The following is a 72089-nucleotide window of genomic DNA, read 5'->3' as shown; positions in this document are numbered from 1 at the left end:
GAAAGGCACATTTCTAGCAGCTGAGAACTTTTCCTCTCTGGGGTGTTGTTTCTATACAACAACAACAACAACAGAAAGAATATTATGATTCATTACCCAATATGTAAAGGAACTTAGAATCAATCTATGTTGGAAGTATATAGCCTCAAAGTTTGACGTTTTCAATGCGTAGTCATTAAAAAAAAGCTTCTTTTGGTTTTGCTTCCCCTTTATTTAAGGAAAAAATAATTTCCTTTTTGACCCATATATGTATTTTTATTCTCAGAAATGTGCTTTATGGTATGGTGGAAAGTATATTCCCTATCTAACATCTATTAGTAATAAATAAAAGAATGTCGTAGTATCTAGCAATAGGAAGAGAATTCTAGCTTTTGTTCTTCTCTTGCAAGGAAATACTGAATAGAAGGAAAGTATGAATTACCTCTCCAGAACTGTAATGGAAGACTCAATAAGAAATGCATTAAAATGCATTATGAGAGGCAAAAAGCCTGACCCAAAATTCTTCTCATAAGATATTAATGAATGGTGCTATTTTCTAGGTACTGAGAGAATATTTAAATAATCACTCTGGTCATGCATGTGGTGCTGCCAGCAAAAGCCTGCACTGGCTGATGGCAATATTCATTTTCTGAAAGTCATAAAAGCCTAAAAATGTCTGAAGAAATATCAGAAACTTAAGCTTGTGGGAAGACAGTGTAACAGGGTATAAGATACATCCAGTAAGGGCAATGCTGATCTGAAAAATATTGTCAGTATACCGATGAGAAACAGCGAACTTGGAGAGACAGTCAGAATAGGCCACTGCCGGAAAAGACATGGGCATCTTCTTCTGGTGGGTTTATTTTTCAGTGTAATTCCAGAGATTTCAGTGAAGTCCTACCTGACTTACATCCTATGAGAAAATCCAGGCCCAAAAAATGCTGAGAAAATGCAGAGATATTTTTACTGATCCCGTGAAAGACATGCATTTAGCTGTTCTTTTGTTAACAAAGGGAAATGTAACTTGCTGAGGCTTTGGGGAATCGCTTTTGGTGCATGTTTGCTGGCTTTTCCCACTCACTTTTCTGATCTCCTCTTTGCAGCGCCAGTCCCCAGCAGCGCCGCGCCCGGGGCTCTGCCTCCACCTCTGCCAGTGCAGGGAAGGAAAGGAAAACTATCTCCACAATATCCAGTCATTTACCATGGCAACAGGTACACAATGTCATGTCAGCGTAGCTGTGTGGAGTAATAATACTGATATATTTGTATATCGGTGTGGGATATATGTATGTGTGTATGTGTATAGATGCATAATATTTTAAAATTATTTGCAAGTTAGTTTTTTAAGGGAACCAGCAAAGCAAAATAAAATGCACGGAGACTTAGACTGTCTTATTAGTTTGAACTACGCAAATGTTTGTTTTCTCTCGTGGACATAATATCCAGTGCTACTAATTATTCTAATATGTTGAATGTCTCTGTGCTGCCGTTTAGTTTGGGGTTAGTTCGTTAGTTATCCGTGGTCAGAGTATCCACACCAGGATCATCTACCTCTTCACTGGTACTTTCTTCGACCTCAAAGAAGAAAGAGCCGTACGTGGTGCTCTGTGGCCGCCTCCTGGTGCACGTCATGGCCGGGGACGCGCTGGTCCCTCCAGCTCCCGTGGGCACCTGCCCGATGCCTCTGCAGTAAGCGACCCTCGGCGCAGGCGGGTCCGTCCCCCTCCACGTACCAGACGGGCTGTTGGTACCAGCCCACAGCCCTGCCAGCACATGGTTGCGATGTAAAGATACAGGAGATCCCCCTTATCAACATGCTCGTCCTGTCCTGTTCCTGGGGCATGCACGTAGGTGGGTGAAAAAGCATTAAATAGCCTATTTTTCATCTTAGAGAATAAAGAGAAAAATCTGAGGTAGTCTTCAAGCTCCCTGTTGTAAAACAATATACAGGGGCTCACAGCCTGGTTCACCTTAGCACGTAAATTTTGTTTAAAATGAGCCTGGCTAAATCATGTTCACAAGCGTATCTGCAGGTGTCAAAATCACTGGGTCGGGTAAAATATTTTAACTATGGATATTTTTATAACTGCAAATCAACATTCCTCACACTCTCATGCACTTTTTACAGCCTTCAGTTGTATAGGCAGGTTTTTCTGACTGAAACATCACCCGGCACTACCATACTTGAGCAATGTTAGTGTACTTGATTCATATTTAAAGCACACTATAAAATATTGCCTGAGCACAGAGGTGTTGCCCCAGTGAACTAAGGCCCGTGAACTAGCAGTCTCTTGAGTTTTTGATGCACGATAGAACCAGCATAAAGATGCTCAAAAACAGGATTTAACTGAACTTTGCAGTCCCAGACTCTCCTGAGTCTCGCCTCACTTACCCTCTCAGCAGTATTATTTATCTTGTATTTTTAGTTTCAATAAGATGATCCTTCTTTATGATCATCTTGGTAATGTCCTTCAGTTTCAGAAATAATTTAATTCCAGATTATTTTATTAAAATCATTTCTTTCTTGCTTTATTCGCTAGGTGCTGCCATGCAGAACGTGTTGAGATGAAAAGAGCCTGCAAGAAGCTGAGCACCCTCAGGAACCCTGGCAGTGAGGAACCAGCACAGCTTTCCTTGATGGCAAATAACCTCAACCTAACGCCGGCTTTCTCACCATCATTCATTAATGTTATGGTTTCCTTGTGAACTTGCCACTCAATAGAGGGAAAATTAGGTTAACCTGTGGAGAAATAGTTCTCAAAATGAACCAAACTGTTGGGTTCTTTCAGCAGCAGAAGTTTTTCTCCGTGTTCCTATTTCAAAGTTTGGAAACTTTGAAGTAAGCCTCTGTGTGTTAATGCTGCATTAAGGAAGAAATGCACAGGGAATAAATTGTCCTTGGGAGCGTTTCGTAGGCTGACAGGCATTCACGTAAGTGGAGGAAAAGGGAGATACGGACAGAGAGAATGGTGGTATCTCCAGCTATATTCAGTGTATGTTTTGAAATTAAATATGTAGCCTTGCCTGTAATAAACTCAGTGTCAAAATACGCCGTGAACTCAGACTCTAGTCAGTAGTTTCATGTGATGTCATGTCATCCTTCCAGGGGTGAAATGGAAGGATGAAATGACATAAATTCCTTCCTTCCGGGGATCTTGCCTTTTTGTGCAACTCTACTCTCTGACTTTCTGATAGACCACTCCCAATGTGGAAGGATTCATGGGTAATTTTATAATCAACTTTTTATTGATTTCTATATGCACACTAGGTAAGAAAATATTTACTCTTCATTTGGGATATGATAGTGAAAGAAGTGGGATGGGATGTGTGATGAAAAAGGATATTTCAAAAGAAAAAGAAAAAAAAAACCACCTTTGTATGTGCACCAAGTCTGCAAGTGCCATATGAATTATAAATCACTTCGATCTGTATACTTTGAAACTATTTGGGGAAAAAGGGATTGATAACTGTTTACTAGTCCATCCATTATAAATACAGAAATTCAATTCTCTGTTCTGAATCAATTTGGAGACATGTATTAATGAGGAAGATAGTTACCTGTGTCTATCCTGAAGCAAGAAATCATTTAATGCAAGCACTTAAAACAAGGTAATTAATAGTTTAGAACATTCAAAGTCATGCACTGCCGATACGAAAAAAAATTCAGACCATGCCACAGTTTTTAACATGTTAATTTTTGATTTATGTTAATTTTAAAAAATTATTATTATTTGTGTAACCACATGTTCTTTTCAGTGACATTATTAACTTGGGAGGATTCGGTGATATATTTGCAAGTATATATATTCTGAAATGGAATATTTAAAATTTGTTAACTCAAGCTCTCTATAAGTGCTGGACACAGGTAGCTCAGGGTTGGTACCTGCATCAAAAGCTAGGTGACTAAGTGACAAAACGAGTTGCCTGTTGCCTTACGCCGGCAGTTCTGTTTGAGCAATTTAAGAGCTGTTTTTCCACCCAGGCCCTCTCTGCAACAGCAGTCATCCAGTCAGCTGTGTAGGAGAAGCTTGCTTCAGCTTTGTACATAAAGGCTGCTGCAACCCAAAACAACCCGCTTGTCACCGCTTTCCCTCCTGCACCACCAGAAATCATTTGCATGATCAGAGGGAGGCGGAAAAGAGAGACATAAGCAGGTGTAATTCTGAAAAAAGTGCCAATCAAATTAAACAGTCTGTCATCGTTTTCTTTTTAGTCGTTATTGCCGATTTATTTTATCTTGAGGTTTCTGAATCCTAGCAGGAAAGTGGAGCATCCTTAAGGGCGTCTGTCACCTGGAGGGAGTAACCCACAAGCGCAGGCAGTCGCGGGACGCTGGCTCCCTCTGCTCTCCCTGGAGAGAGCGATCCCTCTTGCCCCCCGCCCAGCCTCCTGCCCGAGTGGGTTGACGTTCCAGCTGTGGTCGATCTCCAAGGGTGATGGGGGAGTGGAGGAGGGAGGTGAATCCAGTAAGTGCCCATGGAGTAGGCTGGGCAAAGTCCATCATAGACAAGTTGACTTTTCAGACGTAACCTGGAATATCAATATTAGATTCAGGGTTTATACATTTTTTTTGCAGTACTGACTTTAATTTAGATCTGTACAAACATCCTACAGAATTATATCCCAGATCTCTATAGTGGTTATATTCAAAAAGGACCTGTAGTGGTTATAAATCCAAAAAGACAAACAAAGTGACTGAAACCATCCCTGTGGGGGAAAAAAAAAAAAGTTATTTCACCAAAGAGAATTCTATTTTGATTCATAGGGTGCAGTTACGCAAGAGTTACGGGAGAAATGGGACAAGGATAACAAGAAGGGGGTAGTTATCCAAGAGTTCAAAGGTAGGTAGCTGATCGAAGGTTAAATACAAGGAAAGGAATTAATCTATTCAAGTTAAAGATAGGACATTGTAACCTAAATAGATGTGTAGCTTCAATTAAAACTCTTGGAAAAGGCTTTTGTGCTGTGGGTAAGTTCTCAGTCAGGCAAACTTTTTTTATTGCTTGAAACGTTATATGGGAAGAGAGTGAGAGATTAGGCTATCACTGAAGGACAGGATATCTCAATTTTCATTTGAAAATGTTTCTAGTTATAAAAAGTAGAGGGCAGAACCGATTAGATCCATTTAAAATTGCAGTGTGTAGAGGTGGCATGAAAATATTTCGTTTCCTAAAGTTAGAGATGGAATAGGTAGAACACGTAAAAGCATTTTCTCAAGCCTGATAGCAGCCCAGAGTGCTGAACAGAAGGCAAAGGCTGGCAGTGAAAATGAGAAAAGGAGGAACTGAGAGACAGATTAGCTCAATTGTGAGAGGTATTTCATTAAAGGAATCAGATGGAAACTTGTAGAGGAAGCAAGAGCTGCCTGGTATGAAAAATAACAAAACATGCTTCCCGAGCGTCACTGCCTGCTGCAACGGAAAATGAATCCGGGAATACGGGATAGCAACAAATTAATCTGAGAGGTTGTATATGCAGTGCAGGAAATTCTATTTTCTTTTCATTCATTATTTAATACAAGGGAAATATATGATATTGAAACATCAGAAAAACCTTTGACTGACACCTTGCTGTAAGAAAGCATTTAGCTGTGGTTTAGCCTTTGGACGTCAGTCCTTCTGCCAGCCCAAGGACGGGGCTGACCAGTTGTCATGGTTTAAACCCAGCTGACAGCTCAGCCCCCCTCAGCCGCTCGCTCGCTCCCCCCCCGGGTGGGATGGGGAGAGAATCGGCAGAGTAAAAGTGAGAAAACTCGGGGGCTGAGATAAAGACAGTTTAATAGGGAAAGCAAAAGCCGCGCACACAAGCAAAGCAAAAGAAGGAATTCATGCACCCCTTCCCATGGGCAGGCAGGAGTTCAGCCATCTCCAGGAAAGCAGGGCTCCGTCACGCATAATGGTGACTTGGGAAGACAAACGCCGTCACTCCCAACGTCCCCCCTTCCTTCTTCTTCCCCAGCTTTCTGTGCTGAGCATGACGGCGTATGGTGTGGAATGTCCCTTTGGGCAGTTGGGGTCAGCTGTCCCGGCTGTGCCCCCTCCCAGCTTCTTGTGCCCCTGGCAGAGCATGGGGAGCTGAAAAGTTCTTGATTTAGTATAAGCACTGCTCAGCAACAACTGAAACCTCCCTGTGTTATCAACACTGTTCTCAGCACAAATCCAAAACACAGCCCCATACTAGCTACTAGGGAGAAAATTAACTCTATCCCAGCCAAAACCAGCACACAGGTGTATCCAAACACGAGGCATCTGTTGAACCAGTGTTTTGCTTTCTTGGTTGTTGCAGAGGTGGGGGGAGCCAGGGGACGACGCAGCACTGGGGGCAAGGGGTGGGGAACGGGGCTGCGAGGGGCCACCGGGAATTGGAAAGAGGAGTTATTGGGGTGAAGCTGAGATGGCACAGGAGGAGGAGAGGGGAGAGGTCTCCCAGTGCTTGCCAGCAAAGAGTCTCTGGTTAGAGTGGCCCATGGTTTGCTTTCCTTTTTTAAAAGAATGAATCGTCAGTAGGCAACAGAGAAAACATCCAACTCTGCAGCCCTAAGTTGTGGCTTTGAGAAATTCAGTCTGCTGCCATCCAAAGCCAACAACCAGAAACTGTCTTAAGCCAAGAGGCAGGAAAAAAAAAATAGGAGTGCCGCAGGCGTGCACCCTTTCCTATGTCACAGGGATAAGGCACAAGAAATGGCAAAAAAAGTGCAGCTCAAAAGCAGTTTCTGAATTCACTGTGAGTTGCTAAGAATCATTTTAATGAGGGTTACTATTTCTCCTAGGATTTGCAAACATTGTTATAATGTTATTACCCAAGGAGATATTATTTAGTGGTATTAATACCGGAGGAAAACCTTTCCCTTTACCTGGCTCTGATTAACTAGCTTTACCCTCCGGTAATGCCTGGGTCAGCTAATGCTGGCCAAGTCCCTGGCCCACATCGCTCATCCCCAGCAAAGGGCAACGGGGAGGGAGCGGAGTGCGTTAATCCCAGCGCAGTGCGTAACGGTGTCACGATTAAACAGCAAACCCAACCGTGTTTCCTAACAGGACAGATCTTCCTGGAGCTGTTTTTTCTGTCTGTTCTAATCCAAACGTCCCAGCACAAATGATAAGATATAGGTGTCGGGATGTTGTGAGGAATGGTGTAGATCAAATAGGAGATAACAGAAAGGAGAAATGAGATGTTGCAGCTGTTATTTTAAATGAATGCACTGGGTTTGCAGTCTTTTCAGAGGAGGCGGAACGTGTCATTACAGATAACATATTAAATATGTATCTGACAGTGTAAATGTTGTTGAGAAATGCTATTTATTTTCACAAGAATCCGTTAAAAATAATAACTACTAGAATTAAATTTATTAGTGAAAGCAATAACAAAATGAGCGAAGCAAAATGGTTGGGCTTGAGAAAGAGCCTGACTCTCTCAAATTTCCATTTGCTGGCTTCATGTCAGACATTACAACGGCAAGTCACAGTGTGTTACTCTCCGTTACATTCATATTCATGAGAAAACAACACAAGCCATCAAATTTCTGTAATTTTTAGGCAGCAGCTCTTCTGGATTCAAAACATCAGATTGTACTCCTCAGTCCTAGACTTTTATCCAACTATCAAAACCAGATACAAGCTTATTTTTTTAACTGGCTGTTTCAAAGGGAATTTAACTGTCCTCACGGCACCTTGTACAGGAACAATCCCCAAATTCAGGGAACTGGATGGCTGTTGCATCAACTCCTGTACACATCTGATTTAATTCCAGCTCCCATGGGTTGAGAGCCCCTGACGAGCCCTAGGTTTGGATATTCAGATCTACATAGAAGTTGAACATTTGCTGTGTTACGCAGCAGATCCTCCAGCCCAGCTCTTCCCATGCCAGCAAAGAAAGCCACGGACCTGGAGGGACTCATCTAGACCACATTCTTTGCTCTCCTCCATCCCCATGGTATTTTTAAGTGGCAATTTATGGCAAATAATGTTTTTAACAAATACTTTTTGGCCACCCTGCATGAATGTCACTTTTATTTGCCTTTCCTGCACCAAGTGCTCAATGCAAATTGCTTCAATTTTTAAAAAGAGCTGGAATGCATTAGTATCAGCTGCTTTATGGCCTGACCTGGAATATAGGGTTTATATCAGTGGGAGTAAATGGTGCACTATATCCGCCTGAAAGGTCTCATGAGATTATTAAAAGGGAACCACTGGTCAGAGAGCATTTCTAAATTGCTTATTACATAATTATTATAATGTGCATAATGCCTCATATGCATTAAAAATTCAACTGAAATGACTCTGAATTTGAGAATAACCATGTAATAAGTTAAGCCCCCCTTATTTTACATAATAGAATTTAAAATATTAATAATTTAAATAATATCTATGTAGTGTGTGTGTGTAAGTGTATACACTTATACATGCACTTACTAATTATATATGCATAGCATATACCAAATGTGTATTTAAACACTTAACCTTTCCACATAGGATAATTTGAAGTGTTATGTCCTATTGGAGTAATTTTTGAAGTTTCAATTCCTCATCATTCAAAACTTCAAAAATTCAAAATTTGTAATTCATCTTGCAATATAGCAGTGAAAACACCATCAAGCTTGACTTAATCCTCGGAACAATGCAAGATTAGTATTTTCAGCAAATATAAAGAGGAATGTACAAGCTCTTCTTTACTGGTGTAGCTTCTTACCAAAATTTCCTGGTTTAGCTAAAGAAATCCCAAAAAGTTCATCAACTGATAGTACAAAAAGAACTTGCATTTTTATAAAATAGAATGAAAATGTTTCTCTTGGTGCCTATCACTGGAGTTGGGAGAAGCTTTAAAACATATGACCGTGCTAGTTTGCTCGCTACCTCGAGATAAATAAAATGGAAGGAAGGAAGGAAGAACTCCTCATCCCAAAGGGGAGGCAGAGGTGAGCTCCTTGTGTCGGAGCAGTGAAGACATTTGAAAACTTCCCCCCCTCCCCGTGCTATCCAGAGTGGTGAAATGCCGCTCACTTTTCACAAGCCAGACCATGCTCCTGCCGTGTTGCCAGATGTTGCCATCCAGCTGCTACTTCCAGGCTCCAAGGAAAAATCCAATTAACTGCGCGCGTGTGGCAGCTTCATTAGAACAAACACAGCCAAGTGTGACATGGTTTTGTCTTTTACATTAGTGGAATAGTAATTTCAGGGCCATCAATGTCTCTTTAGCACAACGATATCTGCTCCTGTTCAACAGAGCTACTCCACCCCCAGACGGCCCATCCACTCACTCGTACGCGTTGTACCCAAGAGAAGTCCTTCAGAGTAAGTGCGTGCATCATTTGGAAACCCTTTGGAGTCACACTGAAGGCAAATGTGAGCTGATTCTTTATAATTTCTTTCCCACACCAATTACTGGCGGTTTTCCTCTAAGTTGGCATAAGTGGGCACTTCTTTTTAGCAGTAAAAGAACTCCTTTCAAAATGCAGTTATTTCATGGAGGAAGATGTAAGCTAAGGGAGGAGCTCTTGTATTGAACAGCTCGCTGCTAATATCCTTCAGCCGCAACATGAGACGGGAGGAAAGACAATCACATGGCAGCATCTTCCAAAAGGCAAAAAATGCATCCTGACTACATGTTAGTCCCTGAGAACAAGAAATATTTATAAACCCCACTATTTATATAGCATATGCTATAACAAAGCTATCGCTGAAATCTGTAGCTTCTGTCATCTTCCCAGATAGCAGCAATATCAGGTGTGATACTGCAGGAATTAACCCTGCACCGCGGAGATCTGGCTTCTGACCCAAAAGCATTCTAGAAACACCAGTATTTCGTTATTGTTTCCATAGGTTTTTGAGTCAGAATCTGTTTAAGGTAAGTCACCCTCTGGTTACTACAAGGCAGTCCTCTGAAAATGTCCTCCAGCTACTCATCTGGCAAGGATGCAATTTCCAGCGCTGTCACCTCGATAGGGCCCGTCACGTTATGGTTGCTAGAAAGAAAGCTCCCAGCTATTTCCAGGCTTGTTCTTCATGTGTTGTATTATTGAAGAATTCTTGGATTCTTCCACTTTCCAAGCATGAGAAAGGTAATTAGATCTGAATACTACACATTGCTAAAGCCACGTAACCGTATTTAAAATACAAAGATAAACTACTAAATGGTGCAGGAGACTGCAGAGAGGTCTGCTATACTTGCTATTTGAGAAATAGGAAGGAAAAGGAATGACATGAAAAGCCAATTTTGCAGTTTCTCTGCTTTTTCTGTCTTTAAGACCAAAAGCAGAGCTTTCTGAGCAAGGGACACAGAGGCCAGGTGGGAATCCACCCAAAAAAACCACCTTGGCCTTTGCAACCCAAACATGCCACATTTCGTCAAAGCACATTCTCCTTGGGGTCGGCTGCGTGGGCTCAGTGCACAAGGGCAAACACAGTGGTTGCCTGGCCGGCTGATGAATTAGTAATAATTGGATATAAAATGCTTCTGTACTGCGAGGTATTGCAGGTCATGCTACCTGTCATTGGAAATGTAATTTCCTCTTGATTTGTGGTGGAGTTATGGACCTGGCCTCCATCAGTCCCATCGCTGGCTGCCTGGTGGCCTTGCACTCAGGCTAATTTGGGGAGCTGGAGCACAGCTCAGACTTGTACAGCACCTTCACTGGTGCAGCGGTAAACCATTGGTGCAAGATTAACCATTCGTTATGCGGATAAAGCAATATTTGATTTTCTTTAAAACAGTCAGGATTATCCGCTAGTACCTGAGAAACTGTCATCTGGAGGGGTATTCACTGGGCATTTTCTCAGTATTCGCTGCTCTCTTGCAGCGGTAACAGTCACGTTTGTTCATCTTGCAGACGCATGTTAGACAAAGCTGGAGGGATCTGCACAACCACCTTTAGCTTTTACGTGCAGTTGCTGTACGTTGCGAAGTTTCCCAAGTCCTTTGGGTGCCGAGGTTAGAGCAACTGGAATGCCAAAGTTTTCATTTGATCGCAGCTCCTAATTACATAGCTAGGAGAGACAGTTTCATAAAGTTCATTAACCTGTTACTTGACCTTGATTTAATCTCCAAGCTGTGGCCTTGGTCTGCAACTACGGATTCAAAGGCCATTTTTGCTCTGGTAAATGAAGCTGGACCCATGCTGGGACCCGTGCCAGGAGCAGGAGAAACAAGTTTTAAAAACCAGACCTAATCTTTCAGGAGTCGATTCAAAGCCCACAGAAAGAAGCTCACTGATTCCCATGAGTTTGGATCAGCTCTGGGATGAGCCACTTAAACCTTGAACGTTGTCTCAAGACAAAAAAAGTACACCCCTAAGGTCCTGTTTGCATCTGGCTGTTCTCTGGTGTAGCTCCCCTGAAACCTGACCGTTATTAAAATTTAAAAAAGGTCTCAGTAAAGAGGAACCCCACTTATTAATGATGAAATAAAACACGTGTATGTGCATATGCATATATATGCACATATATATGTGTGTGTGTATGCATATATTATGTTTATGTATGTGTATATCATGGATAAATAGAGGTGTATATACATATTTCTGCATACATATGTGTACGCATATATATAATGATGTGTATATATGTATGTAAAATGCTCATATATATACATACCTATGTATAAGTATCCACTCTCTCTCTCTCCCAGGCAGATTTCGGCTGTACATATGACATGAAGAACCCTGCTGAAAACGGTCGAGGTTAAACTTCCAGTCTGTTAAGGAATTAAAAATGCAAGACGTCTCATTAGGAACTGAGCTTTCCTTTTGTTCAGGCATCCAAAGCATGATGCAGGTGCAAAATGGACACTGGCTCAGTGCAAGAAGCTTCATCACCCACTATCCTGCCTCTGGCCACGCTCGGTACCAGTTTCAGACGGGGACGCATGCGGGGCGGTGTTTTGAAGGCACCCTCCTCGTTTCCAGCAGTCTGTTGGGTCTTTGACACTATGTAGCTGCCTACCAGAGCTAACTCACAACAATATGCTATTCATAATGTAACCCTGGTATTCTAATACTAGGAAAAAGTTAGCCAAAAATTTTAATATACCAAACAAATGTATGACTTTTCGCAAGAGCTTTTTTCTTTGGATTTATTTTTTATGAATGCCCAGGGCAGCAGCCAATAAAGTGCAGAAAAAGGATATTGAAAGCAGAACTTTATGGCTTTCAGAGAAGGTATTGTGCCTTCAGTGAGAATTTTCTGGTGCAATGGGCAGCAGGATTGTGTCAAACCTCTAGGTGTTGGTACGCTATTTTATGAGTAATTTTTTTTAAGTGCTAGAAAGTTCAAACTACGGAGAGAGCGATAGTCGAAAAATCCTATCCTCAACACAAGTAGTATGGTTGTTGTTGCTCACTTAATTCTGTTGAAAACTGCCCCACTACTCAGCATGGCTCACGGACTTTAATGGGACTTCCTGCAGCAGGAGATGTTTCACAACACGTGTACGTATCTGACCCGAAGAGAAGCATTGCATGAAGAGCTGCTATCGACCTGAAAAAAATGCCACCCGGTTCAGCATACAGCTTCTTTGGTCTCCAGCTAAGGACCGTGATGCTGCACAGGCATTTCAGAAGTGAGCTGTGGGCCAGGCGCTGCTGGGCTGCATGTGCTGGTACAAACTGCCCGAGGGGATGCTCAGATCCCAGGCCCTTTGGAAGAGACACAGCAGGGAGCACCTCCCGAAGGTGGCCGACTCGTGTTTGAAGCTGTGATTTCTCAGTCTGTATGAGTTCCTCATGAATTATTATCTTGGGGACTCAGTAAAAGCCTTCCCCTGTGGCTGAAACGCAGGTAGTTCAGCTGACGTGCTGAGCCTCTCAAAGGCTGAGCCTTTCAAGAGAAAATAGAACAATGAGGTTCCTCAAATACAACTAATAATGAAAAAAAATGATGAAAATAAGCTCTTGGAAGCCTTTGGCTGTACCTAGTGTTTCACACGTCAGTTGGGTGGGCGCAAAGTGGTAGGACATAACGTGACAGGGAATGGGTCGAACGCTCGGTAACCTGCACCTCCCTTCTGCAGCGATGGGACGTGTCCTTGCATCTGCTTACTTACGCAGCTGGTCATCGCTAGCTCTGGGGAAACAGTGTAGCCTGTTCCTTCGGACAAAAATATTTGTCAAAATGGTAACTTTACTCCTAAATGATCATTTTCTCCGGATTGCCGGTTTCATTATTACTTTACAGGAAAGTTTCAATAAATTCAGCCCTATAATTACACTGCCCCACCTATGAGATGTTGGCTACTTAGCTGTTTTACCACAAAATTTTAAAGCAGAGAGGAATCCTTTAAATGAATCTTAAGCACAGTCACTAGAGATTACTACTACCTCGACAGCAGCTTATTCCCATCAAATTTAATTGTAAACATGCTTTACCAATCTGTGTAGATCATATGCTGCACTCCTGGGACACAAAGAGTCTTTAACATGAATTACTATTATAGTAAACATACAACAACATTTCCTTCAGTGAAATAAACACTCAGAGACCAACATTCATTAGTTAACCTATAAACTTCAGGTTTCATTTTACAACTTCAGATCAAAACACTGGCGAACACAAATGTCTGGCTAAAGTAATAAAAAAAAAAACCAACGACTTCAAATGACTTTTGCAAGTACCTTAGTATTTTATAAATCAACAACTTGAAACATCATTTCATGCTAAATCAGTAATCTGAAAACATTTACTTTTACTTTGTCTGGCCTTAAATACTTCTCCATAGTAGTGACTTACATAGGCATAATTAAAATTAAGATTAAAGTTAAATATAGGCAGAATTATGGCCCCGAATCCATGTAGGTAACACCAGCTGTATCTTCTTTACAAAGTTTGGCATGCGTGAAGTCAGCCAGAAATTCTACTCTGAGAAAACAAGGACTTTTACATTCAGTTCTCAGTTTTGAAATACAAAGTTACACTGAAGTGCCATACTGCTTAACGAACAGATTTTGCATCACATGGAGACCTTGTAACCTTCAACAATACTGAAACGTGACCGCTTTATACATGTGATACCTTAATATGAACCAACTGTACCACTATGGTTTTATAGTAAAATGAATTCTAAGATAACAAAGAGGCACTTTGAAAATTGAAAGATAGTTTTAAAACAATGAGAAAATTCAGCAGTATGGCTGATGTTATTTTGCAGGCATTTTAGCTCCATTGCACAGTGTAGTCTTTGCCTAATTCAAGTTGAAGCTTGGTAATTGTCAGGAGCTGTGAAAAAAACAGACAAAACGAACAATGAGTAACTCTGCCCTAAGATCCACTGCTCTTTCTGTCTTCAATGAGATAGTGGCTTCTCATTTTAGGTTACAATAATTTATTCCTCTTCCTTTGCTTTTGTGTTTGTATCACTATAAACATAGTTTAACCAGCATAGATTTGGGATATCTGATCATGAGGCTCTGATCCTTTCCCTTCATTCAGGGACCTTTTTAGAGCTGAGGTTCCTTTTATTTAAAAAAGAAAGAAAGGAAATTTTAAAAGGCAGCAAAATTTGGAACACATTTTAGTTCAACTGTGCATATGAATTTCCTTTTTTCCCATCCAAAAGTCAACAGCAGAATGAAATACTTCCATTCTCTTTCACATTTTTAACTCATCTTTTTGGTTACGTACAAAACTTACACAGTCCTGGCTTTCCATGAGAGAGAGGAAGAACTAAGACTTAACAGAATACTGAGTTTCAAAGGAAGGGTAGTAAGAGCCCAGTAACAGAAGAGGTTAGGCAGTCTCCCTCTACCAGAAAACTGGCAAGACTGAATGCCTCAGCAGTTCTGTTCATATTTGAAAGATGCTCCATAGGAGTGTCATCTTGAACGGCAATACAATTATACACATTTATTTCAGCTGCCTTTAGGAGGGCTTGATTTGATTGTCTGGGGAGGCGGGAGGGGGGAAATGCCCTGGACAGGCATGGTCTGTGCAGATGGAAGCCCCGGTGCTCCGAAGTTGGTGGAAGGTATGCCAATAACTTTAGAAGAAGTGGGATTTGACCTGTACATGTAGGAACCCTGTGCTGCAATGCCTACAGCCGAATATGACATGGCAGAATAAGAAATGGTGGTAGGCAAACAGGGCTGGGAAATGAAAGTGTTGTCAGACAAGACTGACAACAACAGGGTCGTGTAGAGACTATGAAAATACTCGTAGTTGCTTTTCCTTCCTTCAATTCTCACAGGTTGCAAGTAAGCTATTAAGAAGAGTAGAAACCAACCACAAAACAAAATCCACCACTTTTCCACTGTCAGAAGCATTTTGGGTTCCTCAACAGTAATTTCTATGCTTAAAAGCTCTACCACACTTGCTGCACAATACTTACTATACATTAAACAGTATATTATATAATCATTACCGGATGGTAGCTTACATATCTTGCTGAAATATATTTTAAATATCGTATTGCAGCTGAGAGCTGAATCTCCAAAGGTTTAAGAGCACGTATTCAGTTGTGAAGGTGGCATTTCCCTGCAAATGGCATCTCACCTTCTTGGCGTCATCGTAGTCCACGGTGTGAGACGATGTGATTGTCCTGCCATTCTGCGATACAGTCACCTGCTTAACAGTGGTGGGCACCCCCAGGACTTTAATTTCAGTAAACATTAAGTTGTTTGGATCAGTGTAACCGTGATGCAAAACCGTGATATCTAAAACATTCTGAAAGAAAAAGGAAAAAAAAATAATCGAAGATTGTCATTGGACTGGTAAAAGTCCACCTGAGATTTTCACTCGCTTTCCTCTCCTTCTATTTTTTTAATTTATTTTTTTTTAAATACCTGTATGTTGTTATTTATTTTCCAAATGTTGAAGGCTTCGGCTTTGTTCACATTGTTAACCTGGCTAGAACCTGGGCCCTGCTGTGTCTTTAATTGCCACTCGGCTGATAGATGCGAGGAGCAAAGCAACCAGATGCTCTTAACCTCTGACATGGGCAGCAAGCGCTGTATGGATAAACCCCTCCTCCACTGTCACAGGGACAGCAATTACGCCTCATCTCCTGGCTTCTCTGAGGCCTCATCCAGGCTCTGCTTTCCTGGCTTTATGCTCTCCCAGAACAGCTCCTCCACTCCTGTCATCTCCCTTAGCACTCACAGGTCCCCTCTCATTTCCAGTTTCTGTGATTTTAAGTAGACTATGGGCACATGGTTTCTTTAGAGCCCACCCAGGTCCAGTAGGTCTCCAGAGAGCAAATGCCATCTTAAGCAGCCCAGAGATGGTGCCTGCTGGTCCACAGCCCAAGTGTGATCCCATACAAATGTGCTATGATATAATTCTGCATATGTAATGCTTAGAGGGTATTACTTTTACTTGTAAAGCATTTTTCATTGTTGTTTGATTCAAGACCTCTTTAATTAGGCTTTTCCTTACCAACTTTTTGTAAGAGCAGGAAAAGGTGCATTTATTTTATAATCTCCTTGCAACTGAAAATACTAAATATTAGCAAAACCAACTTATCTTCCTTAGCAATTAACATTCAATTCTTTGACAAAGACAGAATGAAATGAGAAGAAAGAACAGTGTGGATAAAATTAGAAGACATTCTGGCACCCTGGAAAACTAATGAAATAACAAAGTGTATTTTCTATTATAATAGACAAAGCATTTCTTTTAAACCAAAAGTCCATATAATTACAGGCTAATTTAATTCCAGATATTCAACTTGTTATGATTAAAATTGAAACCCGACATCCTAGAAATGCCAGTACTTAAAATAAACACTCCTGTTCAATTGACTTCGTTACCCAGGGATGCATGCCAGATTTTCTGTGTTGAAGAATAAAGAGAAAAAGCAATCCCGAACTGAGGCAGTGACTCCACACCAGCCGCTGTGCAAAGCTGTGGCTGGGACTAAGCTGCTTTCTCTGCTCTCCCATCAGGCTGCTTCTCACAGGCTTTGCAAAGCGGCATGGCCACGGCGGCAAAACCCACCATCTCCTATGGGATGCTGAGATGTTTCTATAAAATAAGTTGACTGGGGTCAATGCACACATCCTAAGACTGGGACTCAAGTTTATGACTCATAACCACAAATACATCTCTGGTTTGTCATCGATGGGAGGGCATGAGTAGGACTCATGAATGGGGCAGGCCCTGTTCCCCCTCTTTGTCGTTTTAGAAAGTGATTTCTTCTGTGGTTGCCAATGACTGTGTATCCAGCTGCTTCCTCCCAGAACTAAGATTGCAATAAATACATTCTACAGTGAATATGGGCAAATGCACTGCTAACACAGATGCCTTCCTTCTGGCCCTGTGAACTTTTCTTTCTTTTTTCTTGAAGCAGCGACATAGCTTGAACAACAAGGTAGAGAACAGCAAGAAGGACCCTGAACTTGCAAAATGGATTAGGAACAATTTTAGGTGCCCATCCTTGCAAAGAAACCCAAATACTTTGTTGGGCAGAGGTATTTCTTTGTAGCTGTAAGCCAGGGTCAAAGCCTTTAGTCCTTAAAGCTTCCTGTGTGCAACCTCTAGCTTCCTTCTCACCAGCAAGGGCTGGTTTTCCCGGCACAGCTGTTCTGACCATCTACATGCTCCAGATGTTCTGCATTGATACATGCTTTCACTTTATAGAAATCATTTATGAAATAAACTTGTACTTTCAGAATTATATCAGAAATTACAATGCCATAAATGTACACCTTATTTAACAGTAAACTGAAATTGGTAACTTCACAATCATTCTTAAATTTGTTCTTAACACAGTTTAATCCCATTACATGCAGTCTATTCAATCATGAACACAAATTAATGTTAGGGTGAGATACCTAGACATTATGAAGTCCCAAATTAAAATACCTATAGTTAAAAATATAATAATAATCACCGAAAGTGATTATTCAGAAACTGTGAGATAACAATTACATACCTGATTAGCAGTAAATGAGGTTAGCAGATACACACCGTCTTCATATGCATCTGTTAAAAAGAAAGAATAAAATAAAATGTATTTACTATTCACCTTAGTTAACACTTATCAAAATCTCAGTTCAAGAATTGTGTCCATTTACTATACACAAATATATGGTATGTCTATCTATTCCTAAATAAAGTTCTGTATTTCCAGAAGGCATATGCTTTTAGACATAAAATACTTTCTCATAGGACTGCATGCTATTTAAATGAGGCCAAAATCAGAACATTTTAGAGGTAAGATACAAAAGAAGGCAAACAAACAGCATGAGGAAGATCAAGGTGCTAAGATCAGAAAGAGAAAAATGTTTCTCCCTTGAAGAAGGCATGGGAGTCGTTTCCCACACGCACCTCTGTTCACTGTCCAATTACACGTGACCATGATAGATGTTGATGCCTCTTTGAAATTGCTGTTGCGTATTTCATCAATCCTATTATTCAATAGGATCACTAAATGCACTCGAAGCAGTGCTGATAATCATGGGCATTGTAGGTTCTTGCCTTCCTGCACTACCAAAACCAGATCACCGGCATCCTGGTGAGCTGCACCTTGTAATCTATCCTAATTTCCTTTATCATCAGACTTCCATAAACATGGCCATCACTTCTGAATTCCAGTTCCATTCTGAACAGGCAGTGGTGTATATGAAGCATCTCAAAATACACTAACAGCATCCTGCAAACTTCCCTACACATCACTATGCAAAATAACACCATTTTCTGCATTACTTGCAGTAATCTCGGGTGATAGCTTTTTGTTATTACACTCTGGATGGAAAGGATAAATGACATTTAAGTTTCTCGTATCTGAAGATGGTTTAAATGTATTAATGTTGAAGACATTAGTTCAAGCTTCCCACATAATCTATGGTTATGGTTCCCATAGGTTTGAGAACAAATCTTTGTTATCTTTGCTGCCTTAGGTCCAGGCACAATTTCATTTATACAACATATTAATTCTATAAATCATAGCATTATGCAGTTTAAATCAGGAAAACCCATTTTTCTGTAATGCTAATCTGAAGGTTTAGTTTCAGTTTTGTCTCTGAGGCGTGTTCAGATATGTCCTCCAGAAATGTGATTGCTTTGGCCAGAGTCCATCATTTCCATCTGCTCCTATTGCTCCTCCTCAAACACCCCACGCTACACCGAGGACTTCTAAGGCAGAAGCAACCACCAGCACTTCTTTTCCAAAGCCATGCAGGTTCTTACAGCTTGGAGTCCAAGAGTGGAGGCTCCACAGCCTCTCTGGGCAACCTGTTGCCGTGTTTGACCATCCTCGCAGCAAAAAAGGATTTTATGTGGGCAAGAAGCATCATACATACCAATGCGAACCCCATCATCCCAATAAAGCTGTCCTTCTGCAAACAGAGTGTCATTCAAAGCCACAGTGAGTCCCATCGGGTTTTTTCGGCTATGGAAAACAGAATAATGTTTCTTCAATTTCCTCAGCTGATCACATTTCATATTTATCAAACACTAGAATTTTTTAAGAAATATTGTGTGCCACTCAATTGCTCTCCCATAGTCATCTTCCTAAGCCCATACCATTAAATTAAAGGAGGCCATGAGGAGGAAACCAAAAAGAAAAAACAGCCATAAAGCTCCAGTGCTATCATACATGTAGCTTCTCTGAGGACTGACAGTATCTATATGTAATTGTGCAAAACTAAATTTTAAATTTTCAGTTAATCTTACCTGTAAAAGGTTGTATTAGCAGGTCTTTGCCAAGCAAGAATGTATCCGCCTCGGATATGCAGGTTGATATGTTCCAAAGGAGCTGGTAAAAGTTTGAATTGTCCCCTAAAGCCAATATCTTCATCCTATTTATGAAAAAATAAAAAAGTCTTCTACCGAATTACCCTCCCTTTACAGGTATTTTTTGGAATGAAATTACCATGTTTTGCTAGACAGATTAATTAGGAGTTGTTACTGCAGGAGTAACTACATAAGGCTTTTAAGAGAAACTCTGAAATTCTGTATCTATAAAAGACTGGCGTGATCGTAGGTGACAGCAGCCAAACCAAAGGGACCAGTCAGGTGAAATACGAACTTGTGATTAATGAAGTGATTTTTGATGCCTGCTCTTCCTGTTACCAAAACTTTTCTTTTTTTTCTGTGAAAGATGATGCGGCTAAACCTGTTTTGTCTTTCTCCATTCCAGAATTCCTTACAAAGACATTATGTATATCATTGGAGGGTTAAAAAAAAGTCAGTAAAAGGACTTGAAATGAAAGGTATTATTTCAACTTTTAATTTACCCTAAATGTGGTCATGTTATTATATCTTATTACACAGGAATCAAGGATTCTTTTAATCAGCTAAGTAGATGTTATATTGCTAAGAACTGGTACTGAAAGCACATCTGTAAAAGGGAGAGAGAGGGTTCACACCTCACCACTACTCCCAGCACACCCTGTCTGAACAGCACTGTGAAGAAGACATATAAAATATAACTTTTAAAAGGACTTACTGTGTAGTAATCATACCAGCGGGCATTGGGTAAGTAAGCATTCACTGTTACAGCATTCTGGAATTAAACATACATGTTTTAGGTACCTTAAATCAAAAAGTGAACTTTAGCTAAAGTGACTTTAATATTTTTATAAGTGCTTAAAAACGTACCTGTTGCATCACAGGGCTGATGAGCAGTGCAGGTCCCCAGAGGAACTGCTCATATATTTCCCAGGTTGTTCTGTCTTCCACAAACCTGCAAGTTAACAGAATAATGATTATACATTGGGTGCTGAACTTTTCCAAAGTGTTCCTTCTTTAAGACATTTTGTCAGTAATCGAATCTACTATTCCTAGTATCTACTATTTCCTCATCTTTATTCTGGTATTAATAATTCATAGATCAATTAGTGCTTGCCAAGAATGCATAAAGATCCTAATGTGAAACTCATTAGAGAAATGCAAGCTATTACTTAGCTTTCTTTTTTTGTCATTTCTTTGCATTTGCTTTTCAGTATATTTAAATCAGAAAACTCTGAAGATCTGTTGTGCTTGGCCGGCATTAGCAATAATAGGATTAGGTAGTGGACAGACTGGGAACCACTTTCGAATTTGCACCACTTTTTTCTTAAGACAGTTGCTATGAAAAAGGCAAGTCAATACATGCAAACAACTCGATGTTCCTCAGCCAAGACATGCACGTAGATACTGGACCACATCTAACTCCACAATAGAAGGAGTTAAAGAAGGCTTTGTATGTCTAACAACATCTTGTAAAAAAATCTGCTATATCAGCTTGGACACAAACACAAAAAAAGCAATTTTTCCCTGCAAAACTCCCATGATTTCTGCCAGAACTCCCTCTTTTTTGCTTAAAGTTTTTCTTCAGCTCTTTTTGCAACATTTGTTTTTTTGATTCTACATATGACCAGCATTTTGTTGCTGCCCCTAAAGAGGTTAAAGGTAAGATTTAAAATTTAAATATTACTCCTAGAGAAGCAAATGTTTGATTTTGCATAGTGAAAAATAGAGAACTAGTACTGTTCAAGTGCGACTTGGTATTGAAAGCTCATTTCTCAATCTCGTGCTTTTCTGTTGAAAGGAAAATTGCTGTAACTAAGAGAAAACTTTATTGTCAGGAGGGTCGTAACTACAGAAGTTTTAGTGGAAATTCCTGATAAGGAGAGCAAAGGAGTTGCACTTACTCATGGAATATGGGGCGGATCACAGTGCTGCCACAGGCATGGGCATCATACATTAGTGTGTAGAGATAGGGTAACAGGGTGTATCTTATATTCAGCACGTTCCTGGAAATCTCCTCAAACGTTGAGTTCCAGGAAACAGGATCTTGCCTCTGAAAGAGAAGTGACCGTTGTTATTCAAGCTGGATTGTTTCATTCAGAAAACCTGAAAAAAACAAAAATCAACGTAGCAAGACAAAGCTGAGGAAGTTTCTCCTGTGAACTAGAGCACTTTCATTTATTTATACTTCAATTAAGGAGTAAGTGACACAAAAAACAGTAGGCATCACTGTCAGCCCTAAGAGGGCAACTAGAAAGAGGGAAGGTGAGAAAAACCTGGGGGGAGTACTGTGAAAAATGTTTAATGCAAAATGCCCGAAGGCGTGGCACATCCCCGTGTACATAATTTATTATCCCTCTTTTCTGCAGGGCAGCACTCAGGACTTGCAAGAAGAGACCGAAGCACTAATGACTGATGTCAGGGAGCACTTCCAATCTTTATTAAATGTATTGAACAATACCTTGGCAAATTGGGTAAGACTGGAAGCAACATGATAACCCTGAATCTGCATTTTTAAAGGCTTTAAAAGTCCTACCAGAAGGTGTGCCGCTGCAAGATAAAGCACACAGTTTTTGAAAAGGAGGCTTTAATCCATTAGATATATGCCGTATAAATAGCTCTACTCTGCTAGACCTGAAGCTTTAACCAGAGTAGAAGTGCTGTTTCCATTTTTTTTTATTTTTCCAGTTATCTTGTTTTACAGCCTTCTACAATATAGTCCTTAGCCAGCACAGGCCTACATTTAGCAATTATTTTCCTTTGCTCTTAAAAGAAATACAATATCTGATGGTGGCAAATGTGCAAAGCATAGAAATTGCCAAGTCTTACGCCAGAATCTTATTACGCTGTTCCATTTCCCATTTGCTGTATAATTATGGATAATTAGGGCTGAGAGCACCAAGGTCAGTTTTGCTCCTTTAAGTGCATTTGCCATAAAAGCACTCTATTTTAGTCTTGCCAGTGTAGTGCATTTAAATAAAAATGGCATACAGGGAAAAACATGCAGGAGTTTGATTCAGTCAAAGCAAACTTAGAATATGCTTCCTTCAAGTGGTCCAAATCCCACAGCAGCCCCTCTGTGGGCATAAAACCTCCCAGATGATGGGGAGGCTTATAGCAGAGCTAGCATATAAATAAAAACAATTATTTATTTGATGAAGAGCCAAACGTGTTCTTTTCCTGTCCGTTTTTCTTGGAATGTACTTTTTTTTGCGGCAGGCCAGCTTGTGCAATGTTCTGGCTGGTCTTTACACGTGCGTTGCAAAGACCCAGCCGTTAAGTACCGTTAAAAAATTGTGACTCACCCTTGTTCCTTTCTCATTGTGATTTCTCGAGTATGGGTAAAATGCGCCCAGCTGCATCCAGCGAAGACACAGCTCATACTCTGAGTCTTTGAAGAAGCCACAGATATCAGCTCCTGTCTGAAAGTTTAAAAATAATCCGATTTGAATACTATAAAGTCATGGACAGCGTCAAGATAATGAAATGTAAGGTAATAACTCATTAGCTTACGTAAGATATTCCAAAGAGACTGAACTCCATCATACCTGAAAGGAAAAATAATTCAACATTACTAGCTGTTTGTTTGGTTGGTTTTTTTCCCCTCTTTTGTACTCTATTTGTTACACAGAGAATACATACTGTAACGCTGAATGAGAAGAAAAAAAAACCAAAACACAAACCCCACGATTTCTCCAACGTCTCATGTTTTTCTGCTACAGAAAGAGATGGGAGCTGGTTGGTCAGGAGCAAACGAGGAAAGGAGCGGTAGGACACAGGGCAGGAAGGTGGATGGTCCCAAGGGAATAAAAAGCTCCTAGCACCCAGTGTAGAAGCAAAGAAGAAGTAAAAAAGGAACTGACCATGACTTCTGGTTACTGAACTAAAGGGCTTGTTTCAGCCAAAACCGCATGAATACTAAAAGCAAGCAGATGAAGGAAAATAAATAACTGCACAGAGTAAATTGAATACAGATCCTTTTCCTTCTACATACCAATAACAGATTTAGCCAGCTGATCCCAAGCTGCAGAGTTATCACCGAGCCTGTGTCCTGCCCATCTTCCACTACTGGGATAGGTGGAACGGGTGATAACTATCCCACGCTCCTTGGTGGCATTCTGCAAACCACTGACATTGAAAATGGACAAAAAAACAAATTACATGAGAAATATTATATGAGAGTTTATTACATAAGATCCTCTTTGAAAATAAACATAAGGGCTTATATTTTCATAGCGAAAGGCGGCATTGTTGTATGCATGAATATGCATGCATCCAATCCACATGTGCTTTTTACGGCAATTCGCTATGATTCACACATACACAGAAACTCAGCAGTGTCAGCCAACCTGTAGCAGGAAAGAGAACTGGCAAAACAAGGAGGTGCTAAAATACAGATTTCCAGCTCAGGCTAATTACTGTGTGGGAAAATATGAATGTAGCCCGACTTGCACATTTTGTAAGGGCTCCACGATGTGTTCCAGGGCACATCATTCCTTTCTTAAAGTACCTGAAAACTTGCAGCAACCATTGAAAATAATTTAACAAAACTCATACCAAAAAGATCATAAGGGGGAAAATAGAGGTGCCAGGAATATTGGACCTGTCAGTATAACTCTAGTTGCCAAAAAAGTATGGGAACAAAAGAATAAGTCATGGATCTGTAGCCACTTCAGAAACACCAAGATGACATGATATCAATATGAAATGATCAACAGGGATTTGTCTAGAAGCAAACATATTAAACCAGCTGTTTTCTGCTCAGAGCAGGTAACAGGCCTTACAACTAAAGCTAAGGAGTGACTACCAATGTCTGTGACTACCTTGGCATTAGCTGACCTCTTCATATGATCACATTTGGCTTCCTCATAAGCAGAACAGACTTCAGCCAGAGGTTAGTAACCTTTTGAGGATGGTAGGACTTACTTATCTTTCCCAAATTAGAGGCAAAAACTTACAGGGCGGGAAACAGGGCTCTTGGGTTTGGGGGACAGAAGGAAACAGCTAGCACCAGGCAAGGGCTGTCATGGACTTTTCAAGATGTTCTGGCACTAAAACCCTATGGCCTTGCTCAGGATCATTGCTACTGGGAGGGGAGACTGTGGCTTGCTGATGACTCAGCAGAAGAGCTCCTGAGGCCCTGGAGGCGTGGGTGTGAATGAGCTGGATGGAGAATTGATTGACCAATTAACCACATTACCTCAAATAAATAAATAAATAAATAAATAATAATTTTCTGAAATAAAGCCTTGGCCATTGCCACAAAGTACCTGCAAAGGTAACCAAGTAAGCTTTAGGAAAAAAAAATTAAAAAATTAGCTGAGTTGAGGGGGATTTATGCTTTCTAGGTGCTCCGCCAAGGATACGAGCACCTTTCTCTGCAGCATATGCTGTTGGGCTATGCCATGCGACTGGCATGGATGCATTACTGCTCCGCTTTCTTAGAACAATTCCTTTGCAGCCGTGCACACGTACTGTGAATCCTTACAGCAAAATACTAAAAACTACTACCAGTCAGACAGCTACACTGATTAAATCGCACTGCTCTCCAATGCTAGCTCCACAATAATTGCCTAAACAGCTGCTTCAATAAGGCACTATTTATTTATTTTTCTACAGGAATTGCAGCTTTCGTGACACTATAATTACAGCAAAAATACACAAGTCACTTAAATTACCGTAGTAATTAAACTAGACTCATGTGCTGTAATTATTTCTTCCAAGACAAACAGTAAGTTTTCTAGTATCTTTTATTTCTTTGTAATATACTATCAAACATTTTCAGCCTCTGCTTGGTTTACCCTACTTCAACAATGCTTTGGAAATTGCTGCTAAATTTTCAAATGTAAAGGAAGGGTATGTTGCGTGTAGAACTGCTCAAGGATGAGCACAGCCCGAGTGTTTTCCTGACTCGAGGTGCCAGCTCTTTGCTCCAGGACTGGGTCAAAGCTGTAGCCATGAAAAGAATTACTCATGTCACAAAGCCTGATTTACCTCCAAATGGTTACTGTATTCACTAGTAAGGGTTCTAGATATACTAGTAAGTATATATATATATACTTTTTTTCTTTTAAACTCATGTTTTTCTGTAAATTTCAAGTGCTAGAATATCTGTATAAGCTGTTTAATTTATCATTGTCATTTCTGTTGCGGTACCTCTGAAAACAGAAAAAAATATTTCACTACATTTCAGTTCATACTTAATACACAGAAAAGACAGTAATATTCCTCTTAGTCTTAAATTATTGTCTACTTACAATGCCCAAATCGCATGTGATTTGGCTGACAGCAGAGGTATCAGACATTCTTTCCTGTCCTGTCAGCAATTTCACTCCTGCCTTGACTGGCAGCTCTGCAATGGGCTTTAAGGTCATTAAGACCTATAAAGAAACGCTGCTTCCTTGCTTACTCGTTGAATTGGAAATGAAACAGCACTGATATATTATCATTAGATCAGACGTTATCTAAAGCAGGCTGGGTTACTATTCAGTAAGGAGCAGATAACGACGTTTGCCTTGGAACTGAGAAAATAAATTCTTAAAAGTAAAGTCTTACGCACACAGCTTGCATTTTAAAAGTCACTGTTTCCCCTTTTCATTACTACTAACTTTGTTTTAAATAGAGGATATAATCGAGCCCTTCTTAAATTAACATTGTTAAAAAACTATATTCATTTTCCCTCACTAGATGTATGGCGTAAGGAGAAAGCAGTATCAACGTTAGGAGTAAACCAGGCTATCCCAGCAAAACCTAGAAACAAAAGGTATTTTATATTTTAATTACAGTAATTATTGAGACTATAATTGAGTAATTACTGTTCCCAACAGCTGATCAAAGCGTTCAGACCTGTTCTCCATTCTGCCTTGTGCATGAATACCCGAGCGGTGTCTTTTGACTGACTGCTCTCGTTTACAATGCAGAGCATCGCCCCGGGACGGCCTTGGTGGCTGTCTCATAATAGAAATCTCTGCTGAAAAGGCAACATGTAGTGTTTGAATGCATTTGGACAAGGAAATGCTTGATGGTGAGTAATTACATCCAAATTAAACTATATGAGAAATAGCACCATGGCCATCTTATTCCATAATGCAGGTAGCATTTAAGCTTGCACAACATACATAACATTTATATGGATGAAGTCCTCAGAACTGGCATACCAAGAATTGCTTCCCAGCTAGGTGAGCAATAAGTTTATTTAGTATCAGACTGGGGTAAACTGTCTTTAAAACGTACCTTGAAAATTGTGTCTGCTCTGGGTCAGTGATTTTAAAGCTGCTAAACTCAAAATAAAGACTTTGCCTGCTTGTCCTGAGACAGTCAGTGATGCAGCTGCAGGTGTAGACATGCTTGAGCTGTTTTGGGGTTTTTGTTGGTTTTTTTTTCTTCTAGCTAGCTGCAGTTGCAGAAAGTATTTATTGCAGTGAAACCATAGAAGCACAGCTTCAGCTCAGACCTCCGCAGACCCACCTCACCTTCTCCTTGCACATCCTTTCCAGCAGCTCAGGTTCATACCACCCTGCTTGCACCACAGGTGAGATCACTGCGCTGAGCAGAGGCATGAATGAATTAATACCAGCTGCAAGAGCTATAGCACTGCTGCTCAAACTTCTGAACACCAAACTCCACTTCTAGCTGAATTGAAGAATTGACGGTATCAGGATGAAAAGAAAGATATCTCAGGAATGTTAAATAAACTGATGAAAGTTTTGGCCATAAGAATATAGACACAGAATATTCATTTGTAACATATTTTGCAGACAACAAGAAAATATGCAGACTTCACTTACTCTAGGGTAGGTTTTGTTTGTGACCATCCATAGAGACTGTGGACATCATAGTGTCTAACAGGGGTACCGTCTGGAAGATATTGCTGAGCTTCCATGCATGGAGTTTTGACAGTTAATCCATCTGACTGGTATCCCAAATCTAATGGAAAGGGAAGAAAAATATTTATTTTTTAATAATGAACATTCAGTAATGATGAGTTACTTTTTCTTGATTTTCATAATCTCTTTGGCCTTCAGCCTCTTTTAGGCATGTATACTGTCATTTATTTATTTATAATTATAAAAATAGCATTTCCACTTTTCTGAAATGGAATATTTCTAATACTCCTCTGTAGGCATCTGGGTCTGTAAGTGTTTTAATAGCTCAGTTACAGATGCTCTTACTGAAGAGGCTCAAAGAGTGAACAGAGTATACCCAAATTCAGAAGATATTGCAACTCTTTGTAAACACTGTCACATCATCCATATAAACAGAAAAATAGTGGGGCAGGGGGTATGGTCTATGTCTGAATATTAGCTTCCTGACAACTCCTGAGACACTATTCATAATAACTGAAGACAACTATAAGCAACAGGAGTATGCTAATAAACCATTAATAAATGCTGACTAATTAGTACTACTTTACATCAGTACTTAAGTAAAGCCAAGCTAAGAAAGCTAAGTATTTCAAGTATTTGACTGTACAGATAAATGGTAATGAGAGGAGACACAAGGATATTTTCTAAATTTTTAATTAATTGCATTATTCGACTGAGAAAACTGCAAAACAGAGAACTACATTCTCTACCATGCCTAAAGCACCTAGATATAAAATAGGTATCAAAATCCATATGGAGGCAAGTAGCTGAAAATAACTTTATTTTTTAAAAATGCCATGCATTACTGCTCCCACTGAAACAGATGGGGTTGAAGTGTGCCCATAATCTCAGAAAAAAAGGGCCACTTTCAGTTAGGAGTTGTGTTTTTATATACCTAACTTTAGACATCTACACCACATATACCATATAAGAAATTACGTAGTAACCAGAATGACCAAAAACTGTTTTAAGGAGCGATCAGACTTACGAGGTATATATGGTGGCATATTTAGGAGGTCATTTCTACAACCATCAATGGCGCCATTCAGAAAAGCTGCTGGTTCATTCATGTCCTAAAAACATAGAGCAAAACCTGATTGTATTTGCTTTGAACCTACAAAACAAGCTAAATTCTGAATTACAAACAAGCAGCATTGTAGCTGCAGTCTCAGTCTGCCGTTCCATCTTTTCCTGACACATTCACATTCACATGTGGCATGGTGCAGGGACAAGGAGCCACAAAGTGTTTCAAGGGAAGGACAGTGAGCCTGGGCTCTGTTTCCCCTGTGCAAACAGTGTCACAGTGGAGGAAGAAAGTCACGATATACCGAGGCAATGCAAGTGTGCAACCTAGAGCCAAAGTCGTGCCTTTGGCTGGGGGCTCAGGTTCTGCCTGGTGCTCTGCTTGCTTTCCCTCCAGCCTATTTTTTTATTTTACTTAATGGCAATTTAACGCCAGATACCCTCTGAGCTTCAACAGCAGTACATACACTGTGAAATATGGCCCTCTCTGTTAGTGTCTGGCAGAGAAAAAATCGAGAAATCGAATGCATTTCTACACTTACAATCCACAGGCCATCAAACTTGACGCTTCTCGAGGGGTTGGTGGGATTGTTGTAGAACTCCAGGATTTCTCTCTTCCACCACTCCACTGTGGAATTGCGGAAGAAATCTGGGAAAGCAGCATGTGCTCCGTAGATCTGTGAAAATAGTATGAAAACAAAACAGATACAGGATTGAAAGCATCCCACTGTTAAAATGTTAGAATTTGTTTAAAAAAATAATTAAAAAAATACTTTTAACTAACTTTTTTGGCTCTGTTAGGAATGCTAGCCAGCTTCTGTACCTTATTCCTCCCACGAGATTTATCAACTAGTTTGCTGCTATTTTCCTCAAATAATGTGCTGCTCTGTCTATATTTGAGTCCATAACCAAACCATATCAACATTTACCCATATTTGGGGTTGCTCAGGCAGTGACTCATTGACTTGTACATTGGGAAGAAATGGCTAGACCTAATAGGACAAAGGACATTTTAAAATAACCAAACCACACTGAATATATACTGAGCATCAGCAGCAGACAGATATAATAATTCTTCCCTGATACCTATGTGAATGACAACACAAACTGAAGACAATCCAGTTTGTAGTATTTATTCAATGTGTCATTTACAGCCAGGCATGAATATACCATCAGCAGACTTTCCCCCTATGGCTAGCACTGAAGTCTAGGCTGACATGTTGCTCCCTTGGATACCGCATGCCTCTACTGTCATCTACTTTTAAGAACAGTACCTTGGAATATATAATGTCATTGGTATTGGGCCATTTTATGAAGACATCGTCCTGCACACCTCTTGAGAAGGTAGGATAATTGGTTTCATTTCCAGAAATGGTTGGCTCCTACAATTAAAAACACTTTTACCCTTATGCTCAAAAAACAAGTTTAGAAATGCTGTTGAATATATTCTGCATTCTGTAATGATACATTGAAATTTAAAAGCAGTATTCAAAACTGACCAGGATAATGATAAATCTCATTCCCTCTTCTTTTATTTTGTTAATCAGAGCTGGTAATCCAGCAAAGTGTGTGCCAATGGTGAAGTCCAGTTGCCTTTCCATATGGTCAACATCTACGTATTGGACATCCTGCAGTTCACGAAAAACATTTAATGTCAAATTAATCTTTTTCTTTTTTGACAAATACACATTTATTGAAAATCTGCCAAAATAAGTAAACTACTGAACTTTTGAACTGTAAAATTGGAAGCAGATGTAACTTTAAGCTAAAGCTATTAAATGAATATTTCACAACCTATCAGCATTTCCAATACAAAATAAACCTTTCACTACTGCATCTAGTCTGAGGGTAGAAATTAATACATGATAGAGAAAAAAGTCCTGGATTTGTACATATGTGTACGTACACAGAAACTGCACATATGTTACCATATATATAAGGAAACAGTGGAAACAGTTGTTCTGTATTGAAATAGCGATGTTAATTACATTTAAAATGAAGTCACATTCAATTTATAGTATAATTGTTAGATCTTTGTGCTATTCCAACTTTCCCAACAATAGCCTGTGCCAAATCATAGCTGACTTGACACAGAGCAATATCCCATTGAAAAATGCTGCTTCATTTTTTTTCCTGCTTGTTTTTCTTGTTGATCACTGCTCCTTCATAGCCAACATGGCGAGAGCCCATGACTGACTAAGGCATCTGGGTGCTTCTTTGATATGAATGATAAGGAAGATAAAGCAGCCTGACGCCTACATTTAGCACGGCCCAGAATGTGCAGAGATGTTCAGCTCTGGCATAAAACATAGTCTGCTCTACTCTACCATGGTGGTAGGGTTTTTTTGGTTGGTTTTTGATTTTGTGTTTAAATGGTCTTAGTTAATATTCTGATGCCAAAAGTTCAGGCATGAGCTCAAAAGTTAACCGCTACCAGCGTACATAGGGAATCCCAGCTGCCTTCATGCCCTCCACCAGCTGGGCGATTTCCGAGTCATTCCTGTATCCATAGCGGCACAACTGGAATCCCAAAGACCAGTAGGGTGGCATGACCGGTCGTCCAATCAGCTAAAAGTAAGAAAGAATATTTGCGGTGAGTAGGTGAAAACAAAACAAACCAACCAGCCAACCAATCAAGCTTTAGTTTGTAACAGAGTCAGAATCCTACTGCAGTGTACTCCTGAACAACACGTTCTGGTGTTGGGCCCAAAACCATGTAGAAGTCAAGAATTCCTCCAGTGGTGCGGTACGTCAGGGCAGGGGTCGGCTGGAATGTCACATCTGGAAATGGGGGAAGTGAAATGAGAAAGGGATGCCTGGATTCACCACTATTGCAAAACACTGACCATAAAAATAAAATACATAGAGAAAATAAAGTGAAGGTTTTCTTACCCATTGCATTGCTGTTAAGCAAGAGAACTCCATGGGCATTGCCATCTTCTTCAAGAGCCATGTAAAATGGATGATAACCATAGGAACCCAACTTGTACTGCAAACAAAATAAAATAATACATTCTATTGGGGAAACATCACAAGCTTTCACATATTTACATTTATTAATAAATTTAATAAAAGATGAAACACACAACTGCCAAACATACAACAAATAAACTCCAAAATTATACACTTACACCCTACCTACCTATAAAATATACCTACAGAAGATCACTTTCAACTTCACAATTTGAGTCAGTCCTGTTCAGACTGACCAGGCAAGAAGGAAAGCAAACGTATTACTGCCTTTAAAACTTGCTAATGAGAAAGTCCTTCCCCAGGACAAAACTTTCCCTTCTTTTCAAACAGTAGCAGATGTATATATGATCAGGAGATGCTGGTGACATTCTGTTATCTTTCATTTACTCAAAAATATGTTGAAACCTGAACTGGAAATTAGAGCTATAATTAACCACCACTATTTCACTGGTCATTCCCTGCAAATTGCAAACGTGCTATCTCGTAGGAAATAACACAAGCATACACATAGAAATGAGATTTTTTATTTATCTCTGTAAGTACTAATTTAATCCCAAACCACTGGGAGTTGTCCTGACTCATGTCTAGCTTTCAGAATAATTAGTGGAGAAGAATAAAAAAAGGAGGAATATGCTGTTATTTCTAAGCCATTTGTAATCTTCTGACATCTGACTCAGGGCCTGAGCTCCACACATTGGTCTCGCTGGTCACAAACAAAAAATAGGTTTAGAGAAGACCATTGCCATGGAGACACCATCCAAATTATAAGCCTTGATAAATACGATCAAAGCCAATAAGTGTGTCCAATACCAGTGGACATCCACTGGCCTTTAAAGTCCTGCCAAAAAACTCCGGCACTTTAGGTTCATTGTTCCAAAAGCTACATTTGCTTCTACTTACAGCAGGAGGTTGATCCCTTGTGAACATTCCCCAGGTGTGCCAGCTCATGTTACGTCGAAACATGGTGTCCTCAGTTTCTCCAAATCCATATATATACTGGGATGCTAAGCGGGTGGAAATCTGAATGAACATGTCGCTGAACGTGAAGGTGGGTAGCTGTGAATCCCAGCTACAACAGGAAGAGGAAAATAAAAACAAGAATATAGTGTCTTCAGTGCCATGTTTAGCTGACAGACACTTTTTTTAGGCTACTCTTTTCTCTGAAAATCTCACTCTTCAGTAAAGGTGGAATAAAACTGTTCTGGTTATCAAGAAAACTTAAAGCACATGAAATAGGGATGTCTAAGAATTTGATACACAGTTTAGGGACACAAAGTCCTCTGTGTCCCTCAGAGAGATATATATTATGCACAGGCATCATGCATGGCAAGTTGCATCATATTTTGGCAATTTAGTGGGAAAATGTGTTTCAGGAGAGTATGAACATATTTTCCTTCCAGACTGATCCTTGGTGCCACATGGAATACAGTAAATAGGGTGCTTTTTACAGTTCACTGGACTGTTTGTGCAGATTACACTGAAACTGTATTCATAGGTCTCATTTGTTGTAAATCAGCATCTTTACAGTTGGAAACCAAACTGCAACCTGATGGTGCTCTGCCAAAGAATTACATTGTTCCAGGAGGCTGAATTGCAGTTTGAATGATTACTCTGGCTGGCAAAAGGAACTCAGCTTGCAATTAAGTTTTGAGTACTTAAGAAAATGACATAAGAATGTAAGAATGTTTTTTTGAATAAAAACCATAACACACGCAACTGCTAACATCATTGTTCTCTGTTTTCTAGCTCTGACTTAAGCTTAATCAAGGAAAGAAATGAAGCTCCTGTCAGACTTATTAGCTGTCATGTTACCAAAATCCATGTGCAAGTTAGCTGAGACACTACTTTCTTCTATTTCTTTTTCCTAACCATTCCCTAAAACTGAACCAAATGATCCATCCTTAACGATCAGTGCTGTGGTCACATAAGGAAAATTTTAGGAAGTGTAGAAAATCGTTGTGCCTCCCAGAGACTTGGGAACTACACAAGTGTGGGATAATTGCTGAGGTGACTTAGAAATTAGAACTTATATTCACACTGTTAGGTAAGGCACAGCATTGAAGAAGCTTCCCAGGTGGAATGGGGCTGACATGCAAGGAATCCATTCCATGGAAATTCCCTAGGCCTGCAACCGTAGATGTTGGTAACGCCAGGGAAACTTGGTGTGCTGACTCTAAGAGGTGCTGCCCGGAGGGTGGAGCGGTGTGGAGATGCCGCAGCCAGGCTCTGCAATTACATGGGAACTTAAAGGTGTCATGGAACTGATAAGCTGCATATTTACTACCCTGGGCCAACAGCCTGCCACATTTTTGACAAAATGCTGTCTTTTTGGTGAACTTTGCTCATTATAACATCATTATAATACCAAAACAGACCTCCATCCCAAAAGCTACCCTCCTCCAAGGTGCAACCACCCCTCACTGAGCTTGCGCACTGAATTCTTCTAGCTTATACCTTTAAAAGCGAAGCAAGAAAACTTTACACCAATCCTAAACAAAGGTATGTATGACTAGAGTCACTCAAGCTCCACCTGAAAGGTGAAAGATAGTATAAAATGGCTTAAGAGAAAGAGAATGTTAGGGAAGACACCATCGTGTACTACTCTAACTTCTGGGATCAGTCGACGGGCTGAGCCTCTCTTCCCCCCCATCAGGACGCCTTTGGGTAAGAGTCGAACACTTGGTTATACCAAGTGCCTCCCTGGGAAACTTAGAAATCTCTATAGAGTCGCTTTATTATCTTTTAATGCTTTTGTAGCTGGCAGTGTTACTCATATTCTTGGTATTTGCATGTGCTTTGCAGACAGTGAATTTATCACCGGTAATCCAAAGAATCTGTGTGTCTGTTGCTCTAATAAACTGCACTCTTCACTCATCTAGCCATGGTAGTTCTCATTGAACACGACCAGACTCTTTATGTGTGGCCGTGATAGTTCATGCAACACGACTAGACTGGGGGTGTAAGCGCATTATTAGTGAATCCGTAATCGTGAAGTTCAGTACGCTGGACATGACCGGACTTATAACGTTGTAAATTAATGCTGTCGCCTTGGCGAAAGCCCTGAGAGGGCTCTGGTTCTGATAAGTGGCTATACACACAGTCCTTAGAGAATAACTGTTGACCAAGTCTGAGACTAAGACTGGACCTAGCCGCACCTAGACTCCTCTCTGAGAAGGAGTTTAGAAAGCAAGGGGGTCCTGTCTGAACCTCGTGACTCAACGGGAGGGTTCCCCCCCAGCCACTCCTCAGACTCCTATTTGTATGCGACAGTAACTCTTGACGCAACAAGAAGAAATGGCCTTTGGAGTTGTCTATGTTCTGCACTTCAACATGTTGTAGAGGACTTTTAGCAAGTGTCAGACTATGAAGTGACAGGCGAAAAACCTTAGACAATTATGAGAAAAAATAGGATATTGCTCAGGGCACCTTCTTCGTCCTCCCCCTGGTCAGTGCTCTCATACAATGCGATAGTGAAGCCATCTCCACTGGAACAGCATCTGGCATTTGGCAGACAGAACCATTTTGTAGGAAGGATACAAAAGCCAGTCTTGAGGTATTTAAAAGGTAGTACACAAGAAAACGGTTTGACTTGAAAAGAGCTAACAAACCAAAGTGAAATAAAATAAAATTATTATGGCTTACATGACTGTTCCTGTACTTTTGCGCCGAACTTGTATACCAAATGGTTTTTTCTGAACTGATACTTCGTAGAGTCTTTCCTTGTTCGTGCTCATTGCAGAGCTCGGGAGATTTAGCGGTACCGGAACCTCGTATCGTGCATTTTGATAATCATAAATCTATGAAGTAAAAATCAATTCATTTCAATGAATGAGTTGTTTGAAATCTTACCTACAGTGACAGAAATCGGAATTAGTTAAAATGAATACAGAAAATTGTTGAAAACACTTGCTGAGATGAGTATTTTCTTTCAAGACGTATTCCTTAACCAATTCTTTCACAGTATTTGGTTTGGTGAAAAAAAAACCCTTAAGGATTTATTTTGGATGAGGAATGACTGACTTGTCTAGCAATTTATAGATATGAATTTAAAGTATATACCTATGTTTAAAATATAAGTATATAAGTATGGTAAATACCTTTCTGATTAATCTTTTAGGCAACTTTAAGAGATTCTTTTTAAAGTTTTCTGTATTCTGAAAGCTGACAGAAGTAAGTTTTTGATACTTGACCATTTTAAGGCATCACACTTATTTCAGTATTATTAAATGAACAGTAATAAATTATAGTCTAAACAATAGTGTATTAAAAATTTTAGAATAGAAGTAGAATGATTAATGCAAAAATAAACTGTACAGTCATGATAACACTTTTGGATAAATTTACCTACAGACTAATAAAATTTCTTTAGTCCCAGAGTTTCTGCTTGACATTACACATATACATTGACATTATGCCTTTGATTCATAGAATTTCATTGTAAAACCGAGTACAGAATTACAGGACAAAAAAAGATGTGAGCTAAGAGCAATGACAACTACTTGGTTAGAAGGAGAAACATATTTAGGCAAGGGTGTTACTGTGTGTAATACAAAATTGACTGTAAAAAGACCCTATAATTTCGATAAATAAGACTATTTTTAACAATGAGACATTACATACTTATAGAAATCCTGGAATGACGTTACCTTAAATTGCAGCATGTGGTTGAGATGATATTTCACCTCCAAGCGTAGTGTACTAATTGGTGTAGTGAAATTCTCATTGGCTCTGGTCTTGGCACTGTTTAAGGTGAGGTTGGCTGCCAGACCTGATGAGGTGTATTCTACTGTGTCTACAGAGTAAGCATTGTCAGGGCTGTAATAGCAAGGTGGATTATCCAAGTTTGATGTTACCTGCTGCAAACAGAAATAAATTAGTTACAGGTTAGCGAGCTACGCTGGCCTGCTGTATTTTTTGTTAGTTATTAGCATGGAATCCAAAACTCCCATGTTTATCAGATAGCTGTCAAATGTAGAATTTTTGGAAAAACTTAATGCAACTAGTGAACAATAAAGAAGTAATACAGAACCCATTGATTTCTACACTAAATCAGATATAATCGAACAGTCCAGGGAAGGCCGTACAAATAGTTCAGTCAGGAAACTGAATCCTCTCACAGTGAAGGTGGATTTAATTTCCCTCTGTCTGTGATCTTCAGCTCAGTCCCACAACATGGCTTAGTCTTGGCGTGTTGAAATTCCTAAAGCTTCCTCCCTTTTAATCCCCTTGCTCTCTGGTCCTTGGCTCTCACGAGGGGATGTGCCCAAACCTCATTAGATATTCAGGCAACATCAGATGAGACCTTTCCATTGGCTTTATTCACATGAATTAGCCTTAAAATATCCACTGAGAATTACATCATATTTATCTAAGATCTCCTGACAGCAAGTTCAAAATTACTTTCACTTTCCTGCTAGAGTTGAACATAAAACACTCAAACTAGGTGTTCTGAGGTTAGGTGAGCTGAGGTAGGTTAATGCATTAGCCTTCCACCTCTGGATACGTACCATCAATCCTGCCTAGTCGTTCAAATGGAACTATGCCTGCTCCGCACACCTTAATTGCTAATGAATATTTATTCATCCGTCGTCACCAAATTCAAAGCACCTTTCAGCTTGAGCAACCATTCAAAACATACCCAGTCCATAACGGGACCAGAGTTTGATTTCACATGAAAAGCCATTTCCAAATATCCAAAATTACAAAAGATATTCCTAATAGTGCAACAAAATCAGGACAGTCCATCAACCACTTCAGCTGTTGCTGGTTCAAGAGTAGCTAGCAGAGAATTTTGGTCTTCATGCCTAGGATATGTGTCCAACCTGTAAAATTTAGATTTAGAGGAGCATGGAGTAATTTAGTGGGAGGGACTCTCCAAAGTTCAACCCTGCCAGGGCACGCTGCTCCCGTATCTTTATAGCCATGGGTTATTAATAAATAAAACTAGGAGGTAAAGAACTGCATGTCGGGATTATGATTTGGATAGACCTCCGCAACATGGATATAAACAAATATGCTCAGGTAGGAATCAAAATTTCCAGGGTGTTCAAGGACTTCTTCTCCAACTGAGATCCAGAGGAATTGGTTTGACTTAAAATGTGCTTCAGTGACTATGAAGGTGAGACAGAGGGGATAAGCCTTGCAGGCCACAGTGCCAGTGAAGCAGAAGAGGTAGCTGAAGATGCAGATCTCAAGTCTATTCTATTTTTTCATAACTCTAATATTATTTCATTCCATCTTTCAAAAAATACCACATTTCCCCTCAATTTCTGATATACTTTCGAAGAGCTTACATGGTTACCAACTACCTTAGTTTTAGTGAGGTAAATAAAATCTGCTAGTACAGGCCAGCTGATGTCTGTGCCTCCATATTGTTTAAATCTGACAAATCTGCCAGATTACTTTTTCCACTGTAACGACTATAGAGAAAGCTATGATTCTGGAAACATTTCTGTCTCATTGGTTTAGAGAAATCATTTTTGCTTACTTCCGAGACACAACCAAGTTGTTTACATTTTTCTTGTGTTGGATTGGGACGGGGATAACAATTAAACCTCTCATTGACACTCCGTTGTTGAGTCCATTTTACTGTGTAAGATTTTCCCAGTTCAAGCTGAAGTCCTGTTATATGAGCAACCTATAAATATTAAACAATAAAATGTTATTAAATCCCACATCACGTCCATCTTTCCTTCAGTCAGCAGAGATGTCAGTCCTCAGGAACAATACATTTTGCTATGTGACAACTCACAAAAACCCCTGTCCTGTGACATTTGATATAGTCTCACTTTCACAAATAACCAGTAACATGCAACTGATATTCTTGCAGATAAACTCTGAAAAATTAGGAATCTAAAAAAATTGAGTCAATCCCACAGCTTCCTTGGAAGCAAACACAATAAAGATAAGGGCATGGCTCTCTCACATTTTGAAATATGAATGCAAGATGTAAGAAAAATTAAAATACTTTTATTTTGATTCAGTAACTGAGATAACATAACAGGTAACTCAGGTGCTTGTAATAATATAAAGAGGGTGTACAATGCAAGTTCAAAGCAATGCCAGCAGTACCCTTAGTGTGGGAAAGCACTTTCATGAAAACTTCCCACTAGCAGCAGCACGTTCGCTTGCTTTGCACATAAATGCACTGCGTTGTTGCTTTCCTGTATTCATCCTGTGAAAAACTCCATAAAGTGATAAAGGAGGTTTAAACAGTGCGCTTGATTTTGTTTTAAAAAAATCAATGAACAAATACTCATCTAAACCATAAATATTTTGTATCGTCCTCCAATGTCAAACAAAATCACAAAGCTATTCCTCCTCTTAGAAGTTGAATTCTGCTACATGAATAACTGCATAACTAAGTTTTCTGTTGCACTGAGGGTCTGAGAGCAAAACTTAGATGCACTTTCTATGCAGCTGAGTTGAATGCAATTGTACTTTTGTTCTGTAATAAAATACATGATGTATTCTTTTGAAGTGACATTAGTACTGAGTACTGTCCTTAGCAATATACAAAATAAAGGTGATGCAATTTCAAAGGTGTTTACTTCTGATTTTCCTGTTATTGTTTTACCTTTTCTAGAGGATAATAGGTGATATTAAGTGCAGAATTTTCCACAACGTTGTTCTGAGATACAGTAACTACTGTTATTTCCTGGAGCACTCCCAATATCTTGATTTCTTCAAATTTCAAGTTGTTTGGATCAGCATAATTGCTGTTTATAGCATTCATTTGTAGAACATTCTGAAAAATAATACAGTAATCACATTCTTATAAAAAATCTGCCAGAAATTCTCCTGATTTAACAATTTTTTCTAATTAGATCTTCATACTGTAGCATAAAGTAAGCCAATACCTTTTTCCTAACATATGAATTATCACCCTGCTTGTTGTTCTCACAATAACGGTTTTCTACCATATATATAATATGCTTCATAGTTATATATAATATGCTTATATAATATACATATATAATATGCATATATAATATGCTTCATAGTTGTGTTTCAGCTTCCTTTTTTTGCTTGTTTCAGAAATAAGAAAAGGCTGACACTTGTCTGTGACAGGGCAGATAACCTCTACTCAACAGTGATCTTGCTGGAATCTAACAAGTGAAGGTTCATATTCACTTTTTCTGATATAAAAATACCAGTTCCTATTCAATTGCATTAGTTATTATTAGATTAAGAGTCCAAAGAGCAGAACTGTACCATGGCTGTCACATATGCCGGTGTATAACTTTCTTATTACTCCCCACGTGAAAGTTTATGTTAACTTCTAATTCAATATCATTACAGGCAACTTATGATTTGGCTAAAAGAGTTTCAAACTCCCATAGTAACTGAGGTTTCTTATCTACAAATGATTATATGATTACATATGATTAAAAAAAAAACCCCAATGTGTGTGCTTCCACCTTCTATTACTTTGCTTCCACTCTCATGTTTCTATGCATTCTCTCTCAATTGTTGCCCTACTATTTCACCGTAGCAAGGGAAAGAATACCTTTAGCAGATATTATTATTATACAAAAAATATGTTATCGTATTACTTGGAATCCTTGCCGTATGGTATCTCTGGTCAATATTAATAGAAACCCTGCCTGGAGTTCACTCTGCCATAAATTTACCGCGCCAAGGCAGTTTTGGTTTACAAAAATTAAAAACTAAAGCTTAGTCATGAAGTAGATTTTGTCGGTTCAGACAAGGCATAGGGCTTCCTCTCACTCTTTGGAAACATTCATTCAGCTACATTTTTACAGTGTACAGAGACTTTTTTCAAATTTCCAGTATTTCAAGAACCACAAGCACTACATTCACCTCCTTTCTGACTCTGTTTTAACTGCCACTGATGCTTTACAGTTCTCTTGCTCAATAAATATTGCTGCTGAGTTTGTTATGTGAAAGGAAACAGGAGTTCTTTAGATACTTACATTAACTGGGAGAAGAAAAGACAAATAGCAGATTTTCATTCCTGTCAAATGACAGTATTTTGAACATGACTCCTCTTTGACTTTGTCAAATATTTTGCTTCTCAGTAAATATTATAGGGGAATGAGGAGGGAGAAAATAATGCCCTTTGAAGATACTATCGATAAAAATTGAAAATGAAAATAGGATCTTTTAAAATAAAATACTTACATTGGAAACTGTGAACTCATAGTAAATGTAGGCTTTACTCTGAACTGTACCTAAAAGGTAAAGAAAGAAGTTACACTTGCTGTGCAGAAAGGAACAGCATAAAAAACAGGACTGTGCCACTGCTAGAGACCAATAAATTGTTAATTATTATCATTACTGCATTCAGACGCTGCACTGAGTGACTCAAATATTTACTAACGTTTCTTTGAGGAACCGAAATTTTTCTTTTTTTTTTTCCTTAGGCCAGTCTCCCAGGAGAGCTAATTTTCCAAAGTTTTCCAAAAATTAATTTAAATCAGCTTTTCTAAAATACACTAATTTTTAATTTTACTATTGTTCCTTCTTAGCTTCTCTTAAATGCAGATGTATGGCTCAAAGTTAATCCTTTAAAGTACCCTAAACATGCACTTTTCATGCAAAAATGACAATAATATTAATAATCTATGCCACAGAAGCAAGAGAGGAAATAACACACCACTGGGAAAAAGAAATACAAAAGTTGAGTCAAGCAATCTGGCATTTTTTTTCCATGTATGAAAAGAAAAATACTGTCATCACAAGCAAATTGTAAATGGTTTCCCCTAAAAGACTGCAACCTGTACATTTTGGGCAGGAAATAACATCATAAGATGTTTTATTGTTTTGTTTGTCAACAGAAGTAAGTGCAATAATAGGTTCGTTATTCTAGGCCTTGACAAAAGAGTACATATAGCTGTCATATCAGCAACCACCCAAGGCCTTCAATATTTATGGCAGCAATAATCAGTCAAATCACAGCTCTAGTTCTTAAAAGCATCCCAAATTTCCACAAAATTTAAAGAGGTAGAGGCTTAAAAATGTTTCTGGGAGATATGATTGGTATAGTTAAAATAACAAAAGGGGGTTATACAGGTCAAATGCATAAAGTAAAGGACAAGGTAGCTATGCAATTAGGAAGTGGGGTATACAATTTTGAACCCCAAGAGCTGCTTGCTTTCATGGACATTTAGTCACAGCCCTTGGCTGTGCACAAGTGAAAGAAATAGATTATGACTAAGGTTAAAGGTAGCTTTTAGCAGCTGGAGGATAAGCCAGAGAAACTGGACCACTTAAGTAGGAGGTGGTTAGGTGTATCAGAAGACAGAGGTAAGAATGCACCAATTCAGATACCGTCTGGGCATGGACAGTGGTGAGGTTAATTCACATGAGAAAATCTCTGTCATCCCCAGAACATTTGAAGATCTCTCCTGAAAACATGCATGCATAGTTAGACACCTGGTGTATAAAATACCTCCATGAATCACTGTCTGAAGGATGTCTACCTAATTTTCAGAATTATAAGTTAAACATGCACATAATATTGTAGTGTTATTCACTTTTACCTCAATGGTAATATTATTCCAACTTGATTTTTATCTGTACATTCTTACTGTTGCAGCTTTTCCTATTTTCTAACCCACAGTTTATTCCAGTGAAGCTAAAACAAAGCTCTGACACTTTTGCCATTGACAGCAGTCTATGGATACAGTAGGACATGAACTAGAGAAGATCAGGTCTGCTTGAAATGCAACAGTATTAACTGCCATATGCCATAAACCAAAGTCTTTAGCTCTGAATGTTATGGTTCATTGCAAATAAAACAATAAAATCTGTCAAATACAAGTCCTTAAATCATTTTAATACAAGCTTGAGTGTTTTGTAAAAGTTCTTCAAAAAATCATTTCAGAATAACCCTTTGAACTGCTTGCTGACTTTTCTAAAAAGTATGTACCAAAGGACAAAGGCTGCAAAAGCAGCCTAGAGGATTTAAGCACCCCAAATCCTTTTAGTTTAATGGAAACAGGATGCCTAACTAAATCCTCAGAAATCCCACAGAAAATCCCACAGCTCAAGAGACTTCATCTTTCAAAATTTCCTTCATCTCAAGATTAAAATGAAGACTATATCTATGGATATATAATGGAAAGGTTCTTTCCATTGCTCTAGAATGAACTCTGCTTTCCTTAGACAGCATGTACTACAAAAAGAACTTTAACCTTAAATTAGAGGTTTGTGTGTCTTTTTTTTTTAAACTTGTGTTGAATAAGTTGCGACCTTAATCTTACCTAAGCAAAAAAGGTATGTGTGTTGTAAATTGTTTGACAGAAAAAAACTGGTGAGGTAAGTAGTATCAATGCCAGTGCATCACAAGAGATGAGGTTGACAGGCCTTGGCATAATCCTAATGGCTATCCCAGGGGGAAACAAGTTCTCCGGCAGCTTTACTAAAGGCGAGGTTGGCAACATGACAAATATAGCCCATACACCCTTACTCGCGTGTTTACGCACCAGCATGCTGTGGAAACCAGGTGGCATAAAAACGTTAGCTCCAATATCGTATTTTTGAGTTAACAACATTTCTACTGTTTTCACAAGCAATTTAAATAATGCCAGAGAGTTAGTAACAGTGCTAGTTTTTCATCTTCTACCAATTCTTAGTGTCGAACACTATGTGCATTCTTGCACCCGTCAAAGCTAATTTGGATATATACCAGAACATACATCAATCTTGACAGCATGGTTGAACAGTCAGCATGCCAATGTACCAAACCTTTACATATTGAAGGCTACAGTGAAACCTGAACAAGAAAAAAATTAATAATAGTTACAATTTTCCACTTAGAAGTGGTGACAAACTATTGACATAGGAGCAAGCATTAATAGCGCCTTACAACAACATCTTATTCTTGCTCCATGAGAATCAGCAGGAAGACTGAAACTTTTAAGTATTAATACCTTGTTAATCATACCTCTTTCGCTATGGATCACTGCTCACCTGTAGATTCTCCATCATCCCAGAACAAGTCCCCAGAAGCTGCATTGTTGTCATCCAGGGCAATTATAAGTCCCATTGGATTCTTGCGGCTGTGGAAAGAGAGACTTTCTCTCTTACATGTATAACAAATATCTAAACAGCCTTAATACATCCTTCCTGCTCATGTTAAGAACGTCACACTCAGCAGGGTTGCAATACTTTGAGAATTGCCTTAGATATTCATCCTTGCTTGCCTTTCACTTTCATCTAAACAGATTAAAATACATGGCAAGTTTACAAAATGCTATGCAAATAAACCTGTAATTAATCACTGAACCTGAAATTTAAGGAGTTGTGGAAGTCAGGTGTGGCTCACAGATATTCCCACATTTCAGGGTGAAAATGCAAAATGCAATGGCCTGCTGCTGATTTGAAAGTCCTCAGCCCAGTCTTGAAAAAAAAAAAACAAAGATAAAAGCATCTGGTTTTGAAGCATACCTTGCAACTGTTGTGTTAGCTGGTTGTTGAGTAGGGTAAATATAGCCTCCTCTCAAATGAAGTCCCAGTTTGTCTGCGGGCAGGTACATACTGGTCCATTGTTTTCTCACGGAGATTTTTGCCCCCTTATTGACAGGGATGTAAAAGAGAACGGGTACGCTGCATTACTCGCTGCTGCTGTGAACGTTTTCTTAAGTCCTGAGTTTCATCTTAATGCTTCCTTTTAGCAAAGGCTTAAGCTATGTAAATATGTATGTGCCAACGGGCACGTACAGATAAAACAACTGCATATCAATATGATCTAATGTCATAAATCAACATCTCTCACTATTTAGGTTTGGCTCAGCCAATGCAGAGGGCAAGTCCTGTTGGGACTCTGACATGAATATGGGAATCTGACGTGAACAATGTCCCTTTTCACCCATCAAAAGGATCATCAGAGCAGCGGGAAAGTTATTTGCAGAAATGCGATTAGTAAACAATAATTGTAAACTCTTGTGTGTTATATTTAGAATTATTCTATTTTATTTCATTTCAAACATGGCCTTTGCTAAAGTTTCCACTCTATCTGTCTTCCCATCTCTTGCACTATATTCCACACCTCTGTGCCTTTTTCTTGAGGCATTGATTTGTGCACTTAATCCACCACCCTTCATCCCTTGTCTCACCCTTTCCCTTCCTGTGAGCTTTACTTTAGGCCTCTGTCACCAAAGCAGGGCTGACTCTCTCATTTTGTCACACAGCCATCTAGAAAATCTCCCCATAGCATCCTCTGCATTTACCTACTGTATCATACTCGTACCATACTGCATCAGGAATATATGCTTGAATTGCATCCACACCCTGAAAGGTGAACAAAGAAACAGCTTTCATATCTGAAGGCAACTTAATCGAGTAAACTCAATTTTCCAGTAAAACCAAAGTTCACATTGAGAAAATCTTTGATACTTCTCCTCTTCCCTGTTTTCTTTAATGGTTTTTATGATGATGTCCAGAAAGGAAGACAGCAATCTAAGAACAATTTCTGCAAAGCTCCCGGGAGACAACTGAACCCCGGGCTCTACAATGCGGCAGCTCACCATATGCAACCCAAAGTCACAATGCTTCAAATCCAGTGGCTCAGATCATATCCACAAGTATCTCTACATCTTCTTTATTTTCACATTTTCCTGGGCTGGCATCTTTCAGATTCTTGCTTTCATTTTATGTATTTAACAAATGTTTTGTGTTTCTCCATGGCCTATGCGCTACTGGCATTAACAATCATTATTTACAAGATTCTGCCACAGAATAAGCCACCACCTATTTGCTTTCTTGTTGCATCTCAGACAAGCTGAAATGCAGCAAGAAAAGCTGATTCTGAAAGAAATGCAGAGGTGATACAAAGTTGACGTGAATCAGAATATCAGACCAGATGACTTTGACTCCCTAGAGGACTGGAAAATAGGAGTGGGATTTAATAGCACAAAGCGCAAGATTTTCCATTTCGGCAGTGGAAAATGCATGCTGTGGGCTCTCTCACTGGAAGCAATAAATGAAGGAGGAAAAAATAAAAGAAAAAGAAAAAGAAGGAAAACCTAGGCTTCTTGGAATCCATCAACAGCCATAAGTCAGTAATGTCATGTACCCATGAAAAAATAAATATAATCTAAGGGTCTAGCAAAAAACATGTTTGCACTGGAGACAGAGCTGTGTTAATGCTGATGAACAAGGCCCTCTGCAACCTCTTTGCCAACAGGGTTTAGACGTCTGGTCACGACAAAAGAGTTCAGACTACAATAGGACCAGAGCAAATTTCCTGGGATCCTCAGGGAAATGGCAGAGCCTATTTTTGCCGTTCAGCTTGTTCAGCATAAAAAGGAGGGAGAGTGTGATTTCAGCAGGAAATACATATACAGTAGAGGAGCTATAGCCTTTCAGCTGAATAAGAGAATTGTCACAAGACTGAACAACAAAGGCTCAGACCTGGAAGGTGGTTTCTAACCAGAGCAATAAAGGAGTGACAGGAAGAGTGTAACTGGCGGATTTTTTGCTGCAGTTCCCTGCCAGAGAAAGGAGCTGGAACTGGTGACTCAACGTGCCCCTGCGCCCCATCGAGTGGTTATGAGAGAGATACCAAACCAGCCGAACCTACCGGGTCAAGTACAGGGGAAATAAGCAGCCCAGGACCCCACAGGAACTGCCTATCGACACTCCACGTCACTTCATCAGAGTAGAACCTGGGCAAGTGGGAAGGACATAGCTGTGACTGGTTTCTTATGAACTATACCATCATCAGCAATCCCAATAGTTCAGGGTACTGATTGTCTAGAATCATGACTGAAGAATGTCAGATCAAAATTGCCTCTTTTTTTTTTTTTAAATCTCAGGCAATCTGAAGAGGAGATGGTAAGGTCTTACTAGTGTAGTTAGTATTCTCTACACATGTGTGGAAATGTAGGTGTGCGTGTTTTCTTGACACAGCTTATTCAAGAGTTTCCAGGCAAGGAAACATATATTCTATGACGGTGGAGAATAATTTGATTAGCTGACAACAACATCTCATAGCAACTCGTAAGAGTGCCTGACAATAATATATGCATATATGCAGAAATTACAGATGGTTTCTGATTATTCTTCAGATTACTCTAAAATGGTATTTCATGAATTGGGAAGTTGTCTGTATATATTCCAATGTGCATTTTCACAGACACCATCAGTGTTTAGGTAGTCCCTAACAGCATTTAACATGTCTGATTTTTTTATTCCTCATACAACTATCACAAAGGCTGATGAGTAAACTTACTCATGCAAAACTGGCCGTACGACTGTGTCTCCTTGAGTATGAGCTTTATAAAAGAGTGTATACAGGTAGGGCAGCAAAGTGTAGCGAATGTTCAAGTAGTACTTGGAGGTTTTCACCAAAACTGAATCAGGTCCAAACACAGCCGGATCCTGAGGCTGAAAACAAGTATGAGATGATTATTATTTTCGTCATGCAGAAAACACTCTGCCAAACACATTAAAAGGGGCTGCTGTTTCAGAGAGGCAGAAATTCAGTGGTGCACATCTGCATGGTGTTTGCCTTCTGGGTGCTGTGACCTGAGGTCCTGCTCCTCCAGGCTCCCCGTGCTTTGCACCGCATGTCCCTCTTTGCCCATCTGGATTGAGGGCAGGGTTAGCCCAGGTTTCATCCTGGCATGCAGTCAGGTGCCTGCCAAAGGGCTCGCAAGAGTTAGTCTGATGGGTCACAGAGCAGTGAGTGCTTGCCCTTGGTGGCAGGCACAACCAATGGTGATGAAACTGTTGCCAAATAAGTCTAGTCTCATTGTAGATGCAATTAACCTTTATGAAGCTGATCCTCTTGGATCTAGGATTTCATAAAGAGAGCTTAAGGTTCTGCCATTTTCAAACCGGTCAGCTAGATAACCATCAGTGATAGTAATGATTACTAGTGATACTATTAAAGGGAATGTGGTAGTGTAACACAAAGCATTTTGTAAGAGAAAGCACAACTTACTATGAATCCTTCAGCATTGTGATTCCTGGAAAATGGGTAAAATGCTCCTACTTGCATCCATCGTCTGCAAAGTTCTTCTGTGGTGTTGTCAAAGAAACCACAAATATCTGCTCCAATCTTTAAATAAAAACAGAATGTGTTGGATGTGTAGTACGCTGCACCTCTAACCTCTACACAAAACTTCCAGTTTTCAGAGATGCATTAATTCAACCTTAATTGCTAGTCAGAGTGATTGAGCCATTCAAAATGTTTGTACCTTTCTTCTTTCAAATTCAACTATGTTGTACAAAAAATTAAACTGATTACTAGCTAGTACTGCCCATCATTCTATTTCTTCCAAACCTTTACCTTCCTGTTTGTTGTTAATATGCATACTTTAGGAAAAAAGCTCAAAAGTCATACAAATTTAAATCATGGAAAGGAATTTGGCTATTTCCCTTATAAATGGATGCCTCTATTTCATTTGAAATGATAAGGAAAACACCAAAGTGTTTCACATCGATGACTAGTGTTTAAAAATTACTAGAAGGCACAGGTAGCTCAGGATATATAAGATAATATGTTTGCTACCCACATTTATCTCACCATACACACACAGCCACAGTAATCAAAATGTGGCCTAAACCAAAAATTAATAATTGAAAAAAATGTTAAAACCAGATTCCTAAAGGGGATTAATTTGGAGCTGAAAATTTAAGATGGTTATCTGGATAGCATTTGACTAGATAATCTGTTACCACAGAGATAGAGTTACTGGTTGTCCATATATTTTTAAAGGATGTCACAAACTAATGTCGTACATAAGGAATTCCAAAGAGGTTAAAGTCCAGCATTCCAGGTATTGCCCATTTTAAGTGATCCCATGTTGCTGCATTATCTCCCAGCCAGTGTCCTGTGTGCTTTCCTGATCCAACAAAAGTAGACCTTGAAATAAGGAAGCTTCGTTTTCCAGGAAAGAGTGCTTCGATGACTCTTAAAAGGAAACGAGACTGGAATTATGCAAAGGAAAAAAGACAGCTAGGACATCAATAGTTTTATATAAGGCAGATTTACACTGACTGATTTACAATAATTATTCATCCCAGGGATGTGGGACTCCTTTGCAGTGTACTAGGTGTCTTTTAGTGAAGTTCAAGACACTAATTTTAAGTAATCTTTCTATACAGCTTTGACAACCAATTGTGGCTCTTACTACCGACTTCAGTTAATAGATTTTGCCTTAGCTGCATTGGCTTAAATATAATGCAGTATTTCCCAGGAACTGGGTTCCTTTAGAAGTGAAATCTCTCACTGTTTTGGAAAATGCAGGCCATGTACTGTTCTGAAACCTTTTTGTGGAGATTTTAGGATGCATTCCTTACTTCTGTGTTGATATGGCCATGGAATATCCATAAAGACTGTGGACATCATAATGTTTCCCCCACTTCTGCACTGCATCCATACAAAGCGTCTTGGAAAACATGAGCTTATCAAGAATACCTTCAATAAAGGAATACAAATATCACTTGTAAAGTACATTTTTATTATGAATATTTCCAATCTTTTCTTTAATGCACATTCATGACATTCAAGCCCTTTTTTCTCTTTAATGTTTGCACTAAGGCCAGTATTACTAGTACAAAAACAAAATGCTACTCTTGGCTGCTGGTTTGATTCATCTTTGCTCTGTGACCTTTTCTACTCTTGAGCTCTGCATCCATGCAAGGGATAACAGAACTATGCTCTAAATTTCTGAATCATTATCTGACAACACGTTGGCAATGGTTACTTAAACCTATGACTTTAATACAAACTACGAACTCCATTTTAGTTCTGCATACATCTCGAAAACTACTGATAGTTAAAGATCATAATATTATCAGACCTTATTAAGAAAAGAACAATATTCAGTAATAATTTGAAAAGGGAAAAAAGCCAGTTATATAAACCACACCTTCAATGAGGGCCAAACTATACCAGTATTTTCTGTCAATAGTAATGTTCAAACTCCACGCGTAAGAACTATACTAAAATCACTTTGCATCCTTGTAGCCAATTGCACAGTAATTCATAAACTTTTTGATATTTTGCTTTCTGGTTAAAGTAGATGGACTTACTGGGAGTGAAAGGAGGATAGTTTAAGTCATTCTGCGCACAATCGTTTTTTGAGCCTTTAATGAAGTTGGATACTTCATTCATATCCTGAAAAGGTAAGATGCAGAATGTAATAAAGTTTCCTCAAGTATGTTTTCCTAACAAAGTCTTACGTTCTCTTCTCTTTTCCTTTAAGGAATAATTACTTAGAACTAGTACCATACGATTAGGCAAGAATGATATAACTCAGATACTAACCTGGTCCATTCCTGTATTAATATAGATCTCAGTGTTGGACAGACTTCTATATGCAGGTGAGCCTCATGTTGCAAGAGCTGCACCTTATCCCTCCACAGAGAGAAATTGCAAGAGGTGCTCATGTATACATTGTCCCTACCTATGACCAACTCCACATGTCTCAAGGAAATGTCTTTGGTATGGAGCGTGTGTTTGGAGAGAAATGGAGAACCAGCAAATGTACATTGTGACTTTCTGTCAAAATACACAAGGTGACTAGATATTCTTAAACATCTCCTTTATAATCCTTTCCAAGCCATTATACTTTCAAACTTTGCTGTCTCCTTCCATGAATATTTTATTTGGCAGTGCAGTAAGTGTATTTCTATGTGCATCCCTGAACGTGCTCCAGGAAAAGCATGCATGGAAGAAGAGAGCAAATTCATCATGGAGGCACTCTAGTCTAGCAACCAATTTGCTTCACTCAAATTATTTGCTCTCTGTAAGAGAGCTGTGCAGTCTTACACTTCATAGCTTGACTTGATGGAACCACAGAGTCAGCAAAAATAAGTGAGATGATAAACTCATTCTATCATATAGCAGCTGAAGGACTGTATTTTGCCATACAGGTTAATTTAAAATTGTTACAACTTTTTAAAATGCATGGCAAAATACTTAGTAGATTCTTGTTTTCCTTCAAAATATTTATTTATTTTTAAGTAAAAGGAAGTAGGAAAACCAAAAAGAATAAAGGGAAGAAGGTGCTGAGACAGGGATTGAGAAGTTTAAGTACAGATTTCCTTCAGGCACCCACTTTTAGAAGATTTATTATAGGATATTCCTTTAAAAAAACTAATCTGGTCAGTCAAAATGTTCTTAATCTAATCTGATTTCCATGAACTGTACCTAAAATCCACTGTGCCAGACTCTATTTTAGTTCTTTTGTGGGAGAACCCATCTAGGGACTCTGATTTTTCCAAATCTTTATCTGGAATAGCAATTGCAAATTCACTAACTGGAAATTCCATGAGCTAATTAAAGCATAGATACATAGGTTGTATTTATTATACCCTGTATTCAGGACCTGTTTAGGACACATTCACTGAGCAGGTATGCAGGTCTCCAAATAATGCCATTCTGAGTACAGGAATGTGCTAGCATTTGCCTTTAGCAATGGTTCATCAGTTGAAGCATTTTAAAGTGTCACTGAACATCCAAAAAACAGCACACTGATCATTTAAATGTCATGACTAATGATTTAAATTAAAATTTAAAATTCAAATTTGAATTGCAAATTCAACACCAGAAGACATACACATCCTGCACTGATTTCAGCTTAGTAATAGTAAACATCCTTTTCAAACTCAATGCAAATTGAATTTGATAAACATCTATCCTTACTTATTTTTAAAAATAAAAATAAAAATAAAAATGAAAGTTCTGAATTACTTACAATCCAGATCCCATCATATGGCACTACTTTATAAAACAGGTTGCATTCTTCCACCCACCAGCTAGTGCAGTCTGGGTTGGTGAAGTCTGGGAACACAGTTTCCCCTGGCCACACCTGCCATATTAAAAGGGAAATAATTAATTAAACTTTTAATGATATTAAAAAGAGTTTTTACAATCATAAAAAAAGAGTTTTTACAATCAGGTTGGAAGGGACCTTGAAAGATCATCTGGTCCCACCTTTCATGGGAAAGAGAACCCAGATGAGATCATATAGCACCCTGTCCAATCACATCTTGAAAACCTCCAATGACAGGGACTCTACCATGTCCCTGGGGAGGGTGTGCCAGTGACTGATTGTTCTCACTGTAAAAAAATTTCTGGTGCAACTTGTACCCATTGCCCCTTGTATTCTCCATGTGGCTCCTTGTGAACAGAGAGCCTCTGTCCTCTTTGTAGCTGCCCTTTAAGTACTGGAATACTGTGATGAAGCCCCCCCGAGCCTTCTCTTCTCTAGGGAGAAAAGACCTAACTCCTTCAGTCTTTCCTAATAGAGCAGGTTCTCCAGCCCTTTGATCATCTTCGTGGCCCTCCTTTGGATCCTCTCCAGTCTGCCTGCATCTTTTTTGAATTGTGGGGGCCAGAACTGGATGCAGTACTCCAGGTGCAGCCTGACAAGCGCTGAGTAGAGTGGGATGATAAGGTTTCTATCTCTGCTAGTAATGCCCCTGCAGATGAAGCCCAGGATCCGATTTGCCTTCGTTGCTGCAGTAGCAAACTGCTGACTCATGTTCAGCCTGTTGTCCACCAGGACCCCATAGTTAGCCATTGAGGGCAGGGCTAACATAGTGCTCTGATGAAGACTCTTGAATGACAAACTGCTAGAGTGACAATAGCTTGCGTGCAGAAAGAAGGCAGAAGGAGTATGAGTTCCTTAACTTTAGAGTTTTCAATTGCTTTTCTTTTAAGTCATACAAGGAACAATACACAACAGAAAAATTTCTCAATAGAAGTTAAAATTATAAATTAAAAGCCTAATGTGGGAGCTGGCTCTTCAGTCACTACTGAAAATAAATAGGAGCTGGCTGATGAGTTATACTTCAACTACCTTCAAGCAACCTTGGTTTTCCTTTTTGTTTAATGTAAAAAACTGCAAAAAAAAAGCCAAGAAAGGTTGGGAAGTATCATATCCTAAATGAGACCTTATAAACTTAGTTCTCACTGGCAGGTGATTTTACTGGAAGAAGCAACTTAGAAAATGAGAGTTTAAAAGGAGCCTCCTGACCTAAATTAAACCATAACAGTGACAACAGACTGAGTTCAAATTCATAAAAATGTGATTACCTCCCCAAGTAATGCTGTTACTCCATCTGATTCATTAACCCAGACTTTTTTGCTCTGTCCCCTGACGTAGCTTTCATATGGACTACCATCAACGAGATTGTGTATGCTAATAGCAGGATCCTAAAAAAAAATTAGAAAACAAAAAATAAGAAGAAACCAGGATACACTCCATCAATTATTAGAGAGTACTAGAATGTTAGGCAATAAATGTAATAATTACATAGAATAAGCAAATAATAATAATAAATAGTTATAATAACAGTATTTACAAGGGAAAAAGAAATCGTTAAATGCTTACCAATATGATAATATATTTTTGTCCATAGCCATGCATATAAGCTGCAAAATTAGGGAGATCTCGAAACTTCACTTTGTCGTAAGTAAAATCTTTCTTTTCCTCCATATAGTCAATATCAGTGATCTGAGCATCCTGAAAGAGAAGGGAGTTCAGCTTTAACATGAGAAGTGATATGTAAAGATTTTGTGTATTAGTCCAACGCAATGTCTTCTGACAATTCCCATTTGTCTTATAGTGAATTTACTGTTGGGACTTTACTGCAGCCTGGCAGAAAGTATGCTGTCAGGACCACTTGCGAACAATGTGCATCTCATCTCATACTTACAGCCCTAATTAATGGTACTGACACATCTTTTGTGCCTAAAAAGACCTGCATTTAACATTAACAGAATTTAAATGAATGTGTATATTGGCATACTTTCTAATAGCCCCTGAACGTGTGGCTACTTCATTGCAGTTGCCTGACTTCAAGAGCTATCCCCTTAAATCCAAACATTTCTTCCTCAACTTTTAGCTTAACATTAGGGTATTTTTATTCTATTTAAGCCAACAGGCTAATGTAATCTGAAATCTAATTTTAAAAGTTAATTTTACTTTACCTTTGGCTGTCAATTAAGAATAATATATGGTTCCATAATTGTCCACGGACAATTAAAAAAAACTTCATGGATTAGGTAACATGAGAAGATAAATGGATATAGTTGGAAAGTATAACTGAAAAAGTATTACAATAAAGTGCTCAAATATGACTTACTGTAATTAAGCCCCACCATGTCCCACATTCTGATAATGGGTCTACCATTAAAATGCATAAAAACCTTTGACACCAGAAGCCTATATATTAGAAATTTACTAATTTAAACTGATGGAAAATTAACCAGTTGCAGAACACCATGGTCAGGATCTCTGGGCCATTTCTCCAGCAGAGCTCTGACTTCACGGGGTTGCTGCCCTCCTCAAACCCCATACTTACATAAGGGAGTCCAATTGCCCTGTTCCTCTCCACAACTCTCTTCACCTCATCCAGAGACCCGTAATTCCAGCGGCTGAGCTGGAAGCCCAGGCTCCAGTAGGAGGGCAACGCTGGCAGTCCCACGAGCTGCAAGTTGAGAGCAAAAATCCCACGCACTGTTAGTGGATGCTGCATGTGTCACCTCAGTGCCCACTTCCCTAAATCCATACTCCTCAAATCTATTTGAGTGATATACACCAAGCTTGAGTGTGTGAAATGAGCGGCCCACTCCCAAATGCAATATTTTTCTATGATTCTTTTTTTATTTTAAGAAATACAAATATTTTGGGATAATGCCCATTTTTTAAGGTGTCACTGAAACGTAAGCTGATTTCAAGAAGTACAAAAGATATCAGTAATATCTTATGACCATAAAATCATGACATACCTGTAAGCACATTATCTACCCTATAATATTGCCATATGAACAAGGATTTGTCCTTATAACAAGAGTGAGCTCCAGCAAGGAAGCATAAGTTATTCCATGTAGACCAAGTTATTCCATCTCTAGCTCCAATGACCACTGTGTAAATCAGTCAGGCCATACAGACTGATGAATTTAGCACCTACATACTTCTTGGACCTCGAGCTGCTGCATGGCCTCTGCTCCAGCACCTCCAGCAAAAGTAGCGCTTAAGTTTCAGCTGCCTGTAACAGGCCAGGTAAAAACATCTACACCCCATCTTAACCCCAGCTAGCTATTACTAATGACAGCAGTCACATTAGGGACATACTAACAGCTATTCTAAGTTAAATATATACTGAGTCATATTTTGAATTCACAGATAACATAATGAAGACATACTGTCATATAAAACGGAGAAAAAAAAAAAAAAACACCAAAAATTCCCAAGCACTTTTAAAAATCTGTTCAATGCATAGTCTCTCTAGCTAAACATACCTTCAGGTACTCCTGGACTACTTGCTCTGGAGTGTTCCCCAAGAACATATAGAAATCAAGGATCCCACCAATGGTTCTGTAGGTCACTGCTGGAGCAGGCTGCACCACAAACTCTGCCGGACAAGAGTGCACAAACCCAATTCTGGATACCAGCTAATTCTAAAACAACTTTGTAATTTTCTAATTGATGATTAGAAAATCTACTCAAGAAAAAAAGCACAAAACAAGAATACCTAAGAAACCCAAAACTATTAATTGAAATTGCAATGAAGGGGAAATGTATTCAGATGACTCTTTTAAATGTCCATATTTCCATTCCTTTACATCCTACAGAGAAGAGAATCAGAAGAAATCCAGTGGCTAAACCTTTTATCTTTAAATTTTTAGCACAACTTTCCAGCCTCAAGAGATATGAAGAGCTCTGTAAAGCATACATACATGCATGCTTATCTAAAGAGACTAAAGGGCATTTACTTTCAAGTATTGCTCACTCCAAATTTAGGCTCCGATTCCAGTGTCCTGCATATCTGCACAGAGATGCACAGGCTTCAGACAGGTTTCTGACCCTCAGGTTTCCAGCGCATTCTTCGTTAACTGTGTGCTGCTTACTGCTTACGTTGCATACACTGAACACTACAGTTTTGATCTCAATCCCACAGGTCATGTAAAAAAATATTTAACTGCAATGCTCAGAGCTACAGAGAAAGCTTTCTTACCCATGGCATTGCTATTCATTAGGAAAACACCAAAGGAGGCTCCAGTGCTGGCTTCCAAACACAGGAAGAAAGTTTGAACTCCATACAAGTTATGCATTGCCTTAAAGGATAAAAAGGAAAAGTAAGATGATTAACATCTAGTAACAGCATCTGTTCTGGGATATTTCAAAATATATCCCAGGTAGAAATTGAAACTTCTCAAAACACAGCAAACAACAAAAATAAAAATCCTGACACTTTCCTACAGTTCTGTTTTCGCTTTCCTGGCATTCCTCTCCTTTATGACAACATTGTCAATTAAAACAAAAGGTTCCTGAATATGTAGATAACATAAGCAAGCAGATATGATCGATCTTCAGGCAAGTCTGCATATATTGCAGTACTAGTTCTGGGTAATAGATATGCACATCAGGAGAACAATAGAACTTGAAGGGTGTTTTCATCACCTTTCACCATAGATTAGATTTTACATCTAATCTACATTTCTTTTAGTCCTGCAAGGCAATCATTTGTACATCTAATCTATGGAAATAAGAGCGTGCCTTGCTTCCTTTTTATTTCATTTCTAATGGTTTTTTTCTGTTATTATTGGCAACAAAAACCTTAGAAATCATAACAGTTGTTTTCATAGTTGTGCTTCTTCCCCTGCAAAAGAAAACTCAGAACAAATTAATGAGAAGCAGAACTTGAGCAATTTGAAATTAGTCTAACTTGATTTGCTCACTGTTAGTTTAACTTAATGAGTCAACACTCAATAGAGCCGTGCAGGTAAGAACTATCATCAGCCAGAGAAGATAGTGAGGAGGTGTCTCCAGGTAAGGGGTACAAATTCCAAATTATTAATTACATACAGTGGTCTCACCCTCTAGTTTCTGTTAGTACAGCTCCTATTTCAGCAAAACACTGAAGTGCTCTTGCAAAGTAAAGCAAATGGATTGTTGCTTTATGAAACTGAGGTCATAACGACAAATAGTCTTACAATTATCAAAAAATGGGTGCCCCAGAAACCGTTTCATAAAGAGACAGCCATACAAACTGTAAAACAAATAACTGCTGACACACGTATTTTATCTTGTAAAGAGACAGCTGTTAAAGAGAACTTTTCCATCACTTGCCGAGCTACAAGGATGTTAACTGAAGAAGCACGTGTCATCTGTACTGAATGCTGCACACAGCAATGCATTAGCACATATTGTTATTTATTTTGTTTATCAGTAGAAACTGAAGGCTCTCATATATTAATGTTTATCAACTGGCTTTCAACTGCATGTCAACACAAAAATCAAAATATTTATAAAAAGCTGTTCCTCAGGGAACTTTCGTCAGTACCATCTAGCTTTTAGTAATAACATGCAGTGCCTAAAAAGTCTTTGGAGTAAAACTCAATGGTTATTATTAATGTGTCTATTGCATAATAGGCTTGGATTCCAGACGTCATCAGCAAATAATGAAGAGTAATAAAACCAGTCCTTACTCCAGAGGGGCCAATATCCCTGCTGAATATGGGCCAGGTTTTCCAGTTAACATCGTGCCGGTACTGCTTATGCACGTGCTCTCCCACACCATAAATGTTACTGCTAGGTAGTTTGATTGATAGCTGTAAAAACTGGTCAGCATATTGCAGTGGTCCTATGGTGGTATCAAACCTGATGAAACAAGTTAAAAAAAAAAAAAAAGTATTTTACCAAGAATTGTTGCAGTAATTGTTTCTACTCCTTTTAGTTAGAGCTGGATAGCAGGTTCAGCTCTCCATCAGAGACCTGCAGGAGAAGGAGGCGGGACGGTGCAGGGCTGGAGCAGAGAGACCCTTGCACAGACGATGAGATGAGTGGTGCCTATTGGTCGTATAGAAACCTCTCATACAAGTGGCCCATCTATTTTCAGGGGTACATTTGCACTCCTCTCTTCCACCAAAGCTTCCCACCCTGCATCTGTTGTTCTGGATCCTGAATCCACTCTGCTGTGACTCACAGCAATGGGGCAGATGGAAAATTTATGGGTGGACAGAAACACAAAAATAACCCACTCCATCAGATTTTGCAAATCAATTGCAGCTTTTGCTTGACAGCAAAAATGAACAAGACCTGCTCTTGAGTCCTGCTGGGCCAGTGACTACAGGGAAAGGCAGACTATGGCTACATGCTAGGTCTCAGATAAACCGAGCATAGATGAGCGCAGATTAAAGTGATAATGTGATCCTTTGTATGGCTTAAATTCCAGTTGATGGCTATCACATCTCCTGTAGCAAATTCTGCATAAAGCAACTGCTAAGCTTTTTAAGGAACATGAAGTTGGTGGTGTTGAAAATAGATATCGAGACTATTCTATATATCTGTACAAACAGAACAAGCTGGAGATCAATATTCCTCCTTTACATCCATTAGCAAAACACACAGGAAAAGTCAATTTCATCTATAAAATTTCTTCTGCTAATTTAATTTTGCACCTTTCACCACTCCCTTTCATTACAGACAAACAACTCATCTTCCAAACAAGGATTATGAGAGCTTTAAATACTTAAGCAAAACCTAATTTCACTCCTTGTTTCTATGGGGAGGACTCAGGAAATGGTGGGCAAATCTGAGCGGTGCTGAGGCAGAGAGCAGCGGAAGGCAGCCCGATTCCTGCCGCAAGGTGCACCAAGGAGCAGCTCACTGCAAGGCAATGGACCCATTGATTCATTCTCCTTCCTTTAGCTCTGCTGAGCTATTGCAGCTGTAACAGTGAACCAGACTCTAGACTCCCTCGATTAGCAAAGCTTCGGGTTGTGACCCCACTTGCAGTCTCTGATGGTGCCAGAAAGGCTTCATTGGGCTTCTTAGGCACCCTCACTCCTGATGGATGGAGGGGACCCTCCATAGGGATGTTTTTCTACAGCCAGGAGTGTGCTCACAACACCACCAAAATGTGGTCATTTTCTATCATGTGACAAGAATGCCGGGATTTGGGTCATGTTTATCTTAGCGATACAATTAAATATCTCCCTAAGAAGCCAAATGCACAGGAATTGCTTTGCATTTCCTAAGCAACACGAAATATCATCCTGGGTAAGGATCTCCCACCACTCATGCAACTAATCAAAACATTAAATTTCATTCTTTTTGTAGTTCATCATGTTCATTTTCTCCTTCATTCCTCTAAGATTTTGAACATTTCAAATGGGAAAATGTATCAAAATTGACCCCAACCCGGAAGTAGTTTCAGTTTCCATCAGTCATCAGTTTTTAATTGAAACAGTCATAAATAGAATGTAATTGTGAGTTAAGCCAGATTTAAAGCAGAGAGAAATTGGAATGGAGCTGATCCTCAGAATTGAAAGTTATCTTCAGCTTCATTAAACCAAGAGCTTACAGGGATCTGCAGAAACACAGTCTTTCCCTGAAAGCAGAGAAAATGACTGTCTTTGAGACGGCAGACTACCTCAATGTGTATTAACATCATACACAATTTCAAAGGAATATGCTTTTATCTTCTCACTTTATGAAGTTTTAATTAGAAACTCTTCTTACAGCTGTATTTTCGTGTGATATTTGTGACATTTAACAGTCATGATATTCATACAGAGGAGAGCAACACAACTTTCTCTCGACTTAGGCAACCACAGCCACATTAATTTTAAGGGACTTTATCACTACAGATGTATTAGTACACTATAACTACATTTATCACTATGAGTATGTCGTTATCAGTAAATTCTATTACTCATAAAGAGGTCCTTAAACTATTAAATAAATACACAGTGCATTAGCAATTACAAACACTGCACAAACAAGAGACAAAACCAGGGGAGTTTGGGCTTGCTACAATTTTAATCTGCTCATATTACCTTTTCTTTGTTTTTAAGTTAAAAATACTAACACTTGAGAGAGGCTTCACAGGTCAAATCCTCATCTGATGTATTTCTGTCCAGTTTTAATGAGTCCAAGCCCATCTGCCCACAAACTCTACTGAAACTAGCTTTTTTTGGAGGGAAAAGTTTGTATTTCCAATGAAACTATGGCAGTCTTTCAGCTTGTCTTGCAAATGATGATGGTAATCGGTCTATCAGATCGCTAACTCTTTCGGGGGGCTCAAGGGTAACAAATGATGATGGAAGGTCGTAGGCTTTATAACTGTCTTGATAATTAAGATTTTTGTAATGAACTACAATAAAACATTAGTCCCCACTCTTCCTTTTCCAGAGAGGCCTCCCTTTCATTTGGTTGTTTACGAGTTGGGGGAAAGCACTCATCTTGTCTAAACAAATTTATCATGGATTTATCTCTGAGGGGCTGCCCTTATCCCATGCTATCAACAGCTTGCTTTGAGATACTCAAACTCAGAGTCAAGCATCATTGTCATTTGTTTTCTTTAGAGACAGAAAATGCAACCACTTTTATCAAATTAAACAAAAGCTTAAGGAAAATACAGACAATCTTCCAGAGCATTGTTTCAACATGCTTCTATTGGACTAGATTTCTTATTCCCCCTCCATATACCTGTTTAATCAGTCATGTACACCGAATACCAAGTCCATCTTTTGTGCTCTCTATAATTGCAAATCAATCATTATAGAGAAGTCTAAGCAAGAAAACAGGACTAATAAGAGCACAAACTAATCGCTAATTAATTAAACTTGAAGCATTGATAATCCAGCTGGCCTAGCACTCTGACAGCTAATCATTCTTGGACTGATTTAATAAGCATGTTCATCCTGACACTTCCCCCGTCTCATGGGTCTTAAAGCCATGCCGTTAGGTTTGTAGGTTTGTTTTAGTTCTTTCTTTATTTTTAGAACCTAAATGGGATGAAAGCATTCAATGTACAAGTCCATCAAATATTTTACTTACAGCATTACATGACCAGCTTATCAGTGGCTTGCACCAGCTATTCTTGGGTATCCTAGGTCTAAAGGGCAACCTGGTTTTGGTGATTCAGGGCTTCAGAACGATTGCAACAAAGAAGATAAAAAGATGCAAGGAAGAGTGTTCCCATGCGATTTGAAGCACCAGCAAGGAGTCCTTCAGATAACAAAAATTCCCCAAATTGATGGAAGAAAGCAGCTGTAAGGATTTCCCTAGTATCGGGGGAAAGTGAACAGAGAGCCAGACCTAAAACCTTTTAGACAGAGCTCTCCATGTCACCAAATTTATTTCCAAAGGCCTCGCAAGAGTCCTTGCAGAACATCCGTCAGTCAAAAGAAGAGGAGAAGTAGATGACATGTCCAAGAGGGGCACCTCACATACGGCATCTTGGACACACATTGCTTGCGTGGCAACATGGGCTTTCAGAGAAAACCAATGACATCCGTGTTATTCTGAAAAAGCACCAGTGTTACTTACAGCACTCTGCCATTGCTCACGCGGGTCACCACAATGCCAAAGGGGTTCTGCTTCACATCCACTTTGTAGTTTAAATTGGAGGCTGCGGATCCAGTGAAAGATCGCACATGCTCATGGGGGACTTCAAATCTTTGTGTTTTAGGATCAGTGATCTGCACATAGTTAAACAACAGAAGGGTTGGACTTTTGAAAACTAATGCCTAATTCAAACATTTTCCAGCATTAACATATAGTTCTGACTTAGGATATTCCTACCCCTCTCCCTTTTCTGCCTTCATTGTTATTTACTTCCAACTTTCATGACTCATTTTCAGCCATTTCCCTCATAATACTTGACCCTGTGTTTCCCTGGTTCAGCAGGAACCCACTGCAAGAGGAAGGCCTCCTACAGAAGCCCTGCTCAACCCCAGAACCCATCGATATCCCACATTCATGGCACAGACTGTTGAGTTTTCCACAGAAAACAGAAATCATTCGAAGAGCTAATGTTGCCTGTCAAATAGGTTGAGATACGTGGCCAGGCCATAAAGAAAAAGTAAGTAAATACATTTATCCCCCAAATTTTCCTGTGATGAGGAAAACAGGTAGGTAATATAAAAGCTGAGCTTTTCAAAGGTCTCAGTAATTTTTGATGCAGAAATCCCACTGTGCTAAACCCTTGTTAACCTGATGCATTGCAACAGCATAGAGGACAAAGAAAGGAGGAGCTGAACACTTCAGTGGGAGTCATGAGTGCATCAGAGGGATTAATCCAGTCCCCCTAACCTCACTGCACAGTAACAGCCAGCCTGAAATCTTGCATGGAACATGAACCTTAAAACAGCATAGAAAAAAGATTAACCTTGAACCGGAAGCGATTTGGTGTCTGATACTCTCCCGTGAGGAGAAGAGTGTTGATATCGTTTCCAAAGAGGGAAGGTGATGGCAGCCTTGTTAATGTAGTCTCAAATCCTTGGGAAAAAACACACGTTGCAATGTTACTGTGTTGAATCAGACATCAGCACGTGCATAAATTGGGGAGCTCAGCCCGCAGCTTACCTGCCTGAGTTGATCTTGTCGACCCATCCACTTTGTACCCATGGTTTGAAGAGAAAAAACACCAGGGCACACTGGTATCGCTCACAGGACTCCAGCAGCAGCCACGCAGGGTGCAGGTGCTCTGATTGAAGGACATGAGAGGCACAAATTAGGCAGTTACAATGCACATGGAGTGTCTTTTACCCCAAATACCAGGAACCTTAATAATACCTGCAATCAGATCAACTCCTTTGAAAATCTATCGGGTGAATTCAATGGCACAGAATATGCTAAATAGAAAGAGTTTTTTTCTGGATTCAGAGTAGGAATGTGCTTATTAGACATTCATTCTTTCTTAAAACCACAAGATCCACAGGCAAAATGAACATCTAAAAAGAATTATTGAAACATTTGAGCTGTGACAGATGCAGTGACCAAAAGTCACACACTGGAGAGGGGGTAAAAGTTATAATTGGTTTAACCCCTTGTAAACATCTGGTTGTTAAACATCTGCATATGCATAATTGATCATCATGTGTAATATCTACTTTTTAATGTAATTTTCCAATATCAGAAAATCAATATCAGAGAATCCAATATCATTGTTTCTGCAGAACTTCAAATTGAGATAAATCAACTTTTTTAAAAAAAAAACCCAAGCAAATAAACCTATTGTTTAAAGCATATATCTCAGCATGGTGACACCAATCTTTACACTACCTTTCAGTATTCCAATAAGCTACAGTACCTTTGCTTTGCTGTTAGGAATTAACTTACTCACGCGCTGTTTGCGTGAGCTTCATGTTTGAAGATAAGATTTGGGTAATACATCACTAAGTTTCTGCACATTTTTTCACATTAAAAACCCAACTCATGACTTAGGGCAAAGGGCAGTAGTAATACAACAAGCTTCACTGAGGGCAAAGGGCAGTGTCCATAAGTGATCTCAGGTATCCAAATCCAACATGCAGATCTTTAAGACCTTTCCCTCCACCTGCCCACTAACAGAAGCTGTTTCTGCCTTCATCTGATTGTGCTCAAACATTTTTAGGTGTTTGTGCCACGCTTATTTAAAATATTCTGCAGCTTGAAACAGGTGAAGATGGTCCGAAATCTCTATTGCTGTTGTCCTTGGTGGCATTTGGTTTTGGGTTATAGAGCCCAACCTGGTCAGTGCAGTTTTTCTCAGCCTCTGAACAGAGCAAAGATAAGCCGCTCCAGCCTAGAAAACACGCAAGTGCTGAAGCAAAGCACAGAGGGAGCTCACAGAGCCACTGGCTTGGGAAGTCTTAATGCGTTTATTCGGTAGCGAGTGCACGGAGCACAGAGATCTCTGCAAACCCACCCAAGATAAAACCCAGATTCACCAAACAGATAAATGTTTGTCTCTCTGTCATGGACTCATCACATCAGAAAACATGTATGCTGTCATTTTCATTAGGTTCCAAGCAAAAAACACGGTTGGAGGAGAGATATAGTGACTAATTTCCCCCCACATTGATCCACAAATCAATGCACTTTCTAAGGCTGTGAAAAACCCATGCTCACTTTCCACCTTCCCAACTCCCACCATGAGAGCTCCCTATTTCCCATTTTATAAAGTATTTCAGAGTAAGTGAGAAGAAGCACCAATCCCCTCCAAGACTGCAGAGATCAAAGCTTTGCTCCCTTACTTCATTTCCTTCAAACATAGGGGAATATCCTAAATACATAAAAACAGAGTTGGTACCTCCATCCTCTTATCCCTTCCTAGACCAGTGACTATCCCATGCAACGCAGAATAGCTTGAAAAACAGATTTTCCTAAAGCCTGGTAGTTCAAGCATCTGCGTTCCCAACTTCATAAGCATGCTTTTCTTTTTCCCCAGCTACTTCTCATGAGCACTTGTTGACTCTTTTCAGCAGTTACTTTACAGTCCAGTGATATTCTTCCAGCTAGATCTTATTCCAGTGGCTTTGTAAGCTGTAGCTCTGTATTTTCGTGGCACATTGAGCTTGCTGCATAAGGAAGTAAATACAGAAGTGCAAGACTGGTTATGCCTGACACAGGGAAAGGAGCAGAGTTCATCCAAAGACACTGGAGAGGCTGTTATAAAAGCTATCATTTAGTGTAAATAAAGATGTGAGCTGATCACAGCCTCAGAGCTATAAAACCAGCATAATAGATACCAATACCCAATAAAGCCAAAGAGAAAGTCAAAGCTTAATTAGAAATAATCCTACAAGGAAACAGTTTACGCTGGGGTACAGTATGAGATGGCTTCTGAACATTGAACTGAGCACCAAGGATTAAAAGAATAGCTTATCTATATGCTGAACTAAAATGTTTCCCTTACGTGCACCCAAACAAACCTCTGCCAGCAGGATATTTTGGGGAAAAAAACCCACACAAACCAAACCAAAAACAACAATAGACCCTTCCCCCAGTCTTTCAGAGGTATCAGTCCAATAATGGACTACAGTAGCTCTGCTCATGGTAGTTCATTTTTTACTGGTGTGTTCTTCTTGTCTAATTGAACTTCATGGCAATTTTCCACAGCAATGAATAGTTAATAAATATCTACTTGCTTTCATCATGTCTATCTTCGTCAACCCTCTGATCAGTTAATAAATAGCTATTTGCTTTCCATACTTCCATCCTCTGCGATCCTACTCATTTTCTGGCTTCATCTAGGACATCGTCAGTGAATAAAGCAAGCAAGACAGACATTAACCTGCTAGATGAGCTTAGGCAAATCATAATTTTCCCAGCTGCTGTTTATTCTGAAAACCACTAATGGAAACCATTACAGAAAGTTATGTTATTCTCAGCAGGTACCTGTAGTTTTACAGCTCTGCTGGTTGCTGTATTAGAACGGCCTAAAGAAGAACAGCCAAAATGCTTCCAGGAGAAAATTTGTACAGGAATGAATGGACACACTGGGGTGGGACTCTGCCTTGTGTCAGGCATGCACCTAACAGCTTTCATCAGGGCGCAAGTTAAAGCTGATATTTATCTCTGACCCTGTGAAATCTGCTGCCTGGTCTCCACCAAGGAAAGAACAGATTCAGGAATCATTTCTTGTACCTCTAATTCCAGAGCAGGTACCCCAGTGTTCAAATCTGCATCTGGCCCTACTTTTCTGCTGGTGTCCATAATTTGATAATTTCTCTTTTTTTCTAGTCAGTGATGGTAAAAAGCAAGGGCAGACTTACAATAGGGCTTACAGTTGCAACCAGAGCAAAACTATTTCCTGCACTGTATGATGAGTGCAGCACTTAATGTGGGGTGACTGGTTCAAAGGTAGTAATTAAAGATTAAAGTCATCTGCATGGCTGCTCCTACTGTGGTGTGCTTGCTCCTGGGGGGGTGAAGGAACTGAAAGAGTAGAGGAACAGGCTGTGACTTGAGCCTTTGCTAACCTGTTTGCCCGCAGGACTTTATTGAACTATATATCATAGCCAAACCCTTGGCATCACAGAAGCTTTAACAACTGCCACTTCTGGAATTAGACTGGGAATTTCCTCGGAGATTGAGACAGCTGGTTAATCATTTTTTATATGTCTGTGAATGACATAAACATCACACATCATAATATATTCACTATTTTTTCTCCTAAGCTGGACTCCCAAACCAAAGAAAGATGCCAGGCATCCACCAGCTTCCACCAGACAACAAGAATATCCATTGGAAAGATGAAAAATATTAATGATAATAAAAATAATAACAATAATAATAGCCTTTCAAGACCAACCACTACAAAAATGTTCTGAGTATGACAGCACTGAAAAATTAAGATGATACTTCTCACTGGGAATCTTAACTCATAGATTCTTAAGCCAAAGGGTCATTTCTAAACTCCGCACTCTCCCAGATAAGAGACACCACAACCAAGAAAGGAAGATGCTGAGATTCAAATTGCTTCTGAAAGGAAACTGTGACCATGTGTCTTATATTATAAAAGCCTTGTGCATCTGGGTAAAGTGCATCTTCACCTGCTATTTCTGAACTATTATAAATGCTAGTACTTGACCATCAGACAAAAAGAAACTGTTCAGGCAAAGCTGTTAGAAGTAAAGAGTGACTTTTTTGCACTGCTCGATGTCTGACTACTTGTGTTTCCACCTATCCCGAAACCAAACTGCTGGGGAGTACTTTGGCAGGGGTCTTCAACCTTTGACAGCAAACTGCTGCAGTGGCGAGAAAAATCAGACCTTCTGTCAATGGGCTGAAATGGCTTATACAGGAGTTCAACTTCCCTGCAAAGTGTTCAGACGGTCACAGATTAAAAAAGGTTAAGAAAACAACTGATATAGTAGAGACAAGTTACATTTTAGTAATTAAGCATGAGGCTTTATGGGATAAAGAATCTTCTGATTCTTTCTAGAATGTTTTCAGACCTTTGTTGCTACTTGATCCGGGATGCAGTCAATTCTCTCTGCTATTAATATGTTCGGACATTCTGGCACAAATTCTGTTAGGGAAGGAAATTAATGGGTTATTAGAAGGATTTCCAAAATGTATACTCTAACCACGAATATAGATTCAAATGAGTGTAAACTATTGCTAGTGTGATTTATCTTACCTTTGAAAAATTGCACACAATTTCTGATATAGGGTTTTTAAAAAGTTTTTGAACGTATGGGTGACTTTGATAATTACATTTCTTACTGTATACATTGATCCAGTTTTCAGTAAGTCCTGTAGCTCTATATGCACTGCTTCTTGTGAAAATATATGCTACATTAAAATTGGAAGGACTTTTCTGTTTTGTATTGCGCTGCTGCTCTCTTAGATGCTCCTTCTCCTGAAATACTGTTCTTCCACAGGAGCGTGAATTAGAGCATCAGGTAAAAGCACCTTAAAGCTCCATTAAGATGCTCCATTAGATTTCAGGTTTGTCAGACCGAATTTAAGGTGACCTCTTGGCAACTTTAGCTGACAAAAGGGTACCCGATGGTTGTTTTCTTTTTTACTTGACATATTTTGGAACACTGTATATGTTTGGAATGAGAACTACAAAGTAGAAATCTTGTCTCAGGCTGAGATGCACACAAATACAGGGACTCGTCTGCTTGCATTATCTGCAATATACACGCTTGTACATTTTGCTCAAGGAGACCCATATTCACCTTGAGACTGAAACAGGCAGAAAATATGCAGATATTAGTCTGTATGGGCAACCATACTAAACCACTAAGATGTTTGTTGTGTATTAGCAATTATTTTTATTTTACTGCCATTTTCACCTCCAAACTTTTTGCTTTAATCCACGTGTGCAAATGGGATTACTCACACAAAATGGAACCGTTTGTAAAGCAGGGTGCTCTCTATCACATCCCTGTAAGACAGGTGGTTTCTTATGTACCAATACATTGGTACCTAACATACCAATACATTAGCAGAAAACACTGTAGGTTTTTATGGCTATAGGCTTTTTTTCCCCACAATTTGGCTGCTCCCACATAGTCTCCCTGATCCCTTTTCTTCTTTCAGTGTTGTCTTTATGTTCAAAAATTTTGAAATCATACTAGTTCTATATTTATAAAACAAGTCCAGCCTTTGGAGGAATGGATAAAAGTTCTTTCGTGACAATAAATTCCAAGTCACGTTATTTATTATGTTCATGACTGGTAACTTTACTCATATTATCTGTAGGAAGGATTGACCATGATTCACTTTAGGGTAATGATAAGAACATAGCAGTAACACTGAGAGTCAGTACTTTACAGTGCTTTTTTTTTTTACAGCGCTTAGAGTGTTGGGGTTTTTTTTTCATCCCTTGAATGTCCATGTTCTTGAAAAGTCTGAATCAAACAGTGATAGAAATGATGGCAACAGTTCATTCCTGAAGCTCTGTGGCATTTACAATAGTGTCAGCAAGCAGAGATGAGCAGTTCCCACTCAGGGTTTTTGCTCTGGTCCTACAGCAGCAATGGGAAGTACTTACCTGTAGTTTTGACTCCGGATTGTCCTGATGCTAAAAGCCCAATGAGGACACAGGTTATGATGGCCACCAGGCAGAAGAGGACGATCAGGGTGATTTCCAGCCCACTGAACTTCCTCCTGCCCATCTAGAGCCAGAGAAACACCATTCATATAAGGAAAACAGAAGTAACAGCTTTGAAAACTCTATAAATTACATTACTAATTTAATAAATTAGAAAAAATTATAAATTATTCAGGATTTAAACCATGTCCCCTAATCCCGGGGTTTAAATAAAACACTCCTTAAGGACTACGTGCCATAAATCTCCTACTCAGGATAATTCACACAGCACAGATTACTGCGTTATTACACTAGTGGGCAATCACTGAGAAATTTATTCTGTTCCCTGCAAACCACTTTACACACAAAGAACAATTTTCTCCTGAGATTAACTATGGAGTTTCTTACATGTTACTGAAATTCCTGAAAGGGAAAACAAAAAAATTCCTTCCTTTTTTTTATTTAAGTTTTCTTCCTTCTTTAGAACAAACACAAACTATATCCTGTTTTATAAAGCAGGATGTTGATTTGTTAAAAACGTACTTGACAAAACCTCTAATGAGCTCTGATAGCATGCTCGTGACACTTGGGAAAGGCAAGACACAAGTAACAAGGTAAGTTACTTATTTGTAAAGTGGGAGAATATATCATGCATATAATCCCATGGGATTTCACAGGGGATGCAGTTCAGTGAAAGCAGAAGAAACCGCCACGAGAGGTACTCTGGTTGCTGCTGAAATCACAACTGAAACGAGGGAGAGGAGTCAGCGCCTTAAAAAGCAGTGTAAAACTTGTGTTTTCCCCAGTATTGCTTTTCTTGTGAGGCCCAGTGGAGCAAGGCGTGCTGCGCCAGGGGGGCTGTGCTGGCTGCAGAGCCAGCTGCTCAGCCCTGCACGAAGAACAAGACTGTACCATTAACGTTGAACACCAGCAATAAAACTAAGTAAAACTAATCTCCAGCATCCAGATCAATATACATTGGCATCTGCTACTGCATTTTACATTTGGTTAAGAACACTTAGCCTTATAAAACAGCCTTAAATACAGAGAAATTGGTTCTTTTTAGTTAAAGCAAGGAAGTGTGGGAATACATGAGCATTGCACTGGCATATCAAAACACTTTCACATGTTTTAGTGATGACCCAAAGGAACAAAAAATACTTTAGAAGAAGCTTTTGTTTGTGTGAAATAACAGTTTAAGTCTATTGTATATTCTTGCCTCCCATTTCTTCCAAGAATATCCTGTCACCCCAGCTGCACCCCTACTCATGGAAATCCCACAGCCACAGGATTGAATGAAGAGTAAAAGCAATACTGGCCCATCCACAGTCCCCAGAAGAGTAAAGCTAGTACTTAGAAAACGAAGTGCTTTTCAGTACAGTAATTAATAGAGAAGCTTTTATAAATAACATAGTGCTATTCATATTTTCTCCATTAATATCAAAATTTATAGCCATTTTTAATATTATGATTATTGTTACTCCCCCAGGGAATAGTGTATTTAAAGTCTGCAACTACATTGTATATTGAAAAGCATACCTTTTAAGGCCTGTTCTTTACAGTGAATAAATCATATTCCAGCAGCTACTCTCCTGAGTTCCCTTTAACATTGCCTAAATACATGTTGACTAGGAATCCTAAAAAGTAACATTCATTTTTCTGATAACTAGAATTTTATGGAAGTTCTTGTCATCAAGCCCTAGCTCTCCCTCCCTGCCTCCAACTATAACACTGCACTTCAGTTCTTTCCTTCTCATGGTCTCCCTCAAGACCTGAGACTTCAGAAATAAGGCTTTATAATTTATAAATGTAAGTTCTGTTGTCTGATGTGTACTCAGCAGTGAGGTAAACTTCTCCAGAAACTTGGATGCAATAAAATTAATGCCATACCTTAAAGCCCCTCTGCTTTCTTCATCTGCTGCTCTTGATTGTAAAGCTCAACATCAAAACCAATGCTTTATCCTTTGTTGTTATCAGCTATTGCATTGTTTGTTAATCACTCTACCAATGGCAGGTACGTACATAATTACAGGCAGATTGCAGAAACGCTTTGGACTAAACATAGTTACTGTGATTATTGCAGCCAAGGAGTGGCTAGTTAATTAATAATATTTTGGTTCAATATGATGCATCACGTTCTGCAAATGAGAGAAAAGTGGCAATAAAATGCCAATAAGCTTATCCATGTTGCATGACTAAACTGTTTTCATTCTCTTCTTTTGCCATATCTTTGTTACTAGAACCTTCATGGAACCTTCACATTCTTTGTCAATCATTTCTGCTTTAAGCACCACAAGAAGCCATTAAACGTTCCCAAATGAGGAAAAGAGCTATTAAAATAGTTGCAAGAGAGAATTGAATTTATGACCATTAAAACTTTTTTAGGAACGAACTATAAAGTATTAATTTTAATACTAATATAAACACATTTCATGGGACACTAACAAAAAATGTCAAAACCAGAAGAAAAAGACGAAAGACTAACATGGAGAAGAGTTTATAGGGGAGAATATTCAATCATAATCTTAATATGAAACCTTCATACATAACTGGGTTTTGTGTTTTTCTCACAACAGATAGGTAGAATCTTAACATTAAATCTTTATTTTCCAAAGGAAAGATTTCAATTCATACTATTAAAGTATTTACAAGTTATTTTTCAGTAACGTAGAAATGTCTGAGAAGTGCCACTTGTAGTTTTTGAACTGTTCACAAATTTATTCAGTTTCCTGAATATCTCACCTCCCACTGTGAAGTGCAGGAATGAGATGTGTCCTCTCTGAGCACAAAGGGAAAGGTCCTCTTTTCCTTAATCAGCACTTAAAAGAAAGAAAGAAAATCAATCATATATATAGAGCACTGGGGCTCTCCTGTAACCATCCATCTTTACACAAATCAATGCCACCACTTTCAATGACTCTGTTTTTGAAATGCAGCCTGTTATTTAGCTATCTCACCCTCTCCATTTCATTGTAACATCATGCATGTCCGCCTGTCTGCAAGTAAGCTCTGGAAATGTAATTCTAACATTCCTCTCAATATTGCTAATATGCTGCTTTATGAGTGCATATTGAGAAATAATGGTTTCACATGGATTATGAAGATATCAATGGTTTGGGAGGCCTGGAGGTTTTGTTTGCTGTGTATCTGTTTTCCAAGGTTTATATCTTCATTTAACTGTTCCAGGAAAGTACTCAGTCCGGCAAAGCATATGGCCATGTGTTTCATTTAAACATGTCTGCAATCACCCTGCCATCAATATAACCATTTGCTTAAGTGCTTTCCTGAATTCATGGTGCTACAAACTTATATTATCAATCACCCAGTGAACATTTTCTATGCAACTTGAGAGCATAAAAGCACTGAACAAAAAGGTCTCACAAGAGGGTTAACCAGCAGGTTTCCTAGCTGAGTATATTTTCATTAGTCTACAAAGGATATCAACAACAGGGCTTTCAGGTCAAGATGTGATATTGAACTCCAAGAAGCAGGAATGGGGAAGGCTCTTCAGCTGGGGACACTGAGAGACCATAAAGACAACCAAGAACTCTATTAAATCAAGAACTGGAACAGCATGGTCTCTGCTGTGTCCTGCTTTCGTTTCCAGGAATTAAGAGCTGATTCATTTCTGACAGCTGGTAAGCAGAATTGCTAGAAGCCCAGGGGTATAGGCTAAGCTGTAGAGAATAGCATAGGAAAACAAGCTAGGAAATTAGGTACTTTTAAAAATGTAGTCATTTAAAAAGAGACATTTATCTCTTAGTTTTTAACAGGTCCATTTTTAATTAAATCACATACAACTTGAAAAACTTGTTAGGTGGTCATAGTTAGCTCCCTGGTTATATTCTTTCAGACAGTTGTGCTAATAATTGAGTTTTCAGCTAAGGCACCATGTTAGGAAAAAGAAATAGCTTACGCTTTTTCTATAGTTTCACAAGATTTGTTTTTTCACTGTTTCAGTATCAAACATTTACTTTAAGTTACAGTTTGGAGCCCTTAATTCCCGCAAGAAGAGGCTTGCAGATTACCAGTTCAGTCAGCAACATAATCATTAACCATCATGGAAGGACATCTATCACGGATCCAAGGGGAGCACACTCCTGTACTCCCCACATGTGATGTTTGCATGGCTGAAACCAGTCTGCAATCACAGTTCAGCAATTTGGGAGCTCTTCAGTGCAGCTATGGTCATATTCAAGGAAGGAAGAAGGCTGAGCAGTTTTTAGAGGCAGCAATGGGGAACCCTGTGCTCAAAGACTCATCCCTCAAGTGTGGGAGAAAGAAAGTATCTTGATTTACCTTCGGCACATGGCAAGGCAGCTGCCAACTGAGGTCTCCTCCT

At 39.2% G+C, this 72089-nt stretch overlaps 1 protein-coding gene across 1 annotated transcript; it reads right to left on the bottom strand.

Annotated features, from left to right (window-relative positions):
* Nucleotides 1-13455: 13455 nt before the first annotated feature.
* On the bottom strand, nucleotides 13456-67832 carry SI (sucrase-isomaltase). The gene is given in 47 exon segments (XM_072866957.1): nucleotides 13456-14183; nucleotides 15456-15626; nucleotides 17836-17885; nucleotides 19205-19293; nucleotides 19578-19702; nucleotides 20353-20409; nucleotides 20505-20589; nucleotides 21539-21687; nucleotides 22940-23056; nucleotides 23148-23182; nucleotides 23629-23762; nucleotides 27422-27560; nucleotides 28488-28572; nucleotides 29065-29199; nucleotides 29452-29514; nucleotides 29797-29904; nucleotides 30022-30150; nucleotides 30965-31090; nucleotides 31191-31303; nucleotides 31415-31511; nucleotides 32396-32564; nucleotides 35138-35292; nucleotides 36142-36348; nucleotides 37983-38132; nucleotides 39072-39242; nucleotides 40640-40689; nucleotides 43433-43521; nucleotides 43910-44034; nucleotides 44696-44752; nucleotides 46044-46128; nucleotides 46695-46849; nucleotides 47409-47525; nucleotides 48209-48380; nucleotides 48770-48887; nucleotides 49505-49589; nucleotides 51172-51285; nucleotides 52515-52634; nucleotides 52813-52944; nucleotides 53786-53911; nucleotides 54726-54838; nucleotides 55442-55541; nucleotides 56916-57087; nucleotides 60763-60914; nucleotides 61604-61713; nucleotides 61801-61921; nucleotides 66159-66232; nucleotides 67709-67832. Coding segments are annotated over 47 exon segments (5433 nt in total). The 3' UTR covers nucleotides 13456-14120.
* Nucleotides 67833-72089: the final 4257 nt, after the last annotated feature.

This window comes from Ciconia boyciana, chromosome 7, assembly GCF_034638445.1.
Source record: "Ciconia boyciana chromosome 7, ASM3463844v1, whole genome shotgun sequence".
NCBI classification, from domain to species: Eukaryota; Metazoa; Chordata; class Aves; order Ciconiiformes; family Ciconiidae; genus Ciconia; species Ciconia boyciana.
Note: the sequence above shows the minus strand (reverse complement) of the source record. Positions and strands in the feature narration are given on the sequence as shown.